This window comes from Rhineura floridana, chromosome 20 (assembly GCF_030035675.1).
Source record: "Rhineura floridana isolate rRhiFlo1 chromosome 20, rRhiFlo1.hap2, whole genome shotgun sequence".
Lineage (NCBI taxonomy): Eukaryota > Metazoa > Chordata > Lepidosauria > Squamata > Rhineuridae > Rhineura > Rhineura floridana.
The window spans coordinates 2,560,838-2,616,858 of NC_084499.1; the positions used below are offsets into that span (position 1 = coordinate 2,560,838).

The window sequence follows — 56,021 nt, forward strand, 5'->3', positions numbered from 1 at the left end:
GCCTTTCAATATGATTTCCCCCCACTCCCAGCCAATACAGTGTTACTGATGCATTTATTGTTTTTAATTATATTTTTGTTTTTAATTTTTTTATGCCTTTGTATGCTGAATACTGCTTACCATGAAAACTCTATTCATAGGGTAGCCGTAAGTCGGGATTGACTTGAAGGTGGTCCATTTCAACTTTCCTTGATATACTCCATGAAAAGCGTGGCCTGTAAATATTTTAGTGAATAAATAAAGGCACATTTTAATCTCTCCTTTGTGTTAATTTAAATCAAGAAAACAAAAACCTGCAAAAGCTGCACTGTACTGAAGCAAGCGACTCTTCTCTGCCCCCACACCTTTAAAGTGGTATTAAAAAGTGGGTTGAGGTTGCAAATCTATCAACATGGCAAGTTCTCTGGAAGATGGGACTTGTCTGAGCTTCTGTGCATAAAATCAATGCAATGTTTCCAGCTACCCCACTTCCTCCAGCCTTTGGAGGGCTTGCAAGAAGTGGCTGCATGAGTGAAACTGCAAGTAACATTGTGGGTGGGGTGTTTCTAAGAGCAAAGCTGAAACTGTCTTAATTTCCTTTTATTATTGCTATATAGCCAAGAAGTGTAATGTGGCCTGTTAAAGGATGTAATGTCATATTTAGTGTTAAAAAGGTTTTTGTGTTTGCTGTGACATTTGTTAAGTTATTGCTTTATTACTGTATTATTATTATTATTATTGTTGTTGTTTACTTTTGTTGTAAGCTGCTTTGAGCAAATTTTTTTGTGGAAAGGCGGTATTACAAATAAAAAGGGGGGAAATTGGCTATGTAAAAAGCGGGCAGATGAATTCATGTTGGATTTGTTCAGTTTCATTTATTTAACATTATTTATATCCTGCCTCCCTAATAGGAGGGCTCTAGAGTGCATAGAAAAAACTCCTGATAAAACAAAACACTAAACATTCTTCTGCAGTGACCTCCAAGAGCATCTGTCATGAACCACCCTGTTCAGGTCTTGTAAGTTCAGGTCTGTGGCTTCCTTTATGGAATCAATCCATCTCTTGTTTGGCCTTCCTCTTTTTCTACTCCCTGCTGTTTTCCCCAGCATTATTGTTTTTTCTAGTGAATCATGTCTTCTCATGATGTGTCCAAAGTATGATAGCCTCAGTTTCATCATTTTAGCTTCTAGTGACAGTTCTGGTTTAATTTGTTCTAACACCCAATTATTTGTCTTCTTCGCAGTCCATGGTATGCGCAAAGCTCTCCTCCAGCGCCACATTTCAAACGAGTTGATCCTCTATAAATGAGAGAAAGATAAAGGAGCTTTTGAGACCAACTGCCCTTCCTTGGGCCTCATAAGGGCATTTTTCCATAATGAGCAGCCGGCCTCCTCTCTCTGAATTCAATTTGTGTCTTCCTTTGTTCCAGGGCACTTTTCAAAGGCAAGGGGAAATATAGAAAGGAAGATCATATATACTAAGTTGTTGTTGTTGTTATGTGCCTTCAAGTCGATTATGACTTATGGCGACTCTATGAATCAGCGACCTCCGAGAGCCTCTGTCGTGAACCACCCTGTTCAGATCTTGTAAGTTCAGGTCTGTGGCTTCCTTTATGGAATCAATCCATCTCTTGTTTGGCCTTCCTCTTTTTCTACTCCCTTCTGTTTTCCCCAGCATTATTATCTTTTCTAGTGAATCATGTCTTCTCATTATGACGGGTATGGGAAGATAATAGCACATGTTCTGCTGGCGTTGGCCGTTTCAATTAATTAATTACCAGAGCTTGGAAAAGTTACTTTTTTGAACTACAACTCCCATCAGCCCCAGCTAGCATGGCCACTGGATTAGGTTGATGGGAGTTGTAGTTCAAAAAAGTAACTTTTCTAAGCTCTGTTAATTACACCCTTCTCCTCCCTTGCAAGGGAACAGAGGGAGGCTTCACGGCCTTTGTTAGGGCTTCCCTGGGCGTTGCTAATGCCTAGGGGGCGCCGTTGCTAAAGAGGGAACCATAGAGTTTCCCCCAGGTGGGAGGCAGAGCGCGGCACGAGGGAGCGGCCGCTCTGAGCCCTCCTCTCTACTGCCGCGTCAGAGCGAGCGAGAAGAATCATGGCGGCCGGCGGAGGAGCGGCTCGCGGCTCCTGAGGGCCCGTCGCTCGCCGACATGTACTCGGCCGCCTCCTCTGCGTCTCCGCCGCCGCCCCCCAGGCGGGACTTCATCTCGGTGACCCTCAGCCCCGGCGGTGCGCTCGAGGGAGCGGCGGCAATTGGGGGCAGCGGCTACAACAACAGCAAGGCCTGGCGGAGGCGCTCCTGCGTGCGGGTAGGGGGAAGCCATAGAGTCGGAATGGGAGGGTAGAGCGGCTCGGCGGCGCCCTCTGCGGGAGAGGCAACAAGGGAGGCTGGCCGCTGCGCCCCGCCCTCTGAAGGCGGGGGTGGGAAGTGCAGTGCTGTGCGTGCAGAGCCTTAAGGAGGGGGCGAGGGTTGCATGGCAAAGTCCAAAGGGTGGGTTACTCCCTCTCCCCCCCCAAAAAAACACACACCTGAGCCTTTTAACCGCTGTAGGGACGCGGGGGAGGGGAGGAATCCAATAGCTTCAACTGACCCCCCTCCCCAATCATTGCATCTTAAATGGTTGGGAAAGCTGCACCAGTTGGGTTGCTGCTTTGGTAGGCTGAATTGTATGGTGTGGTTGTCACTAGAAAAGACAATAATGCTGGGAAAAACAGCAGGGAGTATAAAAAGAGGGAGGCCAAACAAGAGATGGATTGATTCCATCAAGGAAGCCACAGACCTGACGTTACAAGACCTGAACAGGGTGGTTCATGACAGATGCTCTTGGAGGTCACTGATTCATAGGGTCGGCATAAGTCGAAATCGACTTGAAGACACATAGCAACGTGCTGGTCGTGGCAAGAGGCGAGTCCATCTGAAGCTGGCCCTGAGGTAGCCATAGAATCATAGAGTCGGAAGGGTCTGTGAGGCCATCGAGTCCAACCCCTGCTCAATGCCCAAATTAAAGCATCCCCGACAGGTGGTCTTTGCCTGCGTGCCTCCCTGATGGTGATGCTGCCTTATTGTTTGTTGTTGTTTACTGGATAGTGGTTTGTTTGTTTTCTTAATGGTATTAAAAGATAGAGATCATTGATGTATCGATACTTTGGACTGTTCTTCAAAGGACAAGGCCAGAAGGAAAAAAAAACCCATGAAGAAACAGAATCCAGTAGGGGCAAGAGACAGGTGTATTAATCCTCATTTATGATCATCTCAATCCCAACATGTCTTGAGTACAAACCTTGAGAGTCTCACAGTTTAGATTCATAAGTCAGGCTCCTGCCTTGCAAAGGGAGGCATGCGGCCCTTGATAGGATAGATAGGTCTTTAGAAAGCACCTAAGAACATAAGAAGAGTCTTGGTGGATCAGACTAAAGGTCCATATAGTTCAGGATCCTGCTTCCCTCTGTGGCCAGCCCAATGCCCCCAGGAAGCCCTAGAGTAGGCCTTTAAAGCAATAGTGCTTCCCAGTTTGATGTATCACGCATCTGGTACTCTGAGGTAGACAGTTTCTGAACCTAGAATTTCCATTCCTAACTATCCAAAGAATGTAGGAGGAGCTGGGCTTGGTTAGGCCAAATGGCCAAACCCATCATCCTGTAGCCGCAGTGGCCAACCAGATGCCCCAATAGGAAGCCTACATGCAAGGTATAAGGACACCCCCTCTCCCATTGTCGCTCCCTAGCAACTGGTGCTTACAGCCATGCTGCTTCTGAAATCTGATGGCTCCCCACAGCCACCACGGTTAGTAGCCATTGTTGGGCTTTTCCTCCATTTATTCCCCCCCCCCCCCGGATTTTCAGACCAACATTTTCTCCCAAAGCAGCTTGCATCTTACTACAAGATGCTGGCAGCAGGTGCTGCACCTATAAGGGGTGTGCAGAGTGCCTTTCTCTCCCCACTGAGTCATCACAACAAAAAAAGGCCAACCTCTGGGGTGCGGCAAGAAGCACCCAGGTGGCTTCAGCCCTGGCACTTTGCTCTTTGAGGAAAGCAAAGCAAGCAGAGAACTGGCTGGGTTTCCTTTGGCAGCTGCCACTAGTGAAGAAATGAAAGTGAAGTCGAGAAACAGCCTTGATACGGATCTAAGGAACCAGATTGTATGTAAGAGGAATCTCCAGCATGTTTTTGTTTTGTTTTAGGCAAGATGCTGGCAAGAGAGGCAGGAGGCCAAGGGCAGTAGAGCTGGGCGATTGTGGTGACACACACGACAAGGAAGGCTTATGTTGCTTCCCTTGACAAATCTTGTAATACATTTTAAAATAATTCAGTCCATGGTGCCACCTCTCTCTCTCCCCTTTCAAATTCACCAATGAGAGCTACGATGGCTGTATAAAAAGGTAAAGGTATAGTGCGAGTCGTTTCCGACTCTTAGGGTGACGTCTCGCGACGTTTACAAGGCAGACCGTATATATGGGGTGGGATTGCCAGTTCCATCCCCGGCCTTTCTTTAAAATGCCGGGGACTCATTTTACCAACCATGGATGGATGGAAGGCTGAGTGGACCTCGACCCCTTTTACCGGAGATTTGACTTCCTCCTTCCGTTGGAATCGAACTCCGGCCCTGAGCAGAGCTTCGGCTGCATTGCCGCCGCTTACCACTCTGCGCCGCAGAGGGCCTGACGATGGCTGTATAGAACCCCATATTCAGAGCAGTGTACCTCTTGAGTACCAGACGCTGGGGGACATTCTTGCCTTCATGCCCTGCTTGTGGCTTCCTGGGAGTATCTGACTGGTTGCTGTTGGAAGCAAGATCTTGCACTAGGAGGACCTTTCATCTCGGGGAGGGCTGTCCTTCCATACTTACAGAGGGTGGAGCTATCGGAGATTTTTTTTTATCCGGGGTCTGTGTTCAGAAGCAATCTAACTCAAAGGAGGAGATGCTGGGGGCATGCCATAGAGTGTGGGGTACCAGGAGGCTCTTGCCTTTCCAACTCCTGCTTGGGACCGTCCTGGAGGCATTCAGCTGGCCTCCGTTGAAACTAGATGTTAGACTGGTTGGTCTGACCTGGCAGGGCTGCTCTGCTGCTTTTACCCTTCCCACAAAAGACTTGCTTCATCCCCAGTGCTGGTGTAATGGCATTTGCATGCGATTCATTCCTCTTCCTCCTTTCTCTTCCCTTTCCTTCTCTCCCCCAAACTGTTAAATTTCAGACTGTAACTCCTTGTTGCAGGAGCTTGGGTCTCTCTTTTGTGTGTACGGCTTATGCTATAAAGCAGGAGTGGACAGAAAGTAGATCAGGATCCGCAGGTAGTCTGGGATCTACTGGTAGATCTCTGGGTAATCTGAAGTAGGTTAAGAAGGATTTCCTCACTCCCAGTTGTTTAATGATGGCAACAACAAAATTACCCCCACTGCTGAAATGAGGACAGCTGGGGAGGGGGGAGCCTTATGAAGCTTGCGGATGATACGAAACTGGGAGGGATAGCTAACACAATGGAAGACAGGAATAAAATCCAAAGGGACCTGGATAGACTAGGAAATTGGGCTGAAATTAATAAAATGGAATTCAATAAAGACAAATGCAAGATTCTGCATTTAGGCCACAAAAACAAAATGCACGGGTACAGGATGGGAAATACCCAGCTTAGCAGTAGTGCGTGTGAGAAGGACCTTGGAATTGTAGTGGATCGCAGGTTGAACATGACCCAGCAGTGTGATGCTGCGGCAAAAAAATCAAACGCGGTTTTGGGCGGCATAAACAGAGCTATAGTTTCCAGGTCGAGGGAAGTAATACTCCCACTATATTCTGCGTTAGTCAGGCCTCATCTGGAACACTGCGTTCAGTTCTGGGCGCCTCATTTTAAGAAAGATATAGACAAGTTAGAGCGGGTTCAGAAGAGGGCGACGAGGATGATAGCCGGTATGGAGAACAAGTCTTATGAGGAAAGGTTGAAGGAACTTGGCATGTTCAGTCTGGTGAAGAGAAGGCTGAGGGGTGACATGATTGCACTCTTTAAGTACCTGAAGGGCTGTCACATAGAGGAGGGTACAGATTTGTTCTCTGCTGCCCCAGAGGGTAGGACTAGGTCTAATGGTTTTAAGTTGCAGGAGCGTAGATTCAGATTGGATATTAGAAGGAACTTCTTGACAGTAAGGGCGGTTCGGCAATGGAACCGACTGCCTAGGGAGGTGGTGGGATCCCCTTTGCTGGATGTCTTCAAGCAGAGGCTGGACAGCTATCTGCGGGAGATGCTCTAGCTGTGGATTTCCTGCTGTGAGCAGGGGGTTGGACTCAATGGCCTACAAGGCCCCTTCCAACTCTATGATTCTATGAACCAGGAGTGAATGACTGTTTGTTCTGCTCAGTTCTACTCCAGACAAGTTCCTGGGCTCAGAATTCTTTAATTCTAAGAGTCTGTCTTTTGCACCAGGTTCCAATATGGTGGATCTTGGGGTTCCAGTAAAAAAAACAAAGTGGATCCAGCAAACCTGAAATCTGCCGCCCCCTACTGTATAATAAATATTGAATAAATAACATCAATTTGGAGATGCCTCCTTGCTTGTCTGGAATGGGAAGGGAGCTACAAACTGGGAAGGGTTTTGTATAGCTTGTGAAAACTTGCACAAAGACCTGTGGTATCTATGTGTTCCTGCCACGGACTAAAGTTGTTTTTTGATTTAGCCTCTGAGTTTTGGTATTAATTATATATCGGTATATAAAATAATAAAATTTGTTTTTTGTTATATTTTTCATTTCTGATTTATTTCAATGTTGTTTCATTCTCAGAAATGGAAGCAGCTGTCCCGCCTCCAGCGGAGTGTGATCCTCTTCTTGTTTGCATTTCTGGCTGTCTGTGGAGTCATCACTTACGCAAACATGGCTGACCCCTGGAAAAGTAGGTCTCTGTTCTTTCCTTAGGTTTGCTGCAGCTTAGTGAGGCTGAAAATCAGTAACTGGTGTTTGTGTTTGTTTTGCATTGTCAGCTCTTTGGGGCAGGGACTTTTTTCTTGTACTTTGGAAAGTGCCATATATGTAGAGGAGCATAAACGCAATTGCAACAGTCCCTTAATTGGTAGGAGGCTAATTTGTAACAGAACTCTCAAGGAAAAAACTGAGGCAGATTTTTCTTGGTTTGTGATCTTTGTTGAAGGAGCAACACGTGTTCAATTTGATAGAACACTATTATTTTGTTTCCATGGTTTTGCTTGTTGTTGTAAGCCTGAAGCCAGCTTGTAAACATGCCTAACTGGGTGACAGCCTTACAGAGAATCCTGGAAGCTAATTTCATTATATTGCATCAGGTGGTATTCACTGCTGTTAATTTCTCCATTCAGGCTTAACCAACAGATCTTCAGAGGAACAGAAGACATACCCGGAGATCCCTGGGTTGAAGCCAGCAAATCAGGCAGTTCTTCCGATACCACAAAAAGCCAATGCCCATCTTGGGGATCTTTCCCTTCAAGTAATCTCTCCCCTTCCCTCCAGCCTTCTGTTATTTATTCTTTATTTTTTAGAATTTACAGTACTGAGGATAGCAGCTTAACACACACAGCATGGCTCGTTCTCTGTAACTGACCCTCTGTTCGTACTGAGTAAGCCCCTTTCAAGCTTTTCACCTAGAGGAGACCTTTCCCATGTTTTATTTATGTTTTGGAAAAAGCCAAAAGTTGGCTGCAAAGAGTGTATTAAAGTACCATGTTCATGGAAGGCATTATAGAAATACATCCACATAGTCACTGTAGAGTTACCCGCGCTGACCCACAAGTTCTGTGTGTTGGCTGTATGTTTGATTGGGGATCTTGCCTTCCCGTTTCACTACTCACATCTTAAAGAAGCAAATGGGGCTGCTAACGCCAGCCCTCTGAGCTATTAGTAGGGTAGGGGTTGAGATCAGGCCCCCGTGTGGATTCCAGGGCAGGAAATTCCAGGAAGTGGACAGGTAGAGCTGAGGAATCAGGGCCCCATCAATAGTTCAAAGGAGTTAAGCCAGGCATAGCGGGAATTCAAGGTGAGGCAGTTCCCGATTGAGTTGAAGTTCATCCCAGCCCTGCAAATGCATCCACATACCGGGGGGGGGGGAGCCAACTCCCCATTTTCCCAGCCTTGCCTGACAAAGTGAGTGGCTTTTTTACAAGGGTGATTTGTCTGGTCTTCTTTCTGTGTGTGTTTGGAGAGGTTGGGAGTAATGGGTTTCTTCCTTTCCTCAGAAACCTCCCAAGCAGCTTCCTGCCCGACGGGGGCCTCCTAACCTGCAAATCAGGCCACCTTGGAGAGACACCAGGCTGAATCCACAACAGGGTGTGGCCAATGGAGAACTCAGCCAGTCTGCTAAGGAACACAAAACGGAGAAGTCTGCCATTAGGTAGGTGGCTTGAAGAACGTTACTCACTTTACGCAAAGATCTTTGTTGCAAGAAGCTCACAAATGCCCGTTTTGACACTGGGAGGTGAGAGAGGGAAGCAGCAGGAACAGAGATGTGAGGCTAACAAGGGAAAAATGTGGGGAGGGGGAAAGGAGTGGCAGGCGCCTAGGCTTCGGTTCAGCCTGGTTTAAGCCAAAGGCAGTTGTAAGACTGTAAGGAAAAGGCAGAGCTGATGCCCTGTGGGGCTTTTGAACATTTTGTTAGGCATAAAGGGCAGCAAGGGAGAAGGGCTGGATCACTTAAGAGAGCAGGAGATTTGTGTGGAGAAATGTCCATCCCCCACTGGTAGGGACAAGGAAAAGGAGTTTGTGGCAGATTGGCTGGAGAGCAATCTTTGGGGACGCAGTGGCTGATGGGAATGCTATCCACTCTTGAGTGAATCGTGTTGTACTTCACTGTGATTCATTCATTCATTCATTCTATTTTTATGCCGCCTTTTGGCCAAAGGCCCTCAAGGCGGCTCACAAAAAAATAAAATAAACACAAATACAAAATACACATCAGAAAAGAATACAGTGCACAGAAATTCAAACAACAAAACATTAACATTGTTTAAAAAACAAGGTTCTTTACAGGCCTGGAGATAATCTGTCCTTAAAATGTAGCACTGCCACTCCAGGAATTTTAGTCCTCAAACATTGAGCAGCTGTTGTAAAGGATTTGCTCACCAACACCATCTGATTCTTGCCCGAAATCATCGTCCGTAGACTTGAAGTAGAACTTGTAGTTGGGCCGGTTGAGGAGCGCCTTGAAGTCGCCCAGTGTCACCCGCTCAGCCGGGATGAGCAGCTTCACCAGGTACGGCTTCTCCTGGTTGTCCAGATGGTAGATGATCTTGGTCTCCCCCACCGCCATTGCCGCCGCTGCTCTTCGCGGAGGGCACCGCCGGCCGAGCCCGGGCCTTGCTGTCTGTAGCTCGGACGTCATGGCTGTCCTCGTTGGAAAAGCCCAGCAGCTGTTTTTCTTTTTCTGCTAAGTGAGACTCGAGAAAGGATGTTGGTCGAGAACTACCCTCCCAGTTGGCTCAGGGTCGCAAACCGTTTTTTCCGCTCGCAGACGAGCGCTAAAAGGGCCGGGCAGTTACGACAGCAACCAATTACCCGCATAAACTGTGATGACAGAAGCTGGCCAGTATTCCTGAAATAATTGTCCTTTTGCAGCTGGAGAGGAGCAGTGATAGAGCCAGACCAGAGCATGGAGCCACCTTCCAACAAAATAAAGGAACCGGACAAGCCCTCACCTGTGGAATTTGAAGACCCTAAAGAACCAGGTAATGGGTCAGCATGGAGCCCCAGCTCTGGTAGTGGTGAATCTTATTCTTGCTGTGTACCCAGTTACATGCTTGAAACACCTCGCTGATCTAGAAACTCTAGGAGATGTGTTGGTTCTAGTTTTCTTCCTATCATTTTCCCCCGTTACAAAGACACTTTGGCTGCGTTTGCATGTAATGCTAAATTGCGGTTTGTTTTAACCATGGCTTGTTGGAACAGATGAGCAAAGTAACCATGGCTTGTTTTCCTTATTGTTGGTTTTATTTTTCTAATCACTCTTCCCTCATGCCTCTGTGGCCATGTGAGCATCTGGGAAGGAGTGCCAAAGTAGGTCAGGATAATGCCAGGTTATTGGGTTCAGAAGTAACAAGAAACCACAGTTGACGCACGCTGAGGTTTGGAAGCCAACATCAAACCATGGCTTCATATTCCACTTTGTTAGTGGGTGGGTGAAGAAGAAAGCAATGTCTGGAGGGGCCCTTGGTGAAACAGCACCCAGAGCCTGGCCCAACAGCCACCTTGCTGCATCCTGAAATGAAGTCCTCTGCTTTCTGATTTTTAGTCCCACTCAACGAGCGCCAGATGGCTGTGATAGAAGCATTCCGCCATGCGTGGAAAGGCTACAAGGAGTTTGCCTGGGGCCACGACGAGCTGAAGCCTATCTCCAAGTCGTTCAGCGAATGGTTTGGCCTTGGCCTGACTCTCATCGATGCGCTGGACACCATGTGGATTTTGGGGTTAAAAGAAGGTCTGTGCCATTTCTCCCTCCCTTTTCAGATTTTTTGACTCTGCCCCCTTTCCACAGTTCCACTTGCGCTGCCTGTGGTACCTGTGGCTCAGGAGAGCGCCTCCCTGCCAGAGGTGGCACGTTAGTATCAGTACTTGCATGCTTGCTGTAGCTGTGTCTGTGTGTGTGTGTGTCTGTGTGTGTGTGTTCAGAAAAACAATTGTTTGTGCCCATCCTGGTTCCCCATGCATGAGTGGCACAGAGCTCTAGTGGGAAGGGGATGTTGCTCAGTGGTCAGGCACACCGAAGGCTTCAAGTTTAGTCTCTGGCATTTCCAGTTCAAAGGAACAGGCAGCAGGTGATGGAAGAGGCCTCGGCAGGGCAGCTGCCAATCAGAATACACAATGCTAGGCAAGATGGGCCCATTCTCTGACCCGATGTGAGGCAGCTTCTGCTGTGCCTAGGCCAACGAAGCAAACCTGTGCTCATCAACTTGAGAGGCTATATTTTATTTGACATCCAGGCAGACAGGAGCCAGTTCCAGGTGGGCCCTTAGGAATGGGGGATTCTCCCCCAGTCAGCACCACAGGAAACCTTGGAGCTGACTTGTGTTGACTATCTCTGGCTCCCGCCCCCAATGTAGAGTTTGAAGAAGCAAGGAAGTGGGTCGCCACAGACCTCAACTTCGACAAGAATGTGGACGTCAACCTTTTTGAGAGTGCCATTCGCATCCTGGGAGGCCTGCTAAGTGCTTACCACCTCTCTGGGGACAGCCTCTTCCTAGAAAAAGCTGTAAGTAAACCCTTGGTCTTGTAGTCCAGGGACAACCACTCCACTCCCCACCCAAGTCCTCACAGTCATTTCTCATATCTAGGAACTGAGGGTTTCTGCCATGCTCCAGGTGAAAAGATGAGGGAGGCCTTGAGAGAACCAGTGGCTTAGGGATGCTTGCTGCTCTCTCTCTCTTTCCCTCCCTCTCCCCCCTCCCGTAGATCCAAAAGATCCAAAAACCTGGGAAATCCTTTTGTGTGCTGTAGATCCTGAGGGGAGACTCTCAAGGGCAGCCTTCCCCCAACGGGTGCCCTCCTTGTTTTGGACTAAAACTCACATCAGCCCCAGTTAGCACATCCAACGGTCAGGGATGGTGGAAGTTGCAGTCAAATATCTGAGGTTGGGGAATGTGGCTTTGCCTGACCCCTCCCCCCATGCCATTTCATAATTAGTGGATCCAGATGTCAAGCAAATGATGAGCATTAGTGACATTTTTACCAGAGGGTCGCATTGCTCTTACTGCAGCTGTTCTTAATGGTGTGTATTTTACAGTTTTTAGCTTATTTGTGAGTAAGCCCCACTGCACTCAGCATTTGGAAGAAACATGTATAGGGTTGCCCTGCTAGTATTCTGATGGAGAATAATTTGTTTTTGTACTGTTGGTTGATTTTAGTATTACAAGCAGCTTTTGAATATTTTTAATAGAAAGGGGACACTTACATTTATGGATCAGGTCAGAAAATAATAATTGATTCCTTTTGGATGCTGTGCCTGGCTGCAAAGAACCACTTAGCTTCTTCTATGTCCCTGGAGGGTTTTGACTTGTGCTTCTTAAACAGCGGTCCCATCCCACAAGCCAGAAGGAAAGCTGCTTTTGAAACGGAAAGAAAGGTCAAGAGCCCTTGGTGATGCCTCATTAGCGTGTGTGTGTCTGTCCTAAAATGTCACGTGTGAGCCCATAGGCCCTTCTGAAATAGCTCTGGAACGCAGCTATTCCTTATTGGTCTTGGCAACCCCCAAATGCTCCCACCCCCTTCAGAAAACAGGCATCATGATGGAAGGCTCCATCTTCAAGATTGGCAAGTGCAGTAGTTCTGAAACTGCATTCCAGGGAGCCTTCACCAAAACACAGGTGGCCCACCACCACCCATCTTCTGCATTGTGTTGGGTGCGTTCCTCGCTCCTGAGGAGTGACAATGAGTGGGCCTGGTTGGCACCCCCATCAACTAAAACCTTAAATATTAGTCAGGCACCATCTCTGTTATCTTTTTGGCACCTATTGAAGACCTTCCTCTTTCAACAAGCCTTTTAAGTTGAGACCTTAACCCAGTCTGTGTCCATGATGGAGTTGCTTTTGAATGTGTTTTTTAAACCTTTTAAAAAATACAATGTTTTTAACCTTTTTTTTTTAAAGAGGTAAAAAATATTTTTAAAGATGTTTTGTTTTAATGTATTTTAAAGTCTTTTCTATGATGTTTTAAAGTGTTTTTAGTGCTTTTGTTTGCTGCCCTTGGCTCCTGCTGAGAGAAAGGGAGGGATATAAATAAAATAATAAATAAATAAAACACTCCCCAGCAATGTGCAGGGGGTTCCTCGGGAAACAAACACACAAGGTTTGAAGAATAGTGTGCTTGAACCTTCATGAGACACACAAATTGGATGAAGCGCTGGAATCCAGATGGAAAGGACAAGTCCATTGGCAACACGGTGACACGTTGGAGGCAGTTTTGTGGCTTCTGTTCTCTCACAGTGGCTAAATAATATTGGCTATTGTGTCTTCTTTTTCTGCCTTGTCTCCCACCCGCCCCCTCCTAACGCTGCTTATTCTTGGCTGTTCAGAAAGATATTGGGAGCAGGCTCATGCCAGCCTTCAACACCCCATCTAGGATCCCGTTTTCAGATGTCAACATTGGCCGTGGCACAGCCCATCCGCCTCGCTGGACATCTGACAGCACTGTGGCTGAAGTGACCAGCATCCAGCTGGAGTTCAGGGAGCTTTCGCGCCTCACTGGGGAAGATAAATTTCAGGTATTGCTGTGGGGTGAGCTCTTTTCTCCTTTTTCTGGTGACATGCAGTGGGGAACACTTAGCATTAAGTCCACCCCCCCCCAATATCCAGAAAGTTAGAACGTTCATCCATGTCATCCTGACGGCAGCCGGCCAGAAACAGAAAGAAGATAGACTCAGGCACGTGAACTAAGCCTCCCAAAGTGCAACACATCGGAGGAGGGAGGGTTGAGGAGAGAGAATCGTATGAAATTATCCTAACAATTCACCCCCCCCCCATTTCCAGTAACTGATGCAGCAGGATTTAAATGTTTTACTAAAATGCAGTGTAAAGCACATGACCTTTTTTGGGCAAGTTAATAGTTTATGGGTTATACCCAGAAGTTTATGCCATGAAAATGAACTAGAAAGGCATACATTCATGGAGAATAGGCCTATCGGTGGCTGTTGGCCATGCTGGCAAATGCGAGCCTTCTTGTTTAGAGGCAGTATACCTTTGATTGCTGGACGCTGGAGACAAGCGACAGGAGAGGGCTGTTGCTTAGGAAGTCTTGTTGGCTTCCCAGAGAGAGACACTTGGCTGGCCACCATTAGAAGCAGGAAGCAAGGCGCTGAACTGGATGGATGGATCCTTGGTCTGATCCAGCAAGGCTGCTCGTTAGTTTTTACGTGTCCTAAAAGTCAAATTTTGAAACCCAGTCCACCTGTTTTGTACTTTCCCTGCGGGTTTTGTGCACACACAGAAGAGACTCCCTTGTTTGTTCCTGTAGAATGCAGTAGATGGGGTGATGAAACATGTTCACAGCCTGGCCGGGAAGAACGACGGCCTGGTGCCCATGTTTATCAACACCAACAGCGGGCAGTTCACTCACCTGGGGGTCTACACCCTTGGGGCCCGAGCAGACAGCTATTACGAGTACCTGCTGAAGCAGTGGATCCAGGGAGGGAAGAAAGAAAACGAGTAAGTCCTCTCCCCCCATCATCCTCTTAGTTCTTCTTATAACACAAACATCGTCGGAGTGGGGAATGCCTGGGTGTTACAGGAGCCTGCAGAAGATCTCTGCCCTCCATATGGAAGTAGAATATTGGCTAGTCTGGGGCGGGGGTTGAAATATAGCCAGCCCTTGGACATCTGCCCCCTCTCACAGGCATTTTCTAACCCTCCTAAGCCACCCAGCCTTCCCTAATCTGATGCCCTGCAGATGTTTTGGACTGCAACTCCCATCAGCAGCCACCATGGCCTTACGATGCTAGGACTGATAGGAGCATAGCTGTGCTAGCTGGGGCTGATGGGAGCTGTAATCTGGAGGGCACCAGGCTGGGGGAGCCTGTCCTAAACTAGCCTCCTTCTGTTCCCGAAAAGCCATTCTGTGCAAACCCCGATGTGTGACCGTTCATCCAGATTGACCTGCACACAATAAATGCGAATGTCACACAGACTGTATGATAGTATGATAGAGTTCTATTCTCCACTGTATTTACTGAACTGGATTGCATTCTGCCTGCCTCTGTTAACAGCAGTGGCAGCGGTGTAGAAAACGGCAAATGTCTTTGTGCTTGTTTTTTTAATTCGCAGACTTTTGGAAGATTATGTGAAGGGCGTAGAGGGGGTGAAGATGCACCTTCTCCGGAAATCTCAGCCGAGAAGACTGACCTTTGTTGGCGAACTTGCTCACGGCCGCTTCAGTGCTAAAATGGTGGGCTTCCTTTCGGGGGCCGGGGGGGGGCTGTTGGTTGTGTTTTCTTGACAGCTCTGTTCTGTAAAGAGGTGTCATTCCACGTTCCTTGTGCAGAGTCTGTTTTGCTCCCACAGAATAACCAGGCTTTACTCATATTTATCTGTAAAGGTCACCTGGTCAGAATCTGTGACTGTATCACAGGCCTGCACCCCTTTTCCTTGTTCATGGAAGACTGCAGTCTCGTGCTCAAGTTCCTGATAGTAAGTTCCACTGAACACAGCAGAATTTACTTCTGAGTTTGTGGGCTGCCAGTCCTTCCTTTTCCCATCCAAAATCTGAACAATGGATGAATCTAGCAGCAATACACCATGACATTTTGGTAGGTGCTCTCTCATTGTAGAGCTGTGGTTTCTATGCTCTGGGGCACCTCAGAAACTTTCCAGGGGTTCCTTTAAGTGGTGGAGCCGCTCTCATGAAAACAACTGGACTGCCCTTCTCTGCTGTCATTCCTTGCACTGTGGTGTCCTCAGTTCATGTCTGGCAGTATTTTTCCTCTTCCCTCCCCATCCCCTTTCCCCCTTGTGTTCTGTCTATTAGAGCGTATGCAATTATTTTAAATGGTAAGAACACCCCAAATGCTCTTGTAGGAAAGTCGCAAATGCATAAATTGAAATGCAGAGGCGCAGCAGGCCCGTCTGGTACCCCATCTGGACAGAGTGCATGCTCAAGAACCCTTCCCAGCGCCTTCTGGTTCTGTTCCACACATGCCAGGCCTCTTCAGCAGAGAAAAGGCTATAGAAGGAGCTCCTCTGAAAACACGCTTGTGAGAGAGATTTGGTTCTTCCTTACCTAGTGCTGTATGTTTCTTGAGCAGGATCACCTGGTCTGCTTCTTGCCCGGAGCCCTGGCTCTGGGCGCTCACAACGGGCTCCCTGCAGACCACATGGCCTTGGCGGTAGAGCTTGCAGAAACCTGCTACCAGATGTACGCGCAAATGGAGACTGGCCTGAGCCCAGAGATTGTCCACTTCAACATGCACGCTCAAAAGGACCGGAAGGATGTGGATATCAAGGTAAGTGGCTCAGCAGGTGTGAGGATGTCTGCCGTGGGTGCGCCTGGATGAACCTTGTGCTCTTTCCTTACTGGAGGCCTCCCCTTTGTAGCCTTCTGCAGCAGCACGTCTGCAATATGCTCTCAGTTTCAACAAACTCCCCTCCCCCTGATCCCTTGTCGTCAAGAGGGCCCCACAGCTCAGTGCCAGTCTGCACGCTTGCATACCCAGAGTCCATCCCCAGCACCTACATTTCACAAGCCGCCTCGGAGAGCCACTCTTGCTCAGTCCCTTGCTGCTGTTGCAGGCAGGATTGAGCGAGATGGCCCATCGGGCAAACTTAGCAAAAGGTAGCCCTTACCACTGTCTAACTATTCCCATATTGAAGATTTGGGAGGGAGGCAGGGAAGGGATTCTGAAGTTGAGAGATGTTGGGTTATCAACAGCCAGTTAGCGAGTTCAAAGAAGAGACGGGATACGCAATATGTAGCTTGGACTCTTACTGACTTTGCGGCATCATTGTAACCACCAGGGAGGTGGCTGTGTCAGCAGTGGCACTTGTTACAGCAGAGGCTTCCCAGGGAGGCTCACCTGGCACCATCTTTGTGGTGTTTTTGGTGCCCAGAGGGCTTTCTGTTCAGCCTGGCCTTTGCAGTAGGATCTCAGCTTTTCATGTTGCGTGCAATGAGTTTTGCTTTTATGGTTTTTATGATTTATTTGCATTCAAAATGTTTTCTTATTATTTGATTTATATCCTGCCCTTCCTCCCAGCAGGAGCAGAGGGCAGCAATTTACTGGAAGCCACAATAGAGAACTTTACAGTGTGGGCCAACACTGAAAAGTAAATAAGCAAGCCGCTAGCTTTTATGTATTACAGGCACATAATAGAGATGCATGTTTACGAATACATACACGCAGTATAAAAATGTAATTGTTCTGTATGTATATTGCAAGCATTCTGTGTCAAGGAACGCCAGGATTATGGCATAATGGGGAAGGGAGAGGCCAGTCCTCTGTCTTGGGGTTCACATTGGCTTTCTTATTCTGGAATTCTTTAAGTTGTTTCCCTCCTTCCCCAGATGGCAGACAGACACAACCTCCTGCGTCCTGAGACGGTGGAGAGCCTTTTCTACCTGTATCGGTTCACTGGTGATAAGAAGTACCAGAATTGGGGCTGGGAGATCTTGCAGAGCTTCAATAAATACACTCGGGTAAAGCAGATCTTTGGGCAGTCATTGCCACCTCTTCTGGAAGGTTGTAAGCAGCCATCACCAACCTGGTGCCCTCCAGATGGTTTTTGATTTACAGTTCCCATGCATTCCAGCCAGCTACAACTGATGGGAGTTTTGACTGGTGGCTGTGATGTCAGTGAATCCACTCTGGGAGTTAGTCCAAACTTTCAAGGAGCTGTCCAAGGCTCTTTCAACACCTTGAAAAAATTACCTGCCTTCAAGTGGATCCCAACTTACGGTGACCTCATGAATAGGGTTTTCATGGTAAGCGGTATTCAGAGGGGGTTTACCATTGCCTCCGTCTGAGGCTGAGAGGCAGTGACTGGCCCAAGGCCACCCAGCGAGTTTCATGGCTGTGTGGGGATTTGAACTCTCGTCTCCCAGGTTGTAGTCCAACACCTTAACCACTATGCCACACTTGCTCTCTCGGCACCTTGAAAGTTCGGATTAAAACCCAGAGCGGATTTACTGCCTCCCTGACATCAAAGCCACCACTGGGAGTTGTAGTCCAAAGCGTCTGGAGAGCACTGTGCTGGCAAAGGCTGATCTTTAGGCATCTGGGTCCTCTCTTTGCTTTCAAAGGAAGGCAGGGGCCTGGCAGGGGTGGCATGCAGTAGAAAGAGGGAGATGAGCTCAGAACCTCGCTCTGTGCAAGGAACAGTATACTCAAGAAACCATCGTGCAAGTCCTTCGTTAGTAAGACCTCTCAATGAACCTGGTCTCCTTCTGGTTGAAACACATAAGAAGAGGTTGGACTCCTGCAGCCCTCTGTAGCTTGGAGAGCTAGATAAAAATGCAGCTCCTCTTGAAAAATGGAAATGTTTGATGTCCTTAATTCCAGGAATAGGGAATCTGTGGCCCTCCAGCTGTTGCTGGACTCCAGCTCCTACCTAACAGCATCTGGAGTGCCCCCACAGGTTCCCCATCTCTGCGCAAGGCCGTCAAGAGAGCCCTGCTAGACCGGACTTCAGGTCTGTCTCTTCCAGCATCCTGTATTTGTAATGGCCAGCCAGATTCTTCTGGGAAGCCTGCAAGCAGGGCATGAGCTCAACCCCCTGCTCTGTGTTATCCAGCGGCTGCTGTTCTCAGGCATGCCACCTCTGGCAGTGGAGGTGTACAGAGTCACCACGGCAAGTGGCCACCGAGAGCTATACCCTCCACCACCACCACCCCTCGTTTGACTCTCCAGTCATTTAAGGGTGGGATTGATTTGGCAGCAGCAAACTTTGACCTGGGGGCCCTGGCTTTTGCAAAACCGCTGTGTGTTGGAATGGGGTGAAACTAATTTAGGGAATTTGCTGCCACAAAACGTTGGCTTTAAAGCGGGGCAGCGGGGGACGACGACGACAAATCCTGTGGCAGGTAGTCGTCATGGCTTAATGAAGCCTCCATGTTCAGAGGCAGTGTACCTCTGAAGGCCACTTGCCAGGGAGCAACAACAACGCAGGGGGCCCTGTGGTCTTTATCCCATGCGGGAGGACTTCCTAGAGGCATCTGGCTGGCCACAGTTGGAAGCAAGTTGCTGGGCTAGACGAGTCCTTTGGTCTGATCCAGCAGGGCTGCTCTTACAGCATTTGTGCCCAACCCTTCCATCCCGCCTTCTAGCTTCTGTTAGCTGCCCAAAGCGTTAAAGGCAACCAAATGCAATAATTGGAAGCAAACATTCTGCAGAAGGTGGTCTTGCGCGCATAACCCCTACTTTTCCTCACACAACCTTCACCATGACATAAACTGTACGTGGTTTGGAAGGCCAGCTGAGGCAGGTGTGTGTCGTTACGTTTGCCTAACAGTAGCCAAATAGATCTGAAGTAGGACCATTTCCGTGCTCAGGTTTGTCCTCTTGGGGTTCTTCCACCCAGGTCCCCGCTGGCGGCTACACATCCATCAACAACGTCCAGAGCACTAGCAACCCTGAGCCAAGAGACAAGATGGAGAGCTTCTTTCTCGGGGAAACACTGAAGTACCTTTTCTTGCTCTTCTCAGACGATGTGGACTTGATCAATCTCGACAAGTACATCTTTAACACAGAAGCTCACCCTCTTCCGATCTGGCCGTCGGCGTAAATGAACGATGGGGTGTCAGCCATTCTCAATCATGTCCCAACTTTTTGGGATCTGAAGGGGGGTGCGCAGAGTGGTGTGGGCTCATTTCTTGCTGGCAGCACGTCGGGAAGGAACCTCGGATTAGTGACGGGGAGTTTTCAGCCTGGAGTCCAGACATGCACGCCCCTTGCGTCTCCTCTCTCCTGTCACACAAACCGGGGCGAGGGTGGGCGAGCAATGAATTGTTGTGCCGAGTCCTGCCTGGAGCACAAGACGTTTTGGGAGAAGCAGGGCTGACATTGATTTGTCCCTGTGAGATCCACCGCGCTGTAGATAAGTCTTGTGAGAGGCTTGAGAATGCCAAGAAGTTCTGGCTTTAATCATTCAATTGTAGGAGCCTCTACTGGGCCTGTGTGGTAGAGGTAATAGGAAGAAATGGGTATCCTCATCCCAGATTAAAAATCCAGGTTGCTGGTGCGATTACCGATTCTCCAGTTACATTCGAAGCCATGGAGCTGTGGTGCTGGGCGAACAGAAAAGCTGCTTTTAAGCAGTGTTACCAGTGATGGAATCTTCGTGGCACTTTGAGTAATCTAGTGGAGCTTGCCCCCTCTTGTGAATTTTGGAGAGTTTTAAGTACAAAGGCTGCTGGTTTGGGTGGAGTGCCGTGTAGCCACTTGTAGGTGTGTTGTGATATATATATTTCTAATCTGCAGAAATGCAGGCAGACAATGTGAAAAGATTTTTGTTCTTAAAAAAGTCATCCGTGCAGGTTATATATGTTTTGGCTCAGGTATTCCAACGGGAAGCTGCTTCCTGAGGCTACAGGAGCCCTGAATAAATGTGTGAGGTCATTGATTTTTCCTTCTCTGGATTGGAACCCATGCACTGAAGAAATCGGTGGGCTTGCTGTCCTTGCCTTCGCTGTGTGTTGCCTCAGCTGGGCCTTTGCTGTAAAGGAGGGCTCTGGTTTGGTCTAGAGAGCAAATATGTTAAATGACCAAACAAATTTTAGAGGTCTTGAAAGCTCTTCTTAAGGGAAAACGTACTTGAAGGAAGGAACCTCGGCTAGTGGCGTGGCTCTGTGCTGGTGCGCCTGCTTAGTGTCCTTTGGCTTGCCTGCCTACCTCCAGGGTTATCTCTGAGCGCAAGGGGTCCTGTGCAATAGCCTGGCTGCAGGAGAGCTAAGGAGGGGAGGTGTTTTTCCTTGGCCTGGGTCTGTTGAGTGTGCTACCCTCTCAATGAACTTATTACAACTTTGTGTGGGTTTCAGGGTACACGTTTTGAAATGTCTTGTCAGCAGTTTTTTGGGTTTTTTTGTGAATGGTTGCACAGCACCACCCTTCCCTCGTGGTTTTTATTCCTCCTCCTCCCAGTTGCTCAATCCCAAGCTCCCAGAGGAGGATCCCCATTTCAGCAGGATTGGGAGGGTGTCTAAAGGCAGCCCTCTCTAGTTTTGAGGCTGACTCTTGTCATGCAACGCTTTTCACAGCCTGCTATGGAATTCCCAGCCGGTGTGCTTTATGCTTTGCAAAGTAGCACAGTCTGTTAAGCTTGTCTTGTAACCGTTTGGTCGCTCTGCTGTTGAGCTGGAGCAACTGCTTTTAATATCTGGGGGTACAAATTAGTGGCAAGTTGTTCTGCTCCAGCCTTGTTGGAATGGATCAGAGAGCTGCGCTGGCACAGGAGGAGAATTTCCCATTGGATCATGCTCTTGGCAGGCCCTCTGTCTTTTCTAGAACTGTGACAGTGGTTTACAGAAAGTATTCTGCAAGTCACATTAAATCTGGTGTACACAGTGGTGGAAGACTCATTCTGACCACTGCAACTGTTCTTGCAAGTCTTTGCAATCAAAAAGCAAGTTTTCAGAGAGAGTACATTTGGATTCTGCCTTAATAGCTGGTGCAGCGCAGTGGCCAAGAGTCTAGAGTTGTGCATTAAGGCCACACTTCGAATCTTGCCTCTGCCTGGGACTTGCTGGGTGGCAGATATTCTCTCAGCCTTAAGCTTCACCCCAAAGTACAGGGATGATTATAACGGCTCTACTTTGTAGAATGCCTGATAAGAAGTGCAATATAAACACTAAGGATAATTCATTCCCAGTTTTGCTCTTATAACCATAGACTTTCACAGGAAGGTGCCGTGTGCCAATTGTTTTACATGACGCCTGTTTACAGTTGCTGAGGCAGGGAAGGAAATGGGGTGGAGCCTCCTGAGTGGCAGCAGAAAAGCAATCAGGTCAGACTCCTGTCCTGGGCAGTACAGGGACACAGCCAATCTTTGGATGCCTCCCTCTCCCTAGTCCAAGAAAGAGGGCGAGTGTGTGTGTGTGTGTCAGTTGGGGCACTGTTGTGTTCCTGTTCCCCACCCTACTCACAAGTGCACCCTGGAATTTAAAAGCCATATTGTAAAGCTGAACAGTTGTCCTGTTCTGGGGAGGCCAATGCTCAATTTTGCACTCAGGCCTTCTCTGTACACAAGTGGAAAGAGGGGGACGGTGCCTCCTGGAACGAGTGGCGAAGGCTTTCCCTGGTTGACAGAGGTTACATGCAGTCGGTCAGATGCCAGGCTGAGCCTTTTTGGCAGTCTGCCATGCTGGAACAAGATCTCAAACTCGGGAGCCCCATCCAGAAGCTAAAAGCAGAATGAATAAATGAGCCACTCTTGCAGAATGTGGCTTCTGTTGCTGCAGAATCCTGAAGTCTCCCCCCCCACATGTAGAGTATTCACTGCTCCCCACAAAAGCCAAACTTCCTTCATTTCCTTTTTTTTTCCAAAGCAAGAGATGCTAGCCGCTTCAGGAAAACAAATGCATATTTTCACTTTCTTGCTTTGCATTGCCAACTCTGCAAACATTCCTTTAGTCTTCTGTGGTTATTGTATGAGCAGATAGGATATGGGGGTGGAGAATAAGAACCCGTCTTACTTAAAACATGGCCAATTCTTTCTCCCATGTCTTAAAGAGGGGGAAATGGGAGTCTCTGAGCCACCTCCTCTAGCAAGAGAATTGTGCCAAGCAGCAACCAGGAGCTACGTGGCAGCTGCAGACTTGATAGAAAGTGAAGGCCAGACCTCCCAATGCCCATCCTCACGTCCAGATGCTCAGTACTTCCCTGTTTCCTCCTCTGCGGCGGCAGAAGCCTGGTGCGTGCTCCAAGACTAGCCCATCTACTTTTCCCATACAGTTGTTTTAAAGCTGTCTGGCTTCCTCCCCTACCCCCCCCCCAAAAAAAGACATGTTACTGAAGCCTTGCTGGTGCGTTATCTGGTCCACTGTATTTGTTAATGGAAGAGTCCATTCCTTCATGAATGTGCAAAAGATTTAAGTGTACTTCACCTTTTCAAGAGGTAGAAGAAATCTATCTTAAATTCAATTAAGATTTAAATAAAATTGTCTGCTGTATTAAGTCAGAAGCTAATCTGCACAATTCTATTCCACTTTAATAAACTTGTAATTTATTTTGAGACACAGTGTTTTCTGTGTGATTTCCTGCCTGTGCATCATCACTCAGCCTGGCTGTTCGGGAACGGACTTTGATCTTGCACTGAACCAAGCAGGGCTACGACAAGTGTGCTTGGATGCCGTTTGTTCCTTCAAGCTGCTGACAATGACCTAGAAAAACCCTGCATGGCACGGGGCCGAGCACACAGCTGGGGGACAGTTATGCCCATCTGTGTGTTCCACAGCAACCTTTAAGGTTGATTAGGACCGCCCTCCAGTGGTGGAGCACCTCTTTCCCATGCAGAAGGTCCCTGGTTCAACCCTCAGTATCTCCAGTTACTGGTAGTCAGAGCAGACTGCACTGAGCTATCTGGCCAATGGTGTGACGCAGTACGCCTGAGCGTCTTCTGCAAGCTTACGCAAAGTGATTTTGGGTGACCAGCTACAGGGTCGAATAATCGGCATACTGTTACTTGCCTCCTGCGCTTGGGACAGGTGAGAAGCCCCACTAGGACAAACACCAAGAGCTGTTCTTCACTTCTCAGCAGTGTCAATATGGCTGTGAGCTTGAAAGCCTCAGCTGATAATGGTGATTAATGACAGACGCACCTGTTTCTTCAGAGGCAGGTCAGCTGTAGGAAGGATAGCATCTGTAGTCTTGGAATGGTAATCCCAAATACAGTTGAGGCAAAGAGTCACGGACCCAATCCAGCATTCAGGAAATGCATAAGAAGCAGGGCAATGCTCAAGAGAATCTTTCCAGTTTTATTTCTTGCTTTTACAACCCTGTCGCCTCAAAGAGTCGCCACCTAGGTGGCCAACATTGGCTGACCCAACCATCAGCAGGGCTCCTGGCTGGTTTTGGCACCAAAACGCTGCATTGTTGACTCCTGTTAAAAGGGGGCTGGACAGCGGCTGGGAGCGCATTGCTCTCAGGCTCCAGCTGCTGTATTCCCCCAGGCTTCCTTGGTGCTGGCTGATCTGACCCAGTCGCGGATGAGATTTGCTTCCTGGTTGCGAGCCTCTCTGACAGACAGTGGATCAGCCGGGTTGGAGCTCCTGTTGGAACACAGAGCCACAGGAAGTGGGTTGGGCAAGCAAACACCCAGTCTAGGGAATCGCAGCCAGATTTTGAATTCTGCTACTTTGAAACTAGGACATGCACTCCAGCAGGGAGTCTTTTTGGGATGAATCAATTTAACATTTCTAGAATGCCTAAAAATTGGTAGGCAAAGCAGTTTTTTAATATAATATCAGAAGGCCCAAGACTGTGTAAGAGCAGCACTGCTGGATCAGAGCAAAAGAGAAAGGGCAATTGCTCAGCGGCAGATGGCCCCAGGTTCAATCCCTGACATCTTCAGGTAAGGCTAGGGGAAACCCTGGTCAGAAACCCTGGAGAGAGACTGCCAGTCGGCACAGGCAATAGTGAAGTAGATGGACCCATGGGCTGACTCCAACTTCCTATGTATTATAATCCGACAGTGACCAGTCAGATACCTCAAGGAATTGGGACCTGTACTTTTCAACTTGTTCATTAATGACCTAGACTTAGGAGTGAGCAGTGAAGTGGCCAAGTTTGCTGACGACACTAAATTGTTCAGGGTTGTTAAAACAAAAAGGGATTGCGAAGAGCTCCAAAAAGACCTCTCCAAACTGAGTGAATGGGTGGAAAAATGGCAAATGCAATTCAATATAAACAAGTGTAAAATTATGCATATTGGAGCAAAAAATCTTAATTTCACATATACGCTCATGGGGTCTGAACTGGCGGTGACCGACCAGGAGAGAGACCTCGGGGTTGTAGTGGACAGCATGATGAAAATGTCGACCCAGTGTGCGGCAGCTGTGAAAAAGGCAAATTCCATGCTAGCGATAATTAGGAAAGGTATTGAAAATAAAACAGCCGATATCATAATGCCGTTGTATAAATCTATGGTGCGGCCGCATTTGGAATACTGTGTACAGTTCTGGTCGCCTCATCTCAAAAAGGATATTATAGAGTTGGAAAAGGTTCAGAAGAGGGCAACCAGAATGATCAAGGGGATGGAGCGACTCCCTTATGAGGAAAGGTTGCAGCATTTGGGGCTTTTTAGTTTAGAGAAAAGGCGGGTCAGAGGAGACATGATAGAAGTGTATAAAATTATGCATGGCATTGAGGAAGTGGATAGAGAAAAGTTCTTCTCCCTCTCTCATAATACTAGAACTCGTGGACATTCAAAGAAGCTGAATGTTGGAAGATTCAGGACAGACAAAAGGAAGTACTTCTTTACTCAGCGCATAGTTAAACTATGGAATTTGCTCCCACAAGATGCAGTAATGGCCACCAGCTTGGATGGCTTTAAAAGAAGATTAGACAAATTCATGGAGGACAGGGCTATCAATGGCTACTAGCCATGATGGCTGTGCTCTGCCACCCTAGTCAGAGGCAGCATGCTTCTGAAAAGCAGTTGCCGGAAGCCTCAGGAGGGGAGAGTGTTCTTGCACTCGGGTCCTGCTTGCGGGCTTCCCCCAGGCACCTGGTTGGCCACTGTGAGAACAGGATGCTGGACTAGATGGGCCACTGGCCTGATCCAGCAGGCTCTTCTTATGTTCTTAAGGAAGCCCACAAGCTGGTTTATGCCAGGTACTCTGAGGTAGACTGCCTTGGAACATGGAGGCTCTATTTAACTATCATATAGTACTTGACAGACTTCTGAGGGCTAGTACTCTTACCATTTGTGGTGCAATTCCTGCACCACAACAGTCCAGATTTCAACACCTAATGCAACTGTTGTTTTGAACTATAGCTGGCTGGGCTGATAAGAGAGTTGTAGTCCAAAACATCTGGAGGACACTAGGATGCAAAGGCTGCCTAATGGCATAAAATGAGTGAAGGGTTAAAATCAAAACGGCATATGCCCAGAAGTTTTGGAAAGGGCCCCCTCCTTTCTGGAGCTGGCATCACTCACACCTTTCAGTAGCCGCCCCCACGCAGTGTTAGTAATGCAGCCCTTGCCAATTTCTCCAAATAGGTACCTGAGGTCTAGGTGATGAGCACCTCCCTTGACGATTATGGCAATCAATGAAGAGCTCAGGTTCTTTCTAACCTGAAATTGACAACGTTTGGAAGTCAGGCTTTTTGGAGGGGAGGGCAGGCACAGTGTGAAAGCTGATAGGTGTGAAACAGCCACCTTTGGAGTGATAGCTGCTCCAGGGGAATTTGGAGAGGGGGATACTTACTCCACCACCTGCCCAGGGATCCAAGTCTCCATTTGAGAAGATGATGTTACTTGCGGCGGCCAGATCTGATAACATCAAACAGGATGTTAAATAAAATTATTAGCTCATTTGGTAGAAATTGTTAAATTGCACAAAGGGTCTGTACGAAGCGTGGCACAGCATCTGCTTTATGTTGCAGAAGGCCCCAGGTTCAACCCCCCCCCAGCATCTCCATGTAGGGCTGGGACAGACTCCAGTCTGAAACCTGGAGGACTGCTGCCAGCCAGTGTGGGCAATACTGGGCTAGATGACATGACTCGGTGCAAGTCCACTTCCTGTGTCCCTAATGGTGACAACTTGCATGGAACAGAATGCTCTGTGCTCAGAGTGTGATGCCTGAAAGGCATGCCTTGTGCCAGTTGGGAGTTTTGAGGGGGAAGTTCTGGAGGAATGAGAGGAGCATTTGAGAAGGACATGCCATTAAGTGGAGAGGAAGTGAGACAGTTAGGCAGCTGTCTTGTATGGAGTCAGACCATCTGTCCACCAAGCCAGTATTGCCAACTCTGACTGGCAGCAGCTCTCCAGAGTCAAGCCAGAGAAATGGTTCTCTTATTTATTATTTATTTTATTTATTTAAAATATTTCTATCCCGCCCTTCTACCCTATAATAGGGTACTCAGGGCAGCTTACAAAAATAAAATCAAACATGTACATAATAAAATTGTAAACAGTAAAATCACAAAAACATTAACATAGATTAAAATACATAAAATGCAATTAAAATACATAAAATAAAATATAGATATATACACACACACATATATACATATATATAGGGATTGGTACTAAAGGGACTACAAAGGCTTCCCCCAGGCGCCTGGTTGGCCACTGTGAGAACAGGATGCTGGACTAGATGGGCCACTGGCCTGATCCAGCAGGCTCTTCTTATGTTCTTAAAGGTAAAATTTAACGTAGGAGGCATAAAATCAGTGTCAGGCTCTACCTTCAGTCCCTCCCAAAGGCTCTCCGGAACAAGATCGTTTTCAGAAGTCTCAGGAAAACCAACAGGGAGGGAGCAGCGTGAACTTCTTGGGGTAGAGTATTCCAAAGCTTGGGGGCCACAGCTGAAAAAGCTCTCTCCTGTGTGCCTGTCAATCTAACATCTTTCACTCCAGGCACGCAGAGGAGACCAGAGGCAGATGATCTTAAATCTCAGGCAGGTACATATGGGTGTAAGCGGTCCCTCAGGTACATTGGTCCAAGGCCGTTTAGGGCTTTAAAGGTCAGAACCAGCACTTTGAATTGGGCCCAGAACAAATTGGGAGCCAGTGAAATCGATAAAGCACAGGGGTGATATGCTCCCTGTGCCATGCTCCAGTTAACATTCTTAGCGTCTGCTAAGACCCTTTTAACTGGAGGTGCCAGCCATGGAACCCAAGACCATGCGCATACCAAACAGGTACTCTTGTCTCTGTGGTATAAAGGTTCTCCCATCAGTCAGGGAAGAAGAAAAGAGGAAGATTTTAAAAACGGGGAGGTTGTTCTTAGTGTCCTTTGTTAGTGATTTGATTAACATGCCATGGATATTAGTGACTTAGAAATAAAAAAATGCCCCCCCCCAACCAAAAGGGGAACATTTTCATTCAGGCCAGTCTGGAACTGGAACCTTGCAGTACTGTCTGGGGTCGACAGAGCGTCCAACCCAGCAGAGAGAACTGTTGCCAAGGCCCCTGTGCTTCTGGATTGGCGACTGGGCTTGGGGCGAAGGGTACCCCTCAGGAAGTGGGCAGGTTTGGCTGGGTGTTGACCCCAAAGGCAAGGTGCAATCCTTGGCCTGGCCAAAGTGAGCGAGTGGACTAAGGAAGAATGGCTCCTGCTTACCATTGCCCCAGAAACTGGTCCGCAGCCATGATGGCCGAGGGCGAACTCCCCATTTGTGGAAGCAGTATTCTTCCCTGGTGGCATCTGTGAAGGGCATCTCCGGGAACATGTCGGTCACATTGTTGCTGTTGAAGGTTAAGTTGATTTCGGTGCAGGCCTGAACAAAGAACTGGAGCCTCAGAAGCCATGTTGGTCCCAAAGAGGATAATAGGAAACAAGCAAGGGTGTGGGAAGTTGGCTCCCCATAGCAGGTATTCCCAAGATTCTCAGTACAGAAACACTCGAGCCTACATTGCAATTAAGGGGGAACTTGTGATAAGAAGACCTACCCAAAGTAGCACGTCCTTTAGATACCGGGAAAGGAGCATGGATTGAACATGCACTGAAACACACTCCCATTTTGGATGTTGTATGATTAGCATTGTAAACAATTGTACCTAATCTGTGGTGCAGCCGCATTTGGGAATATTGTGTGACAGTCCGGCTGCCCTCTCTCAAAAAGGATATTGCTGATCTGGAAAAAAGTGCAGGAAAGGGCAACCAACATGATTTAGGGGCTGGAGCACCTTCCCTTTGAGGAACAGCTAACACCGGTGTTTAGAAAAAAGATGATTAAGGGGTGGGAGGTTTGTAAAATTATGCATGGTGTGGAGGAAGTGGATAAAGTTTTTCTCCCTTCCTCATGATATTTAAATCTGATTGTTTTATAAGACTTATTTATTTTCTGCTATTGTTTTATTCTCTTTATCCTGTTTTTGTTATTTATATGTAATTTTATTGTACTGGCTATATAATTTATCTGAAAAACAGTTTAAATAATAATTGCAATAACTCATTTTGTACGTCGCCCAGAGTGGCTGGATAGCCAGCCAGATGGGCGACTAAGAAATTCAACAAATAAACAAATAAACAAATTAGGAGTTGAGGTCACCCAACAAAACTGATAGGCAGGAGATTTCGGATAGCAAAAGTAAAGCACACCGCCCTCATACAATACTTACTTAGTTTGTGGCAGCAAATTCCATAAGGCATAAGCTATTACAGAGCAACCTTTGCCAACCTGGTTTTCCTCCAGATGTTTTGAACAAACCCCCTATCATTCAGCATGGCCGTGCTGGCTGGGCCTGGTGGGAGTTGTGGTCCAAAACATACGGAGGGCACCAGCTTGGTGAAGGGATGTGCCAGTTAAATTTCATCTCTTCCCTTGGACATACCTGATAGTCCCACGCTTTGGCATCCAAGCCTGTGCCGCAACCCGTTGGGTCTGCACATCTCTGGTACTGCTTGTAAATATCAAAACATGGAGCGGTCCCAGTGGAGTTGTAGAGTAGTCCTAGTGAGCCAAAAGAGAGAGGCTGTCAGGATATTGAAAGCCTGCCCATTGTCAGGGGTTGGGGAGAAAGTGAGATTACTTATCAATAACAACACTTGTATACTGCCCTGTAACAAAACATCCTCTGGAATGCCTAACAGCATAAGAACATAAGAAGAGTCTGCTGGATCAGGCCAGTGGCCCATCTAGTCCAGCATCCTGTTCTCACAGTGGCCAACCAGGTGCCTGGGGGAAGCCCGCAAGCAGGACCCGAGTGCAAGAACACTCTCCCCTCCTGAGGCTTCCGGCAACTGCTTTTCAGAAGCATGCTGCCTCTGACTAGGGTGGCAGAGCACAGCCATCATGGCTAGTAGCCACTGTTAGCCTCATCCTCCATGAATCTGTCTAATCCTCTTTTAAAGCCATCCAAGTTGGGGGCCATCCCTGCCTCTTGTGGGAGCGAATCCCATAGTTTAACTATGCGCTGAGTCAAGAAGTACTTTCTTTTGTCATGAAAAACATCAACAGAACAAGAGATGTGTGGCTTACTCAATCTCTTAAGCCAAATGGGTCTGGACCCAGATCATCTCTGGCCACACACTGAGCATCAGAGAGAGGGCTGGAGACATTTTGAAAAAAATGAAACAAAAGCGATATCTTGTTCTTGTGGACTCGAATTAGAACGATTCCTGTATTAGGATTTGGAAGAAAACCCACCTGTGTAGCAACCCCTAATGGAATTTGCTGCCACAGGGTGTGGAGATGGCCACCAGTTTGGATGACTCTAACATTCATGAAGGATAAGGGCTCCCATGGCTCCTAGCCATGGCGGCTATGTTCCACCTCCAGTGTCAGAGGCAGTATGCCTCTGAATACCAGCCACTGAGGAACAGCAATGGGAGAAGAGAGTTGCCCTTGTGGGCTTCCCAGAAGGATCAGGTGGGCCTTGGCTCTGATCTTGTTGCAGGGCTCTTCTGACATTCTCATGATTAGGATTACCTTGTTTGCAAACTTAAGGGCCTTGCTTAGGTACAGATGCTAAAGATGCAGCTGGAAGCAGAATGCTCCCCTGCTTGTGCTGCCAACTAGCTGAACGACTACATGCAAGACTGGGGTGTGAAGCAGCCCTTGGTCCCAAGCAAGGACTCTGCAAAGCTGGAGGCAAGTCTGGGCTTGCTGCCTGGCCCGCTGCGAGCCACTTCAGGCATGACCAGGAAGCTGAGTAGACACTGTACCTTTGTGGACATGAAACGGCTCACAGAGGTGGGGGTAAAGGATGGTGATGTCTTGGAAATGACATGTCAGCTGACCTGCTCTCATAGTAGCCGAGTGGGGAGAAAACAAACACTTCAGGCAAAACACAAGCCTGTTCCGTAGCACAACTAACAGGATGGCCGGTTCCACTTCTGGAGAAATGACAGGCTTGAGTTTCTAAAATTGAGAGATGACTTTAGATTTTAAATAGAGGCCCTGAATAGAGTAAGGGTCAGAGGGTGGCTGGGGAAATGTTCTAGGTAGTGGATCCCCAGGCTGCAACTTCAGGATGGCAGCTGTTGCCAGCCAAATTGGGGCCGAGGGCCAATGTCTTTACTCGGACATCTACCTGGCCAAACTTCTAGAGGGGCTTGGGAACCTGCGTTCGCAGAACATCCTGTGCGATGTGACACTGGAGGCAGAGAGCGTCTCCTTCCCTGCACACAAAGTCATTCTGGCTGCAGCCAGCAACTACTGCAAAATGCGTTTCGTTGGGGATGCTGCAAGCCACAACATCCATGTCAAGCTGGCATCCGTTACTGCCCGTGGCCTGCAAAATGTTCTGTCCTTTGTTTACTCCAACAAGCTGGAGCTGACCCTTCAGACCGTCGAGGAGACCTTCCAGGCAGCAGAGGTGCTGCTGGTGCGCGAGGTCATGCGCCTGTGCTTTCAGTTTCTAGAAGAGGGCTTGAATCGGCACACCTGTCTCGCTATCCTTGAGATCGCAAAAAGGCTCGGTCCAGAAGAGTTAAAGCGGAAAGCCATGAGCTGTGTGAGCAGGCACTGCTACAACATCCTGGCGGATCCACCACTGCTGAAAGAGCTTGATGTGGCTACTCTGTGTGAGATCTTAGACAGAGCAGACATGGAAGATCTCAGCGAGCTGGAACTGTTCCATGCTGCTGTATGCTGGCTGCGCCACAAGAACACACGCCTGAAAGATGCAGCTGATATTTTACGGCGTATTCGGTTCCCCCTTATCCCTCTCCAAGATTTGCAGAAATTTGTCCAGGAAGTGCCCATCATGAAGACCGAGCCCGCTTGCCGCCGGTACCTTCAGGATGCCTTGGATTATCACGCCCGGCTGTATGCTCAGCCGACACTCCAGAGCGAGAGCACAAAAGTTCGCGCTGGTGCCCACACACTGGTCGTCCTTGGTGGCAGATCTGTGGACAACACCATATGTGGCGATGTGTGGGCTGCTGATCAGAACTGCAGTTCGTGGAAAAAGATCAGGGAACTCAGCAGACCTGTGTACAACCACTGTGTTGCTGTGATCCATGACTTTGTCTTTGTGATAGGGGGCCAGGATAGGTTTGATGCTACAGGACAATGTCCTTCAAACCAGGTAAGTGTAAGCTTAAAAGAGATGTCTACAGCAGCTAATTTGTGTGCAACTTTGTCCAGAATAGGCCAGGGGTGTACAGGCCATGTATCATCCTGCATCCTATCCCAACTAAGACTTTTGCTTCTGGGTCACTTAGCACGAAAGTCAATTCCTTGATAAGCAGCGCTAAACCTCTTACAGTGCTTCTTTAAGTTTGTATGGGCAAATGTTTTTAAAAGATCCTTTACTCCAGATACTGCCCCACTTCTCCTCCTGCTCTCAGAAGTTTGTTTTTTAAAGAAAAGAAACGTTTAATCTATGTTTGTACATCTCCACCCATTCACTGTTCCCTTCTTTCACAGAACACCTTTAAGTGCAGGTTGCTCCTCTAACTTTGCACAGTCCTCAGTGGCTGCACAACCCGAGATATCAGAGGGTCCCGCTCCAATCCCACACCCCAGCAAAGTTATGGTTGCCCACAGGTGTCTCTGCAAACATTCAGTATTATAAAGAAAGGGCAGCTGAGCCCCACAGAATGACCCCCTTAATCCTCAAGAGGAGGAAATGCGTACAGGTAGGCTACGCCAGAGACAATGGTTTTGGTACCTCTCGAGACAAAGAGTGACCAATCATCAGTCTACAGCAAAGTAACATGGGTAGAGATGACCCAGTCAGGCTTGTGGGCGAGTCTCAAGGAGAAGCAGGCAGTTTCCAAGGGACGCCTGTGTTTTGATTTGGGCCAGAGCCCTTGGCGCTACCTCTTTCTTCAAGTCACAGGAGTAAAGTGCATGGATTCCACAAACCTTGCTCATATTGACAGGGCCACACCCCTCTTTGTGTTCTCTTCCACCTCAGCTTTCCTTTGCTCTATATGGAACAGCGTGTGTGTGCGCACGGGCCTACCTACTATCAAGTGGAGACTTACAACAAGCTTTGTTGTTGAGCTTTATGCTCATTTATGTTTTGATGTACTGTATATAGATATATTTTCTTAATTTAGTGATTAAACTCTTTATTATATGTTGTGAAATTGCATTGGATTATTTGTGTGAACCGCTATGAGCACGTATATTTGTGGAAAATGCAGTATATAAATAAACTTATTATTATTAATAATAATAATAATAATAAAATGTTGCAGTGTCTCCTCAGCACCTAATGGGTGGGCTCCTGATCAGAGCTCCAATCAGCTTGGAACAGGAGCATTTAAACACTATTTGGGGCTTGCAGGAGGCCATGCGCCCTTCTGGAATGAAAGTAAACACCACTAACAGGGTCACACTGTTTCAGTTACAAGTGCAAGCACCAAACCATCCCCCTTTCAATTGATGGGACCTCAACATGAAACATTTGGGAGTGCGCACACGCCCGCACACGGGTCCTATGCAAGACTTGGTGCTAGTGACTTTTTTGTAATCTTTTTTCAGTTCCAGAGTGCAGGAAGGCAAAGGCTCAAGGGATTGATGGGACAGGTGGCTGAACTAAGGGCAAATATTTTGGATGGGCATAGCATAAATGTAAAGGATTCATCTGCGAACGAGGCTGCTCCAGGGCCACTTTTGAAGCCAGCAACACTCTCTTAACCCATAGAACATATCCCCACCGCAGGCAAAGGTGTTGGTAGATATTTAAAAAACTGGAACATGGGCTCATAGATACAATTCTGCACACAATTTACACACATACACTAATTTGTATGTATACATGCAAACTTAGAATTTAAATGTCACACAAGGCTGGCCACCTAATTTCCCAACCAAATCACCCTATAGAAATTCTTTAATGTGCAAAAAGGTAAAGGTGTCCCCGCACATCTTTAATGTGCACCCCACCCCAAATCAGTTCCTCTTCATTTATCTGCAATAATAAATTCCCAACAGATTCTGCTCCAAATCAATTCAATTCCCCCCGTTCATCCTCTCCCTCCCAAAAAACAATTTCTACATAAAGTCATCTTAATTTGGGGAAATAACACCAAGACACTTAGATGAGGACTTGGGGGCCCATGCCCCATGGACTCAGCCCCACTAAGGGCCTTGGCCATGGGTCTAGAACTGCACTGGTCTCCCATGACATCCTTGTCAGTCCATAGCTGGGCGCAAGATCAGATCAGCATTCACACTGGCAATACCCGCTTTCTAACTAGCAGAAAGAAATGGAAGCTGCCTTATTGAAGGGACCCCTTGCCTGCTCTCGATTTAGCTGCTGCATGAGAGTCCATAAATGTTTGCTCCCCTGCCCACCTTTTGGGATGCTAAATGATTACCCCACCAGGAGGCGAAGTAAGGGACGGCCCAGTAAACCCTTTCCTCCTTCCGGCTCCAGGTGTTCAGGTTCGACCCCCGACACAACAGGTGGCTCCAAGTGGCAAGTATGCTGGGGAGGCGGACCCGCTTCCACGCAGGGGTGCTGAACGACCGCCTCATGGCTGTGGGGGGAGGAGCCCTGCTGGGGACACTCACTGACACGGCAGAGGAGTATCAGCCTGCGAAGAATGAGTGGCAGCCCATGGCGCCCTTTCCGATGCCCGTGGCTGACCACGCGGGGGCGACCCACAAGTCAATCCTCTTCATATCAGGTGAGAAACCGAGACTGCCTCGCCGGAGAATCAGTCCTGCTACAGGGAAAGAAGGCTGGATGTTGGCCATCCTCAAAGAGGGTCTGGCTTTCACACTGTTTCTTTACTTCCTGTCTAGAATGCAGGGCCCCATAAGGGTGGTCAGTTTTAAGGCTGCACGCAGACAAAATATGAAGAGTTCAAACCACCACGTGCCTCTTTTCATGGCGATCTGGCTGTGAACGATGCTCCTGCAATGTGCTCTCCTCTGGGCTACCTTTGAGGAGGGCTCAGAACGCAGCTTCTAGGGCTGCGCGGGTGGTTTATTCACTTATTCATTATCTGTACTTCTTCCTTGCCCTTCACAAAAGGGACAGGTTACAAAAATATCGCACTTTAAATAGGTACATTAAAACCCTAAAATAAAACCACAAAAACAATGGCAATTGCATTGTGCCAGCTGCACCGGCTCCCAGTCCATGCCTGAGCCCCATTCAAAGTGCGGTTCTGACCTTAAAACCCTTTCCAGCTTTAGACCAGCATACTTTAGGGACTGCCGTATGGCTCCGTCTGTGATCACCTGCCCGTTAAGCTTTCTGTCTGAGGGGGGCGGCTAGCTAGCTGGAAGACAGGCCCTTCTCAGTGGTGAGGATGGAAGGCTCTCCCCAGGGAAGCCTGACTGGCGCCTCCTTTGTTCTCCTTTCAATGCCAAAGGCAAAGACCACACTGTCCCACCAGGCCTTTAATTCTGTTGACTGCTTTTATCCAGCTTTTAAGAGCTTATTGCCTGATTAGTCTCTATGTTTCTAAGTTTGTTTCGATATGTGTTATTTATGCTTCAATTCTATCTGTACCTTCTACTTCTTATGGAAATCACTGTGGGATTTATTTATTTTTTAAGCTGAAGGGCAATATAAAAAAAAATGCCGCATCCCAGTAAATAAAATGCTGGACTATGTCCTTCCCTGTTGGTTGGCTGCCCACCCCCTCCTCTGGGTGAACAAGTGTCCTGTTTTCCAAGAGAGAAGGAAACTGCAATTCCCCTCCTGGATGCCTGGTCTGGGGCACTTTGTTTCCGAGAAACAGGTGAATGAGTGGGGACAGAAGGGGCCCCGCAGAGGAGAACCCAAGGCAAAGGCTGCGTGTATCTCCTTTTGGCACAGGGACCTGGCTACGGAGTGCTTTGATTGGTGGGGGGGGGGAGGGGGGAGAGAAGAGAAAGGGGCAGCCAACCAGTGGAGGCTCTCACTGCTGTGAAGACACTTTGCATCCCTTTCTAACGTTCTGCCTGTTAAGATTTGGGAGAGGCCTTGGCTAAGCAGTAGGCAACATGCTTTGCACAGATGCTTCAACCCCCAGCATCGCAGAGCAGCAAGGCAGGAAAAGACTCCTGCATGATCTAAAGGGATGCCATGGGATCCATGTTCATATATCAGAAGAGTCGTCTTCTGTCACCCGTTTCCAACAGGGGGATTTGCTGCCGGTGACATCTTACGTGACACGTATAGCTATCTTTCCCGCCTGCGTTGCTGGGTCAGGAACCGACCCATGACCTTTGCTCGGTGCGACCATGGGATGGCAGCAGTTGGGGACCGAATCTTCTGCATTGGAGGAAGGGCTCTGACAAGCGTATGTTCATTTTTATGTATTCAACGCACTGCAACAGGCCAAGCGCCTGCCAGGGTCTCTGCGCGTGTTGCTGCCCTGGGCTCCCAGCCACGTTCTCGGTTCTTGCTGACTGGCTCCTCATGGCCAGGCTCCCTTCTCATGAGGGAACAACCTCCTTTTCAATACAGCCTTGATTATTTCAGCTGACTTGTCCTAGAGAGGAAGGACGTACCACCTAATGCAGCATTTCTCTGAAAAAACCTGCCTCCTAGCAGCAAACAGGGCAACATATCCAGTGCCTAGACAATATGCAAGTAGAATACTACACAAGGAGGCCCAATTTCCAAAACAGCCAGAGTTTGCTCCTGTGCAGGCTCTTCAATTTACATAGCTATTAAGGCAGAGATTAAGAAAAAGCACCAGGTGTCCCCAAAGGATTGCTGTATGTGGAATTGGTAAGGCTATCCGTGGCTGCTACTACTACAATAACAATAATAATAATAATAATTTAATTTGTATCCCGCCCTTCCTCCCAGCAGGAGCCCTGGGCGGCAAACAAGGCACTCAAAACACTTTAAAACATCATAAAAACAAATCTTAAAATACATTAAGACAAAACAGCGTTAATCATCATGGCTGTCTGCCTCTGAAGATCAGTTGCTGGGGAAGAGTGCCCTTGCACTCTGCTTGCGGGCTTCCCACTGGAGCACCCGGCTGGCCACTGTGAGACTGCAGGACTCTTCTTATGATCTATGCCAGCCTTTCCCAATCTGGCGGTTTCTAGCCGTTCAGGACTCACAACTCCCTTCATCCCTCACCACTGGTCACTTTGGCTGAGATGGATGGGAGACATGGCCCAAAATATGTAGAGGGCTCCTGCTTGGGAAAGGCTGGCCACTGTATTCTAGGTCAATGGCTCCCAATCCTTTGCCCCTCACAGACCACTTGAAATTTGCTGAGGGTCTTGCCAGACCACTTAATGTTTTTTCTGCCTGCTGTAGCAAATGCCATGCGCTGTGCAAGATGCTGTATGGATTTCCACTCTATTTTTATTGCTGCTGTCATTTGTTTTACTGAATTAAAATTTGGATTCCATAGAACTCAGATTGTAATACAGTTAAGATACAATATAAGAAATGAAAAATACAGCTGAAAATGAATATTTAACACAATGGATCAAATCCAGAGACAAAACCACCTGAATTAAGTTCATGGATCACAATTTGGGAGCCTCTGTTTTAGGCTTCCCGATAATGGCCACCAGCACTGAAGCACTTCTTACTTTGACACCCACACAGATCCCTCTGCCGCACGGAACCAGCAAGATCTCAGAGAACAGAAATTCCCTGTATAGTTGATCACGTGGCTGGCCCAAAGTATTTTGCTACCTGTGGCTGAAAGTCCAGAAGTCACCCCCTCATCTGCTAATTAACAGAGCTGCTCAGTTTAATCAAATAAACAGACCAATTTTTAAAAGTTGGCCCTGCTTAACTGGGCAGCAGATTTTTCAAAAAACAATGGTTGGGTTTTTTTAGCGTTAAGTACTTACAAAGCCATAGGTGCGAGGCACCATCTTAGAAGAGAGATTCTCCTGTTCTGTCTCACACAGGATGGAATGCCTCTTCTGAGATGGCACTAGCTGGGACACTCAAATCTACCAATAAAGGAAGTTCTGTTGGAAAAAACAATTCTTTAGTTATGTTCATCTATATGCATCCAATCTGACTGATTCTCTGACCCACATTATAAGGTTTGTTTAACTGAGTAGCATCCCTTTGCAGATGCTCCCTTGAACCAGAATGAAACGCCAACAGTAGCAGCCCTAGTAATTCATGCGGAGTAGCAGAACACACTGGGAAGTTCTCCTGTGCAGAATTAGTGGGGGCTGTGCTGAGCATGGCTTGTCCACCGACAGGCAAGAGCTGCTCTCTGACTTCTTCAAACAGCAGGGGCCAATGTCCAACCCTCCCAATGGTTTAGGGTTGCACCTCCCCTCACCCTGACCATTAGCCATGCCGACAGGAGCCGGCAGGAATTGTAGTCCAAAACATCTGGAGGGCACAAGGTAGGTGAAGGCTGCCTTGAAACAACTTCTGAGTCAGGTTTGCTCACTGGTCTGGCTCAGCGACTGGGAGGGCTCTGCTCCTTGCTGGTGACAGAGTCTATTTGTCTTGCCTTCCACTGAACAGAAGCTGGATCTACCCCTCTGACATTCATTTTGGTTCTTTACAGGCTCAGGAATGGGTTCCTGTGAACGAGACGGAGTACTACTGCCCGGCCACTGACCAGTGGACCCTGCTCAGCCTCTCCCCCTTTGACCTTTGCCAGTTTGGCCTTGCTGTGCACCAGCTGCAACTATACATCACCGGCGGCGGGTCAATGAGACAGAAGAAGAAAGAGGACGGCGTCTATGTCTGCAACCCAGCGGGGAAAGCCTGGGAAAAGGCAGGCTCCTTGCCCAAGGTTCTAGTGGATCATGCCTGTTGCTTTGTTCAGCTGCCGCGTCACCTGATCACAGCTGAACGGCAGCAGAATGGAGAGGGGCCTTCAGCCAGCAGGAAGAAGAAATCCACCCTCAGCCTGTACATCACCAACAAGCCTGCATCTCAGCCAACCCTTTAGATACAGAAAGAGACTTTGGGCAAAATCCAGCAAGAAGTTAGCTAGAAGCCCCAATGAAATGAATGAGAGGGGCATCTGATTTTTCCAAGTCTGTGGCCACATTCAGATGGTCTCCCAATCCATGGTTTGGTGGGTTGGGATGAGCCTCATGTTCATGTGCTCCATCCGTCACACATTAATAATAATATTTCTGTCCAGCCCTTCCTCCCAGAAGGAGCCCAGGGCCAGAAACAAGGGACAAAACACTAAAAAACAAACACTAAAAACATCTTAAAATAAAACACCTTAATCATGTATTTTAAATAAAATCTTAAAAAGCATCTTAAAAAGCAATTCCAAAACAGACACAGACTGGGATAAGATCTCTACTTAAAAGGCTTGTTGAAAGAGGAAGATGGAGATTAGAAGCTTCCACTTCTGGGCTGACAATAGTTTACCATTCCGTTTAAATGGGGCAAACAATGGTTCGAGCAATCCATAGTTTACCCGTAAAGTAGAATCCCAAGCCATGTTTTTATCCTCCCTTAGAATCCTGCTTTGTGTGCAAAGAATAGTTTGCTGCTAACCTGAAGCAGAGTCTCCTTGTGCACAAAAGGAAGTGGAGGGAGGGGCAGAGCAAAGGGAGCACACAAGCTCAAGACTTGCGAATGCTCCTTCCCAATCCTACTCAAAGTATCGCTTAGAGGACTGTCTGAATGCAGACTACATAACATGTATGATTTCAGGCCTGGCACACAGAGGGAAAGCAGAGCATTCCTGTAGGTTTTGGAAGGAAGTTGCAGGTCTTACTGCCACTCACCGCTAAGAGCTGCCAAGCCCCTGATTCGGTCCTTGTTCGTCAGCATCAGCTCACAGCCAACCTGAGTTATAAGCACACACACATTAGATTACCTTTTAGAGCCAAAGAGAAATCAGAAGCTAGCTGCAAGATCTTGGCTGAAGCTAAGACATGTCTTGTAAATGTAAATGTGCTGCCTTCAAGTCGATTCTGACTTATGGCAACCCTATGAATAGGGTTTTCATGAGGCTGAGAGGCACTGACTGGCCCAAGGTCACCCAGTGAGCTTCATGGCTGTGTGGGGATTCGAACCCTGGTCTCCCAGGTCGTAGTCCAACACCTTAACCACTACACCACACTGGCTCTTAGACCCAGCAAAAAAAAAAAGTCAGAAAAGACTAGGTGTAACTGAGGTGCTGACACAAGAACTTCAATTTCTCTGTTTGTTTTCAACCTATCAGATCTGGAATCAAAGGGGAGTTCCAGTATTAACATTCTGCAGTTTCATCCGAGTAGATAATCATAAAATGATCCCATCACTATTTAAACCGTGTATTTCCTATATTATACACACTTTCAGCAACAAAACCCCTTCTCAGTTTCCTCCCTGCTGAGTTACCAACTGAACTACTTTGTTGCTGACATCCCCTCCATTTGAGGGGATATTTGCAAACTCGCCCTACGTTTCCCAGGCTTTCTTGGGAAGAAGGCATTAGGAATGACTGTTTAACCCAGATTGATAACCAGGTTACCCTGTGGCAAGCAAATATAAATCATCGGCAGACAAGGAAGCTTCACAAAGAGGGAGGAGACTTCAGATTTTAAAAGTTTTCTATTACAAAATAAACATTGAAATACCTACTGCAGGTTGGTGTGAGGTAATTTTGCAAGTCTGGTTAAATAAGTTGGAAGTCTGTCCTATAGAAAGACTGCAAGAGGAACAGACTTTAGCACCGCTCAGCGGTGAGCTGATGATGGTGAAGTGAACTCAGAACAGAGGTTTTCTCCAGCTACTGAAGAAGCCTGATTTGGGCAGCCCTCACCTTGACCGGGTTTGCTGGAAAGTGTCCCATGAAGTCAGTCTTGTACGGGTAATCCATCATGGCTATCATGGTGAAAGCATTCCGGGCAAATCCAAACAGCTGATAGACATCTTCCTTACAAGAAAGCTTTGCACAAGTGGACATTCCGCTGCTGATTCTCTCGTAAGCTAAGTGAGGAGGGGAAAAAGTGGTTTAGCACAACACTCTGCATGATTAAGCAAGTCCCGTCCCATTCACTGAGGCTTACTCCCTAGTAAGCATGTTTTAGGAAGGAAGCCTAAGTAAGGGTCTTTGGGCTCTCCAACGTTATGAGTGTGAAATTTCCACGCAGCAGACCGGCCCAGTGCTTGGATGACCGAGGGTTTCTGCTGGTTTAATTTAAAAGAAAAATGAAGGGTCAAAGGCTGGTTGGAGGAGATGGCTTTTTAAATTGCAACGCTTAGTCAATCATCTGTTTAGACCAGCCTTTCCCAAACAGTGTGCCTCCAGATGTTGTTGGACCACAATTCCCATCTTTCCTGACCATTGCCAATGCTGGCTGAGGCTGATGGGAGTTGTAATCCAACAACATCTGGAGGCACACTGGTTGGGAAAGGCTGGTTTAGACTGGAAAACATTTTGATCAACTAAGGATGTGCTGTCCAATGAAGTGAGCAGCATATATTTTCTAAAAATGTTGTTTGTTTTTAATACAAGCTTATAAAAACTGCAGGTGGCAAAGTGGAATTTCCTCCTGTTTGAGAAAAGGGCAAATGCCTATTCTAAGAAGAAACCAGCTGAGATAGATGAACGTGTTATCTAAAACCAGAGTATGTTTTTTTTCCATACAAGTTTTGCTTTTTTCCTCGTATGATTTAAATTGATCAATCAACACTAAGCCAATCAAGGTTTCAGTTCTATACACGTTTACTTGGGAGTAATCCAAACGAACAAAATCAGACTGACTTTTGAGTAGATGTGCATAGGATTGCTCTGTTAAGACTGCATTCCTAAGCACGCTTACTAGGGAGTAAGATTTACTGGACACAGCCAGACTACTTCTAAGTAAACATGCATAGGATTGGACCGTACAATTACTTTAAAAGGGTCGTGGTCTAGTTTAAACCAATCTGAGCATGTGTCACACAGCTACTGCATCCTCTATCACCACTCGCTCCAATCGTCCACACATTCCCTCTCTGTAGCCAAAACAACTTCTTGTCAAAATAAAAGAGACAGAATTCAGTATTTTACTAGGATTTTGGTCAATTCAAGGTGCTGGTTTTGACTTATAAAGCCTTACACGGCTTGGGACCACAATACCTGATGGAACGCCTCTCCCGATATGAACCTACCCGTACACTGCGTTCAACATCAAAGGCCCTCCTTCGGGAGCCTACCCAGAGAGAAGTCCGGAAGGTGACAACGAGAAAACGGGCTTTCTCTGTGGTGGCCCCCGAATTATGGAATTCTCTCCCTGATGAGGTACGCCTGGCGCCAACATTGTTATCTTTTCGGCACCAGGTAAAAACCTTCCTGTTCTCCCAGGCATTTTAACACCTATAATTTTAAATATTTTAGCAATTTAATATTTACATTTTAACATCTTAATATTCAACCGATTTAATGCATTTTACATTTAATATTTAGTACTGAGTTTTGTAGTTGTTTATATGTTTAATTATGTTTAGGTATTTTTGGTATAATTATTTTAAGCTTAATATATGTTTTTAAATTGTATATTGGATGTTATATGTTGTGAACCATCCAGAGAGCTTTGGCTATGGGGCGGTACAGAAATATAATAAATAAATAAATAAATGTGCAAATTGAAGAACTCTGTACAAGAAAGCAAATTTGTGCAAATGTTTTAATGCATTTTCTGAAATGGAGGAAACAGCCTGGCCAGTCTGGGGAGGAACTCTGCGTGTCACCCCAAAAAAGACCCTGTCGTTCTTCTTGAAAGCCAATGCACTGGTTTGATTGTTTGTGCTTGGATTTCGGTTTTTATTATTTTCTTAAAGACATGGGGGTAGTGCTGCTTTCTAAAACTGTTTCAAAGCAATTTATTTCTCATATAACTCCCCCAGAAGACGTTTTGTAGCATAAAGCCCTCTTTCAAGGGGTGCTCCCTGCTGGACAGGTGGGCTCACTTTACCTCCAGCCAGGTACAGGTCTTTGATTTGTTGGAATGCTTCTTGTACGGCCTTGGAGCAGTCTGGACTGTAGTTCTGGAAGTCCTGAAAGAAAGAGAGAAAGTCCCTCTTCTGATTCAAGCGATTGCATGAAAGAAGTCTTGGATCCTTTCAGGAGACCCAAGACTTTCACACCGCTTCACAGCTTCAGATGCACCATTGTAAGAGGAGGGCTGGAGCCTTGGTCTCGGAAGAGGACATGAACCCACCCAGAGCTTCCTCCACTTACTGCTGTGACATCCTTGAAGAACTGATTGGAATCTCCAATCCCAGCCACGGACAGCACAGGGGCACTGGCAGCCAGTGCCCCGGCCACAACGTTGGGATACTTCATTCTCATGTATGCACTGAGCATCCCTCCGTAACTGGAGGACAGGGCAGGGAAGAAAGGAGAGAGAAAAGAGATTTATGTTCTTGACCTGAGGAAAGATGCTGCTGGTCTGCTTGCTCACTGGAAAGGGGAGGAAGACTCCTCAAATTGTTGGCCCGAGTCAGAGGAGCCAGAATACAACAGCCACAGATACGGGGCAAGGAAAAGTGGATAAAATGGCGGCACTTTGGTGAAAGGGGATTCTTCTGTGCTCTTGAGGTTGGCCCCAAACCTAGACCCCTATTGGTTAGAAGAAAGGGGCATTCTGGCCCCAGCTACAGTGGGAAGAAAAGTGTGCCCCTGCGCCCAGTGGTGTTATGGGGGCAAAGAATCCCTTCTCTCCAAAAAGGAGGCAGCTAGGGGAGCAGCTGTAATCCCCCTGGCACCTCGGGAGGGTTCCCCAACTGGAGTGCTGCAGAGAACAACCACATGACAAGATCTGTCAAGGCATGCCTGGATCCAGGAAGGCCCAATGAGCATCTCCCAATTGAGAGAACCCAATCCAGGGCACAGAAGCTCCAAACTAAACAGTCCCAGAGAAAATGCCCGTCCCAGTGACCCAGAGTGTGAGGCAAACACTAACACTACTCTCCCCAAAGATCCTCGGGTACAACCTTGCACACCTTTACCTCCCCTGACCCAGTAGCTCTCCCCACCTGCCTTGGCCAGGGTTGGGTCAACCTCAGACACCACAGCCAGCTCAGAAACAACCCGCTCCCATCAGGAATTTGGGGGTTGGGGAAAACCCAGCAACCAAGACGTTTTGGTGGTGGTGCTTGGATATTTGAAATATTTGCCTCATCTCTGCACAGGAAAGACTCCTAAAAATTTGTAGCTGGCATGAAGGAACTTGGAAACATTTTGTCAGTCCTGTACAAAGAATTCTGCACACATCAGGTGCATATAGCTGTGAAGAGGAAGAAGACTAAGAAAAAGCGAGCGAGCCCCCACCTGCCTCCGAAAGCAATGACAGGCGTCTCCCTGGCAGCATAGTGATGCGTCAGCTCGCTGATGAGCACTGCGTAGTCAGCAAGGGCCTGCTCCATGCTCAGCAGGCCGGCATTTTCCTTCCGCAGCGATGCTGCCCCAAATGGCAGCGACTTCCCATAGTATCTCTGAAACCCAGGACAGAAGCACAAGAGACACTTCAAACAACAACGCAGTTCCTTGGTGGTCATCATCCAAACCAAACGCACTGCAGTTGGCACAGCTCAGGCAATGCTGAAACACGTGCAAAAAACACTCACGTGCTCCGCAAAGACCACCAGAGCATTCTGCTGCTCGGCCAGCTCCGTGATGAAGCCGCTATTCTGAGCAAAGGTCCAGATGTCTCCTTCATTCCCAGTGTAGAAAAAGATGGGTCCGGCTCCCTTCTTCCAGAATTTATCTGTGCAAGAGTGAGCAGAGTACATTAAGGCAACGAAGCAGTAGCAGCTGCTATTAAAGACACAGAACTTACAAGAAGGATTGTGCCTGTATTAGGAGCGCCAGCAATTATTATTTTTTGCTCCTAGAAAAGCACCACCAACTTTCGGATCTACGGACTTTCCTCCTGGAACATTAGAACATGCACTACTTGCACCTACAGTAAGAATGAACTCCCCCAGATATTGTTGAGACTACAACTACCATAATCAGCTGGCTAAGGCTGGTGGGAGCAGGAGCCCAACAAGGTCTGGAGGGTCGCAAATTCTGCTGCCCTGTGCTAGAGCAATCTGCCCTGATAGTCCAGCAAGGTTACTGGACACACTCCACCCAGAAAGATGGAAGGGAGCTTCTGAAGCACTGTTTTTCCCCTCAGTTCGTTTCTCTAGATAGGGGAACATCTCTTCAAATTATCCAAGGGACTAAAAATAAGTTGGGCAGATTGCATTTTAGGTGGATGATCTCCCTACAGCTCAGCAGTAAAACTCATGCTTTTCACAAGGAAAGTCGCAGGTTCAACCTCTCTGGCATCTCCAGTTAAAGAAAATGTAGGTAGCAGGCCTGGCAAAAGCCATCCTCTGCCTGAGGCCTTGAAGAACTGCTACTAGTCAGAGGAGGTAACACTAGACTCGACAGACCAGGGGTCTAACTTGCTATAAGGCAGGATGGGCCATTAATGCACAATTTATGCAATCTCTAGCCACAGAATGTGGTGATGGCACTAGTTTAGATAGATGCACTGAGAAGGAGACAGCCAGCAGTGGTAATGTGGAACTGCCATACTCAGTCACAGTAAACCTATGGATTTCCGCTGCGAGAGAACAACAGTGGGAGAAGACTATTGGCCTCCTGTCCTGCTTGTGGGCTTCCCAGAGGATCTAGTTAACCACTGTGGGGAAAACAGGATGCTAAACTACATATATATTTGGTCTGCTCTAGAAGGGATCTTTCTATGTTGCTATATATTTTCAACACCGCCACCCCTCCAAAATCATACCTGTAATGAGGAACCTCTGGGCAAACGTTTTGTTGCTGTAAGCTTCAAAATTGAAGTGATCTAGCCACTGCTCAAAATATTTCTCTTCAAAGTCAAGCTGGGGAATTCTGTAAGCTTAGAGGAAACAAACCCATATCACTTTCAGCCAGAAGCAGAATATGAAATAACAAGCTGTCATTCCAGTCGAAGGAAAAGTGGCAATTATTCAAGACTGAAAATTTGGTAAAGGAAGAAGCGCATACATTAAATAATATTTTTTAAAAAATAAAATAAAATATGGTATTTCTGGCCAGGGTACGGACATATAGAAATCTGAAAGTGGAAAGGGATTTGGATAAGGGTGCTCCACAGCTATAGCTCAACTCTGGAACTATTTTCAGTGCCGGGGCTGAACATTGCCACAAGCAAAATACCTAAGAGTCTCTGGCCACGTGCAAAGTGCCTTCACCCTCACCTCAGAGTAACTAGAATGAACACACCCTGTGCCTGGAATTGGGTGCAGGGGGAAGAGGAAACGCTTGCAAAGCAGAGAGGGTAATATTTCTGCCCCAACACTTCTCTTGAGTAACAAAACATTGTTGATATTTTGGCAACTGCTCGGGGAACTGAAACAAGGAAAAGGTGATTAATTTCTAAAACAGGATGCTCTGGGGCTCAGATCCTCCCAGAAACCATCTCCACTAGGCTCACAAGCAACGGTTGATATTATTCCAAACTCTGGAGATGGCAAAGTACTCCGATTTGTTGCTTTATTTCATTAGGCTGGCATTTTCTGCAAGGCAGAATCGGAAAATACAACAGTCTGATCTAGTGTACATAGTGGCGAGGTGAATTATGCACTCTGCAGATGCTCAGAGGAACTCCCACTCAGAAAAGTCCCAGAAAGCTCTAGCAAGGCAACTTCTTATGTTCCCCATGTGGGTCCACAAGCCGAGTCTGAGATGTGGGAATCAACAATAAGCATGTGAAGATCAAACGTCGCCGTCATCCAAAGGTGCACCTACAGCCAGTGTCTTGTACCTAACTTATAGATGATGATGATAATAATAATAATAATAGGTCCCTGTGAACAGCAGGCGCTTTTGGCCCGACAAAGCAATGCCAGCAGGTAAGATCCCGAAATAAGGACGTAATAAAGGCATGAACGGAGGAACACTTCAAGGACTGCCGCATCTGACCATGTGCAGAGTTATATTTCTTTCCCCAAGTCAGCCCCACCCACGACTGCATTTCACTGGCTGAACCCTGAGATGAAATAAAGGAGGGTGCTTCTGAGCATATGCAGAGTTCCGGGAGCTGAAGTGTGCTCCAAGACGGCTTGGGCTCCCGCCCGTTCTGGAGACGAAACGGCGTGTCTCGTGGGAGTGCCAGACCCACTGGTGCACCCCCGCCGCCCTCCTCTCACCTGCCGGCGCCCTGGGCAGGACCACCAGGGCGAGGAGGCGCAGGTAGAACACACGCCGCGTTTCCATGCCAACCACGTCGGCGGGGGTCCCTCTTTTGCGGTATTGCCGGTGGTGGTGGGGAGTGTCACGTGGGAAGAAGAGCCCCGCGCACCACGTGAGAAGCCGCCGCCAGAGGGGCGGGGCGAAAGAAGGCCATGTGATTTCTGCAAAGGGGCGGGGGAAGAAGAGAAATGAGCACCCCCAACCCGGCTACTCGTCGCCATGGTTACCGTGGCGCCGCCATCTTGGGTAGTGAATCTCGGCCCCCTCCCTCTTCTGCCGCTCTTCCACGAGAGGCGCCTCCGCCCTACTCGGAGTAGACCCACTGGCATTAATGAGGCTACGTTAGTCGTGCCCGTTAATCTCAATGGGTCTACTCTGAGTAGGCCTAGCGAGGGATACCGCCACGGCAAGTCTTCGGGCTTGCCCTTGGAGCCTTAAAGGCTTAACACATTTTCGTTGCAATATTGTTATTTATTTATAAAATGATTCATATTCTTATTATACGTTTGAGGTGTCAAAGAACAGCGGATTCCATTTGTGGTAGATTTCCATCCAGCATTTTCTAACTATTGTTAGGTCCAAACCCAACACGCAAGCTGTCTCTGGCTACTCAGCTCACATACACCCGGGAAGGTACGGAGTTGAGAGCAAGAATCTATCGCCAGAGGCCAGGAAATAACACACAATATTACCTTTGCAAAGGGATCCCAAGACCTGCCAGCAAGTGGCCTTTCAGAAGTGGGAACCCCGTTTATTGACACACGCAAGATTTATATAGTTTCCCCAACGGTTACAAAATGGGGAGCAGACGTCATAAAGAATAGAAAACATTGCTAGACATAGTAATATCTAAGATATGGGAAAAGGGGTGCTTAGGATAACAAAAGCCAGGAACATCTTGCCTTCTTTCAGACATGGGCTGGCATAGCTTCTACACTCAGAGTCAGAGGAACAGATAGGAGTAGGGGAGGTTCGGTTACGAGTGGGATCATTAAACTAAGAATACACTCAGGTTACATTTCTACATTTGTAAACGTATGTGTGTCAAGGTCTACAACCATGTAAATGAAGCACAGGCATTGTTTTGTGATACAGTTGGTAACATCATATAAGACATTGAGTATAGATATGCACAAGGAAATGGGAGGGGAGCACACTTCCAGTTCAATCAGGCTTTTATTCACTTAGGGGTAGAGCAACCAGTTGCAAAGCATTTTAACATTGAGGGTCACAGCCTGTTGTACACACATTTATATTTATATATTTATATAAGAACATAAGAAGAGCCTGCTGGATCAGGCCAGTGGCCCATCTAGTCCAGCATCCTGTTCTCACAGTGGCCAACCAGGTGCCTGGGGGAAGCCCGCAAGCAGGACCTGAGTGCAAGAACACTCTCCCTCCTGAGGCTTCCGGCAACTGGTTTTCAGAAGCATGCTGCCTCTGACTAGGGTGGCACAGCACAGCCATCACGGCTAGTAGCCATTGATAGCCCTGTCCTCCATGAATTTGTCTAATCTTCTTTTAAAGCCATCCAAGCTGGTGGCCATTACTGCATCTTGTGGGAGCAAATTCCATAGTTTAACTATGCGCTGAGTAAAGAAGTACTTCCTTTTGTCTGTCCTGAATCTTCCAACATTCAGCTTCTTTGAATGTCCACGAGTTCTAGTATTATGAGAGAGGGAGAAGAACTTTTCTCTATCCACTTTCTCAATGCCATGCATAATTTTATACACTTCTATCATGTCTCCTCTGACCCACCTTTTCTCTAAACTAAAAAGCCCCAAATGCTGCAACCTTTCCTCGTAAGGGAGTCGCTCCATCCCCTTGATCATTCTGGTTGCCCTCTTCTGAACCTTTTCCAACTCTATAATATCCTTTTTGAGATGAGGCGACCAGAACTGTACACAGTATTCCAAATGCGGCCGCACCATAGATTTATACAACGGCATTATGATATCGGCTGTTTTATTTTCAATACCTTTCCTAATTATCGCTAGCATGGAATTTGCCTTTTTCACAGCTGCCGCACACTGGGTCGACATTTTCATCATGCTGTCCACTACAACCCCGAGGTCTCTCTCCTGGTCGGTCACCGCCAGTTCAGACCCCATGAGCGTATATGTGAAATTAAGATTTTTTGCTCCAATATGCATAATTTTACACTTGTTTATATTGAATTGCATTTGCCATTTTTCCGCCCATTCACTCAGTTTGGAGAGATCTTTTTGGAGCTCTTCACAATCCCTTTTTGTTTTAACAACCCTGAACAATTTAGTGTCGTCAGCAAAGTTGGCCACTTCACTGCTCACTCCTAATTCTAGGTCATTAATGAACAAGTTGAAAAGTACAGGTCCCAATACCGATCCTTGAGGGACTCCACTTTCTACAGCCCTCCATTGGGAGAACTGTCCGTTTATTCCTACTCTCTGCTTTCTGCTTCTTAACCAATTCCTTATCCACAAGAGGACCTCTCCTCTTATTCCATGACTCCTAAGCTTCCTCAGAAGTCTTTGGTGAGGTACCTTGTCAAACGCTTTTTGAAAGTCTAAGTACACTATGTCCACTGGATCACCTCTATCTATATGCTTGTTGACACTCTCAAAGAATTCTAATAGGTTACTGAGACAGGACTTTCCCTTGCAGAAGCCATGCTGGCTCTGCTTCAGCAAGGCTTGTTCTTCTATGTGCTTAGTTAATCTAGCTTTAATAATACTTTCTAACAGTTTTCCAGGGACAGAAGTTAAGCTAACTGGCCTGTAATTTCCGGGATCCCCTCTGGATCCCTTTTTGAAGATTGGCGTTACATTTGCCACTTTCCAGTCCTCAGGCACGGAGGAGGACCCGAGGGACAAGTTACATATTTTAGTTAGCAGATCAGCAATTTCACATTTGAGTTCTTTGAGAACTCTCGGGTGGATGCCATCCGGGCCCGGTGATTTGTCAGTTTTTATATTGTCCATTAAGCCTAGAACTTCCTTTCTCGTTACCACTATTTGTCTCAGTTCCTCAGAATCCCTTCCTGCAAATGTTAGTTCAGGTTCAGGGATCTGCCCTATATCTTCCACTGTGAAGACAGATGCAAAGAATTCATTTAGCTTCTCTGCAATCTCCTTATCGTTCTTTAGTACACCTTTGACTCCCTTATCATCCAAGGGTCCAATCGCCTCCCTAGATGGTCTCCTGCTTTGAATGTATTTATAGAAATTTTTGTTGTTGGTTTTTATGTTCTTAGCAATGTGCTCCTCAAATTCTTTTTTAGCATCCCTTATTGTCTTCTTGCATTTCTTTTGCCAGAGTTTGTGTTCTTTTTTATTTTCTTCATTTGGACAAGACTTCCATTTTCTGAAGGAAGACTTTTTGCCTCTAAGAGCTTCCTTGACTTTGCTCGTTAACCATGCTGGCATCTTCTTGGCCCTGGCGGTACCTTTTCTGATCTGCGGTATGCACTCCAGTTGAGCTTCTAATATAGTGTTTTTAAACAACTTCCAAGCATTTTCGAGTGATGTGACCCTCTGGACTTTGTTTTTCAGCTTTCTTTTGACCAATCCCCTCATTTTTGTGAAGTTTCCTCTTTTGAAGTCAAATGTGACCGTGTTGGATTTTCTTGGCAATTGGCCAGTTACATGTATGTTTAATTTAATAGCACTGTGGTCACTGCTCCCAATCGGTTCAACAACACTCTCGCACCAGGTCCCAGTCCCCACTGAGGATTAAGTCCAGGGTTGCCATCCCTCTGGTCGGTTCCATGACCAACTGGTCTAGGGAATAGTCATTTAGAATATCTAGAAACTTTGCTTCTTTGTCATGACTGGAACACATATGCGGCCAGTCTGTGTCCGGGTAGTTGAAGTCACCCATTACTACCACAGTTCCTAGTTTGGATGCTTCCTCAATTTCATATCTCATCTCAAGGTCTCCCTGAGCATTTTGATCAGGGGGACGATAGATTGTTCCCAGTATTAAGTCCCTCCTGGGGCACGGTATCACCACCCACAACGATTCTGTGGAGGAGTCTGCCTCTTTTGGGGTTTCGAGCTTGCTGGATTCAATGCCTTCTTTCACGTATAGAGCGACTCCGCCACCAATACGTCCTTCCCTGTCCTTCCGATATAGTTTATATCCAGGGATAACCGTATCCCACTGGTTTTCTCCATTCCACCAGGTCTCCGTTATGCTTACTATATCAATGCTCTCCTCTAAGACCAAGCACTCCAGTTCTCCCATCTTGGTTCGGAGGCTCCTAGCATTAGCGTACAGGCTAATATGCACTTATATGCAAGTGCATCAAAGCTTACCCATCATTCCCTCTTTCAGACACTGCGATGTGAACATGGCACTGGTCCAGGTAACCCAACCTCACGGGATGCAAGCGTGTTCAAACAAGAATGAAGACAGCAGGATGTGCTGCACATGGCCCCACCCACTTGGAAAGTTTGAGTTGAAGAAAAGAGTGCCTCTGACCATGTGCAGTGTACTTTCCTTTTACCACCAAAGGACCATAACTGATTCTTACGTCATGAGGGGGTGTTTTGGAAGGCTGAACCTTGACTGTTGACCTGTTATCCTCGACTTTCATTTTTGATCAAGTAGCTGGTAGAGCCGAAACAGAATTGTATCAAATTTAAAATCCATGACATTTTACTGAATGTTGCAGTTTGGGAAATATATATTGTTATAGGTTTGGGGTTGAGATGGATGATTTCTATGAGTCCCCTTCCAGCCTCTGATTTGGAACCCTGCACCTGTGGGTGAGGAACTCACTTTGCTGGTCAGATGAGTCCCCTTTTGTTAATCTAACAGAGTGGCCAGGTGGGTTAATGGGTCTATCAAGTGCCCATTAACTGGCGAATGAGCCAGGGAGATCCTGTTGTAGCACTGAGCAATCAGGGAGAGCTACCCATTGCTAGTCGACTCTGAACATCTTCCTAGAGCCATCAACAAGCCTCCTGTTGTAGCTTTTCGCCAGCCTCCTAATTTGCAGACTGTTGGTGAGAGCTGTGCTTAAGCCACCTATCACCAATCCTGGGTCTCTTCCTTGTCACTCCAAACTTTGTATCACCTGTGTGTACCTCAGGGAGACAGCCACTTTTACAAGCACGAGGACAGGCTGGACATATTACATCAAACAGAACATCACCTGCAGGTCCTGCAATATAATTTATGTCATCGAATGCAAAAGACCAGGATGTCATATCTAATACGTAGGAAAAACCACCACTGACCTATGCACACACTTCAGAAACCACAAATTGGCAATCTTGGGGGGGAAAAGTGGAGCACCCAGTTGCAAAACATTTCAACACTGAGGGTCGCAGCCTGTTGGAGTTTTCTATAACAGCGATAGAGATGCCAACAGATCCAGCAGCATTGACTAAAAGGGAGAACTTTTGGATTTACTCTCTGGACATATTGGCACCGCATGGCCTAAACCTGGAGGACAGTACCACCACTACTTAGCTTCTGCAAATGAAGCCCCTCTGAGCATTCCATCCTCAAAGCTCTATAACTGACACCTTGGTAACAGCATTTGTATGTTAGCAGCTGATGAAGGCGGAAGCCGAAACGTTTTGTTAATACAATAAAAATGTCTGTTTTGTTAATCACAGTTACATGCACATACATACACCAGCTGTGTTGTTATAAGACCATAAAGACAGCCTTCCTGAATCAGATCAAAAAGTGCTAAGGTGAGAGATCTCGTGTTAGCAACCAGTATTCAGAGATAGACTGCCTCTGAACATGGAGGTTCCATTCTCAGCTGTCATGAGAAGAGTCCTGCAGAATCACTTCAAAACCCCATCTGGTCCAGTATCTTGTTCCCCGCATTGAACAGCCAGATATCCATGGAAGCCCACAAGCAGAACATCATCAGGGGTGTAGTTGTGGGTCCCGGAAGGTCTTAGATTCCCTTTTGGGAGCCAGGTTTCTGTGTCTCCAGTCTCCTACAAGTTAATCGGCATAAAAGCGAAGTGTGTTAGCCACTGAGAAGCATCCTGATGAGTGTCAGTTGCAAGCAAGCCTTTATTAGATCCTACTTCAAAAAGCCAAGCTACGTTGTGGAGAGTGAGAATTCTGTAACTGCAGAAGGAGAGACGGTGAATCCTGATGAAAGCATCCTGCCTACATCATCAAGTACTTTGGCAGCAGCAGGAGATAGACATGTAGAGTAGACCCTGAATTCAGGCATTCCAGCTATATCTGTACAGGACAGTCAAATTGTGACAGTGACAGAGAAGCAGTATTTCACGGCTGGCCAGATTATTCCACAATCTTAGAAGGTTGCATAATCTTAGAAGGGTGCATGGCTGTGACTATCAGAAAGGGACCCTGCACTTCTGAATTTGCCACTACACTACTAGTAACATCACTGCTCTGTTCTCCCCTTGCTGCCCTCCCCCCTCAGCCATGAAGCTCACTGGGTGACCTTGGAGCAGTCACTCTCTTGCAGCCTAACCTACTCCACTGGGTTGTTGTGAGGCTCAAATGGCAGTGGAGAGGTATGCACATAACCCTGTGTACTATATATGTATTGCTTGCTTATTTTCCTCCACCCCCTCTCCCATTTCCCCTTCTGTGTTGGGTCTTTGGGGTCAGGATTGTAAGGCTGAGGGGCAGGGAGCGTGGAGGTCTTTTTGGATTTATAAGCCACTCTGGGAACTTTGCTGGCTGAAGAGTGGAGTATAAATGCTTTGAATGAATAAATTTCAGCTATCACAAGACTCTAAAGAGAGCCTGGCTGCTGAATCAGATCAAAATGGGTCCCACCAACCGGATGAGAGAGCAAGAGCCTTCTCTTGTTGTGGCTTCCCTGCATCTGAATTTCAGCGGTAGACTGCTCCTGATCATGGATGTGCCATTTAGCTAGCTTAACAACCTAAGAGGAGTCTGGCTGCTGGATCAGACTGAAGCTGGGCCATCTAGTCCAGCCAGATGCTCCCAGGAAGCCCTTGCCTTGCCAGCTGAAGGGAGCTGAGGGCCAAAACAGCTGAAAGGCCCTCCAGGTGTTGTCAGGCTCCAGCTGCAGCTGCCATTATTTCGGATGGTGGGCCATGCTGGCTGCAACAGTATCAGCAGGGCCACAGGTTCCTCACCCCAGCCACCAAGCAGTATCTTTCCAATGGTAACTAATTGCCCCTTGGCAATGTTTAATCCTCCCCTCTGTCTTCTCCTTCTGCCCCTGACCCCACCATCACCTCTCCTGTGTAGACTGAGGCCATGTTGTTACCATCTTGCACATTATTAAGCAACTGAGCCAAACCATTTGCTGGCTGGGCTGGTGGCAGGCAGTCCTGTGCAGTTGCAAAGTGCTGTTTCAGATGGCTCGTTCCCCTTCCAGGTCTGTCTTTCAGGCCAGGAAAGGCATGAGCAACTCTAGCGTTGACACAGTCATACAGCGAAGCGTGTGAACCCATAGTTGTGCCCTCAGCTGTCTCTGGGATCATGGACTGTGCCCCAAAGAGTCAGCAGTGCTGTTGCTTGGAGAGCTGTATTTTTCACCGCTGAGGTGGCACACTAAACAAACATCAGTGTGCAGTCATGCAAGTGCTTAAAACTCCTCCAAGTACCCTCCGGCAAAGAACTGAACTACCTCCTTAATTGCTTTAAGAGAGCTTTCAAAGTTAATGATTTTTCCTCCCTTCATGCATTGAAGTGTCTGGAAGACGTGGAGAGCAAAATCCTGGAAGCCACCCCATAATTGGAGAGCTGAGTTTCCACTTGAAGTGCTGAAAATAGCCATAATAATCAAATTAGGGACAGGATCTTGCAGAATCAGTTTGTTGCAAAAGCAAAGGTCAGTTCCAGATTAGGAGAGGGAGAATATATTATTCAATGCAGATGAAATCCAGGGTCCCCAAACCTCTCCATTAAGGCAAAACAACAGGAAAATGCAATGCCCCAAAGCCATGCTGTCTGGGGCTTGGGCTCCTATTGGGAGGAAGGGTGATTAATAATAATAATAATAATAATACATATTGCAATGTATACTGTATCTTAAATACTGAGACACCATGTGATGTAGTGGGTAAAATCTTAGTCTCGAACTGAGAAGATCTGGGTTAACATTTCTGCTCTGTCAGTCACCATCGAGGGGTGGACTTGATGGCTTTATAGGCCCTTTCCAACTCTGTGATTCTGTGATTCTATGATCTCTCAGCCTCCCTTACCTACCTCACAGGGTTGTTGTTAAAATAAAATGGGGGGAGATCCTATACATCCTTGGAGCATGTAAATGTAATGAATAGAAATAAATATTGGAAAAATATGTGTGTGTATGTCTGAAAAAATGGACACTGCTCTTTTGTCTGTCATGAGGGGGTAGTGCCCATTTTAGGATTTGCCTTTTCCTCCATATGGAGTAATTATAACCTTTGGGGATTAATGACGTAACAGTCATCACATACCTTTTGGAGTAAAGGAAATGGTAGATTCAAAAGAATGTTTAGGCTCCACACCTTAATTTAGCCTGGAATCCTTAGCACACTTACTAGACAGTAAGCCCTGCTGAATGAACCCACTGGTGATTACTCCTTTGTAAACAAGCGTGGAATTGCACTGCTAATAAGTAAACACACTATCCCTCACTCCTTGTTCCAGAAGTTGAGGGAACATATTGGTACTGCCAACTATTCCGGTTTGGCTAGGCTCCTGTGCCTTTAACATCTCAGACAGAAATATAGTTGTTGATGTTTTCCTGTCATTGCACCTGCATGCTAGGAAAAGCGGCTGCACCTGTGGAATTACTATTGTAGACAGCCAATAATGTACATTTTCATGAGATGACCATCTTCCAGATTAAACGTGCATTTCTATAATACAAGGATTTATTGCCAGATGAAACAACTAAGGTTTAGTTGACTTATTAGTAGGGCTAATTTTAAGTGTATTAAGTTCTTTATTTTTAAGCTGTTTTGTTGCCAGTGCGTTACTGTACCTGAGATTTAAAACAAAAAATCTAACAAGGAAATTGTGCCTTGTAATCTATCGTAGTGGGTTAGAGTGTTGGACTAGGACCTGGGAGACCAGGGTTCGAATCCCCACACAGCCATGAAGCTCACTGGGTGACCTTGGGCCAGTCACTGCCTCTCAGCCTCAGAGGGAGGCAATGGGAAACCCCCTCTGAACACCGCTTACCATGAAAACCCTCTTCGTAGGGTCGCCATAAATCGGGATCGACTTGAAGGCAGTCCATTTCCATTTCAACCTGTCTTTAAAAATCCAAAGTGACGTGTGGAGATTGTGGTGCTATGCACCCATAAATTTGCATCTAATTGCATTGGGAGAGACGATTAATTAGGAACACAAGAAAAGGCCCACGGGGTTGAAGGAAGGAGGGCCTGTCTACTCTAGCATTCCACTCCCAACTGTGAGCAGCAGGATGGACGTTTGGGGGAAAGCGTACAATCAGAG

At 47.2% G+C, this 56,021-nt stretch overlaps 2 protein-coding genes across 3 annotated transcripts; one reads left to right on the forward strand and one right to left on the reverse strand.

The window, feature by feature from the left end:
• Positions 1-1,975: 1,975 nt before the first annotated feature.
• MAN1B1 (mannosidase alpha class 1B member 1) lies at positions 1,976-22,642 on the forward strand. Of its 2 annotated transcripts, XM_061604134.1 has the most exons (14): positions 2,212-2,299; positions 4,173-4,370; positions 6,762-6,870; positions 7,310-7,437; positions 8,183-8,337; positions 9,558-9,667; positions 10,231-10,416; positions 11,039-11,187; positions 13,006-13,194; positions 13,944-14,134; positions 14,750-14,870; positions 15,727-15,924; positions 16,983-17,114; positions 18,995-22,642. In XM_061604134.1, exons 3-14 carry the CDS (start codon positions 6,852-6,854, stop codon positions 19,196-19,198), a joined length of 1,782 nt encoding a protein of 593 aa, XP_061460118.1. In that variant the 5' UTR covers positions 2,212-2,299; positions 4,173-4,370; positions 6,762-6,851; the 3' UTR covers positions 19,199-22,642. The 2 variants fall into 2 exon arrangements, with proteins under 2 accessions (XP_061460116.1, XP_061460118.1); XM_061604132.1 differs by lacking the exon at positions 4,173-4,370 and having other exon boundaries at positions 1,976-2,299.
• A 722-nt stretch (positions 22,643-23,364) lies between these two features.
• On the reverse strand, positions 23,365-46,759 carry DPP7 (dipeptidyl peptidase 7). The gene is made up of 13 exons (XM_061604138.1): positions 46,571-46,759; positions 45,166-45,279; positions 43,991-44,130; positions 43,695-43,858; positions 42,603-42,738; positions 42,337-42,418; positions 40,200-40,366; positions 39,178-39,238; positions 28,913-29,031; positions 27,699-27,855; positions 25,839-25,903; positions 25,635-25,705; positions 23,365-23,678 (listed from the first exon to the last, which is right to left on the reverse strand). Exons 1-13 carry the CDS (start codon positions 46,635-46,637, stop codon positions 23,552-23,554), a joined length of 1,470 nt encoding a protein of 489 aa, XP_061460122.1. The 5' UTR covers positions 46,638-46,759; the 3' UTR covers positions 23,365-23,551.
• Between the last annotated feature and the right edge of the window lie 9,262 nt (positions 46,760-56,021).

Coding starts and splice junctions, on each gene's coding strand:
- DPP7 (XM_061604138.1), bottom strand. CDS start 46,637: ATGGAAACGCGGCGTGTGTTCTACCTGCGCCTCCTCGCCCTGGTGGTC. Junction 44,131..45,165: donor CCAGAGGTTCCTCATTACAG/GTATGATTTTGG, acceptor ACTCTTGCACAG/ATAAATTCTGGAAGAAGGGA. Junction 42,739..43,694: donor GTCATTGCTTTCGGAGGCAG/GTGGGGGCTCGC, acceptor CCTGTCCTCCAG/TTACGGAGGGATGCTCAGTG.
- MAN1B1 (XM_061604132.1), top strand. CDS start 2,141: ATGTACTCGGCCGCCTCCTCTGCGTCTCCGCCGCCGCCCCCCAGGCGG. Junction 9,668..10,230: donor TGAAGACCCTAAAGAACCAG/GTAATGGGTCAG, acceptor TCTGATTTTTAG/TCCCACTCAACGAGCGCCAG. Junction 14,871..15,726: donor GCCGCTTCAGTGCTAAAATG/GTGGGCTTCCTT, acceptor TTTCTTGAGCAG/GATCACCTGGTCTGCTTCTT.